Source organism: Folsomia candida, unplaced genomic scaffold, assembly GCF_002217175.1.
Source record: "Folsomia candida strain VU population unplaced genomic scaffold, ASM221717v1 Fcan01_Sc029, whole genome shotgun sequence".
NCBI lineage: Eukaryota > Metazoa > Arthropoda > Collembola > Entomobryomorpha > Isotomidae > Folsomia > Folsomia candida.
Genome location: NW_019091221.1, coordinates 1 through 72,089, shown reverse-complemented (window position 1 = coordinate 72,089; position 72,089 = coordinate 1). Strand labels below are relative to the sequence as shown.

Below are 72,089 nucleotides of genomic sequence, written 5' to 3'. Positions count from 1 at the left end.
ATTGTACTCAGTGAGTCTACATGAACCTCCCACATCGCAGCGAAATGGTCAAGATAACCACCCAATATAACCACCATTTTACGACCATCCCAACATAACTACTATCAGACATTGATTTTTTAAATTTAATTTGTTTTTACTTTTCGCGCCATTCGAAACTTGACTTTCTTTACTCTCCCTTGCGTTGCAGATTATTTTCTTTCACTTCCGTTGCCGACAGATATTTCCAGCTTATAATTTTCACTCGCCCGGCGGGAGACGGGCTTATACGCTAGTATAATATACAAATATTTACGATACTCATCATCCAGGGTTGCAAAATATGAAACACTACACTGCTGGAATGCGTTCAGCGACCTTCATCAACATTTTAATGTTTTTTAAGCTATGTTATATCAAATACATAATAGCTCTTATATCATAACATATCTTACTAATCCAAAATCGGAGATATTTTCAAGAAAAATTCAATTAATGAGAGAACGTCGGCCGACCCTCAGGCGAAACTCGTTGTCAGAAATGGCCTCCCCGGTGCCGACGAGGGAACATCACTATAGTTCATCTCAGAGGTGGGCAATATACATCAAAATGTATATTGAATATACTTTGCCAATATACTCAAATTTTCGTCTCAATATACTATACTATATACAATATACTACAAAAGTGAAATATACAATATACAAATATACGTATATAATATACATGATTTTAGTTTCAATATACTATACATGTATATTGAATATACAATTCCAATATACTTTGGAAAAAATGAGATACAAAGCGTAATTTAGTGTTTTCAGTTAAAAATTGTCCGTTGAACCTTAACGTATTTTAAGACGGTGACTGGCAAAAGTCGCTAGCACAAAATTAAATTGAATTTTCACTTATCGTTAGATAGTCATGCATATTTGGAAAACTTAAGAGTGTGGAAAGTTTCTAGGTTTCTCTTATTGTGGGATGCCAATTTTTGTTACCAGTTGCACAATGCATTAAACAATAAACCGTCGCAAACGCGCATACGGAAGTAGCTTCAGACGTACTTCACCCCAAACGGTCCCACCACAACTCGGGAACACTTAATTTCACTCTATTTCACCTATAGATTAATTTTTTGTAAAAATCTCATTTTGCCCCGACCACACCCCCTGGCGACGAGGGGGTGTGGAACAACTCGGGAACACTTAATTTCACTCTATTTCATCTATAGATTAATTTTTTATAAAAATCTCATTTTGCCCCAACCACACCCCTGGCGCCTAGGGGGTGTGGCACAACTCCGGAACACATAATTTTACTCTATTTCACCTATAGATTAAATTGCACTAAAAATCTCATTTTGCCCCAACCACACCCGCTGGCGCCGAAGGGGGTGTGGTCCGGTTGCCCCCAAAAGTTGATAGGATCCTCCCCCTGGGGTCTTATGTATGATGGCGAAAACCGATTTCGATTATCTCGATCCGTTCTCCTGATATCCTGCTGACAGACAGACGGACAGACAGACAGACAGACAGACAGACAGACAGACAGACAGACAGACAGACAAAGTCTTCACATAAAGTAGCTGAAGCTACTTAATAATGCAATTGCACTTAACTATAATTAAAAAAACATTAAAAACTGAAAAATATTGACAAAAATTGGTTAATATGAAAATGTAGACGTCGGGCTTTGTTATAATGGACGTTCCTACCACATTTTTTTTACATGCAGAATTCAACACATTTTTACTATTATTTTCTACTATTTTTTTAAATTAAATCAAAATAACTTTTAGTTCAAAGCCTAGACCACTACCCAAACATCACTCATTTATAAATTGCCTCAAAATTAAAAGTTCGCCCTTTCCAATAGCAGAATCATTGTACAGGTTTAAGGACCTTTAATCCATCGATTCCAATATGGAAAATGGGAGAGTTTTGTATGATATACATAATTTAAAAAATCGGTGGTTTTTTGTGTACTGGTGTTGAGCTAAGAATTATTTGTATTTTCTAAATATGTTGAACTATATAAATATGTGACAACAATCTAAGATAGGACCAAGGAAGCCTGACGTACTTATTGTTAGAGCAACCGCAAACGGATATAACGATTCTATAACTTCGACGTTTAACATATACCCCAGCACAACTTTAAAATATGCATTCTTGTCATTCGCCACGCATTTTACACCTAATTGTATATTGTATATTTACTGGACAGTTTTTTGTCCAATATACAATATACTTTTTTTCAATAGATGAACTTCATCTATTAAAAATCCATTCATGCGTCATTTTTTATATATCTATGTTACATATTTTGTTGATTTTCCTATCAACGGGCCTGGTGCGTGAAAACGGTTGAAAGTTTGCAAAACGTTATTAGTTTTGAAAATATGTGAAGAATTGCAAGAACGGCTCAAACTCAAAATTCATAAGAATTACAGCGTACACCAAATAATCTTGTAGAAAAAAAGATGAATTTTTAACAAATGAACCATACCAGTGGTTCATTTCATTTGGCTATTTTTATATGACAGTCTTAGTTAGATAATTTGTACCTATTTCATTCAAATTTATTGGATAGTTGATCTGTAGCCTGTCATCCTGGATACGAATGCTATTGGAAAACAATGATTGACACAGGATACATATTTGTTGTTGGGACCATGTTATGGGATAATCACTTAAATAACTTTGTCCTTCGTTAAGGTAAAAAGTTCGTATAATTCTCAGAATTAACGAGACGAGGTGCATTATAAAAGATAGATTACAATCGGACTACCTAGTACTGCCATAAGTTTTGACCACTACACAAATTAATGTGGCGGACTCAGTTTATTGAATTTTAAAAAAATAACGATATAACGAGAAAGCCAATTAAATTCCCTACAAAACATACCAACCAGATTTTAAAATTTCCTCCCTTCGAAGCTACAAGAGCCCAAAGTCTACATAGGTATCCACATCTCACTCGTGGTACGCACTCATTCCAAGGAATATTAGTCTCATTTCTAAGCGACAGATTTTTTCTCGGATTTTAAACTTGTATGTGGTTTAGCACATGTATCTAGCTTCAGTTTGGACCACATGTCATATTCCAGAAGATTGAGGTTCGGCCACAATGAATTTTATCCTTGATCCGACCTGGAGTCAGAAATTTTGGAATTTTACCTCATTTTTAATATGTTGCCCTTATGAGGAGGACCTGAGCCTTGCTCGTACATCTAGTGGCTATTTTTTAATAGGGTGTGGTCCAGTGGTTCTCCTATCCACTCGATAATTTCAAAAAATATTATTTGACAAGAAATTTCACCCCAGAGGAAAAAAATTCACTTATTTGACCAAATCCAATCTACGCCTAATAAAAAAATCACAGAATCTGGATGGTGGGTCTGATTACTATTTTTAAAATTTTTATGAATAATATGGACTGGTGGGGTGTCGACAAAGTGCTTTTGCTGATTTTATATAGCCTCAATTGTGAAAGTTTACTAATTTTTCAAAAATACTTATTTCCGTTTTTCGAGCGCGTACCGCATGATCAGTGCCCGGCATTTGAGGGCCCTATTTTTACTTGGCGTGGAGTTAGGAAGTGTTTCCTTTCATATCTTAAAAACATAAGTCCAGGGTCGAGTTTAGGGGGCTGGGACATAGTTTTACTTGGCCCGTTCTTTTGTAGGGGAATTTTTCTTAGGGTCCGGCATGAATTCGGCCGAATTCAGGTTTTGCGCGCCTTCGTGATTTTTTGTGACCTTTTTGACCATTCCCTTCAACTCGGTTTTCGGCTATAAAAACCACCAATATTAGTGGATCATTTTATGGTATGGTCGACCACCTTGCGTTTAGTTCCGATTTTTAATGAGCCATTGAAAAATGCCGGATTTTTATGTTTACCAAAATGTTTCTAAAAAATTGCAACACGTCGATTTGTCCGATCTGTCATTTTAGCACCTTGTATCACAAATAATTTCGGAACATGGTTTCTGATGGACAATTGCATGGGGAATTCAATAAAAAATAGTACAACTGGCTAACGTAACTTCTACCGATGTTTTTGAAGCGCGGAATGGGTGAGACATTATATATGGCAGTAGTAGGTATGATGGGGATCATTATTTACTGATAAGGTATAAGAAAATTTGCAATTTGTAATTTGCAATTTAGGATATTTGCAATTTGCAAAGTAATTTTTTAGAGATTAAGTTAACAAATTTTAAAAATGAATTGTTTAAATCAGCGCTACCGGATTTGTGATATTAAAAACACACGATCTTATTTATAAATAAGTCAAGAACGAATTTCATGCACCGTATCATGACAGTGAAATGCTTACCGTTTACATAAAAATTAATGTTTTACGCAGTTGTAAGGATACACTTTTTAGAATTTTTTAACGTGATTATCACCATATTTACCGGTGTGGATAATAACTATTTGGATTTATCTTGACAGGTTAATAAAAGGACTAATGGTGGTGGGATGTGGAAATTCTATAAATTACCTAGGAAAAAAAAGATATCAATATACGTTTATAATTGGATATTTCGTCACTTCAAGAAAATACATGGTTAAATCTAGTCAAGCAAATACCCCTCTTCTTACATTGTTCCACAAAGTGGCCCGTCTAAAATTAAGTTAGACTGAAATTAGTACTTGGATTTACGCTCATTACAAATATTTTAGTGATGCACAATCCTTAATTAATTAATGTTTTCATCCGCACAGTAAATCTCACTAAGAATCTGTTGCGCACAATTTCTCCGAATAAAGCTAAAATTGAAATTACAATGCAAATGCCCCAAAGGTAGAACCCGGTGGAAATTTTGGAGTTAAAATCTAACTTCGAAACCGCTGGAACAACTGGGTGCGTCCAATTTGCGTAATAATCCATCAGTTTGGACGGTTTCCATAACTTGTAAATAAAGTTCCAGTGGGCCAAGATCCCTGAAGAAATCATCACCTTGATACGTTTGTCGGCATAACTTTCTTGCGCCGGAGTAACCGTCCACCCCGTAAATTCGGTAAAGAAGATGTCTCCATTTCCACTAACAAAACCTATTTTTTCGGTATTGTCATTTAAAAAACTGGTTATTCTACCAATATTTTCTTTTGTATCCATCAGAGAAACTTTTTTTCTACAATTAGACAACGTTCTCCTGATCCCGTACTTGTCCCCGGAAGAATATTGTATGGGCTGTATGAGGTGATCAGGTAAAGGGTTCTTGGTATTGTTGCTTCGCCGGTCTTTAAATGCCCCTTTCTTGAAATTCGAGTCATAGCCAAAGTGATGCCACAGTTCTTGAAACAAACTGTTAGCCCTGTTCCTATACTTGTCAAGTCCTTTGTATTTTGTAGTTTGTCTTGCTAGCCCCATACAGCGAACGAGAATTCCCCAGTAGAAAGACTGGTATTGCTTATAGCCTATTCTTTGGTCCACATAAAAACCACCATCTTCCAGAAGGAAGACAGGCAACATAACTTGAAACCCGTCATCGTCCATTACACTCTCCAATGGGGAGTGGTACTTTGTGGGGATAATCATTTCCATTGTGAACCACGTTTTATACCAATTCGTTAAAACCGTTCCTATTAAAATCATCCAAAGTGCGTGAATGCCATAAAGGCCTAAGGACTGGTGTTTCTTTTGTATAAACGTTGCCTCTGTAGCAAATGTTGATAGGACTGAGTTTTCTAACGACAGTCCCACAACTATGAGTACTCCGTCAGAAATAATTTGTGGACGCAAAATCGTTAAAATTATAACCACCGCAGCGAAACTTATCGCAAGCATGGTCCAACATGTCAAATCAAACGGAGTTGTTAGTGCCAACGCAACGTCGAAATTAGACCTTGTGTTATAGCATGATACAAAACTGAAGCTTTGAACTTCATGCAAAACAAAACCATCGCCCTTTTCTTTACCTCTTGTATTGCCTAGACGTAGAATAGGTGAGATGAAGTGATGTGCCGTTATATTTCTTAGGTCATAAACTAATACATCTTGTAGTATCAGGAAATTTAAGAATCCGTTGAAATTGGTTGAACCCGCTATGGCACGATAGACATCATGGGATTGATTAATGAAGCCCGAAAAGTCACGAATGTCTTCTACAGTTTGGGTAAATCTCACTAGCGAAGACCAGAAATACTTGTTTCGTTTGAATACTTCCCTACTTAGTTGGGATACCCTATGTAAGCAATTGGGTGGCATGCAGTCTATTATATACCACGCTTCAGACCTTTCAATTCCGATTGGAGGTTTTTCAATGTGGTACCGATTATAATAACTCATTCGAAGGTGTGTCATGTCATCGGTTAATTTTGTCATATCCACTACTATAACTTCTCGAGAACCGAGACCATGCCAAGGTAATAATCCCATTATGTATTTTTGAATTTCTTGAGTAGCGGCTGTCATCCAAATGAAGAACTGGTATGGATAACTGCCATCAATAAAGCAACCTAATTTCATGAAACTAAAGTATTTACGAAAGTAGTTACTTTTCTCTGGGGACACTGCAAACGTTGCCCAACAATGAGCAGCATAATTTCGTCGTGTTATTAGGGAAAATTTGTCAAAAATGGTTACACCTATTTCGATCTTAGGAGGGCTTTCGTCTTGGTAATTAAGAATCATTACAGGTGCGAAGATAGGTTTGTTGTGAGCTGACCAATCAATATTTTCTGGAGTTAAAATCATGGTTGTACAGTTTTCGAAAAGGTTGAAGTATTCGATACCTATGATGGGTAATATTCCTTTCGAATTTGTTGCTTCAAAAGTGACCTCAGTATCACTAAGCACGTATGTGATGGTGGAAATTGCAACAAGATAGGTAATTATGACACAAGGATTAGTCTGAAGGAATGACATTTTGCTTTACAAGTTGAACCAATTTTGAAATTACTTGAAAGTCAACCTAATGTTTCCCTATAGCTACGCTGCTGCAAAGTCCTCTGACATACGGTACAACAAATATGAACTTCATTAAAGAGAAACAGGTATTCAAGCTATTTCACAATGATAGAACGCCGTATGGTGGACAGGGTATTCCGCCCCAGGTTGTAATTGGGTTTTTATGAATTTTAATGCGTGCCGAATGAATAACGCCCCCTGGGTTTTACTACGTTCAATGGGTTTTTTCGGGTCTTAATGGGTTTAATTTGGGTTTTAAAGATATTTTACGTTAAAGCATACTCTAAACGTTAAATACGTCTATCACACGTTAGACGAAGTTATTTCGTTTATTTGCTGATAATTGGGTTTTTTGAAAATCTAAAAAATTGACATCCTTCATTGCCACAAGTTTCAGTTGATTGACGCAATTTATTTGTGAACCTAAATAATAACTAGCCTGGACAGGGAGATGTCAAATATGTATGATTATGAATGCATTTGCAATAGTTGAGAAATTTTTTCATTGCTTAAAACTTGGCCATGTAATCTCAATAACGGTTTCGGTATTTCAATACCAAAAATAGAATATTGCAGTTTGAATTGATTTTATTAATGCCTCGCTTTCGGGAATGTCAATAATTTGAACTTTGGGGGTGGGAACAATTGAAAAATCAGTTTAGGAAGTTTCCGGGGTGTACCCAAATCAAAATTTTATTAGGTGCAACCATGGCCAAGTCAAAGTTCGGTATTATGACTATGAAATTTTGATTTAGTTACACCCCCAAAGTTACCAAAATTGATTTTTGACTTGGTTACACCCCAAAGTTTGAACTCAAGAGTGCTGTATTAATTAAATAAATTCATAAATTGATAAGATTGATAGGAATGACAAGAATTGATGACATAATATTTCAATTTTGGTATTGTAACATAGAAATATCGGGATTACGTGCCCTACTTAAAACCCATCAACTCAATAAAACCCCCCAAAAAAACCTTGAAAACTTGGGGTTTTGCGAACCCTGGTGGTGAAATTTATGAAAAAAACAAAATAGCAATCATCCTTTACTTAATTCTAATAATTGTCTAATCACTTTATAAATGACTGAATACCTACAATGATGGAGAAAGAGATTAAAGTGAACAAAAACAACTTAACTACCGGATACGAGTATACATAGAAAACAGGATGCTTCAAATTTGCAAATTGATGCACACGAAAGTTTAAAATCAATATAGAGAATGTAAGACATTTATTCTTGATCCCATTGTAATATGTAAATTGCTATATACCTGCACACTCCTAAATGTGGTAATGAATAAAAACGGAGCATTACTGTTCGGAATATACTTACATGCACATATGACACTACCGAGTCTGCTAATATAATTAATGTAAAAAATTATTTAAAAAAATACGCATGAGCCAAGTATGAGAAAGCATCAGCCATTCACAGTGGGGAAAGTGGTCAGAACGAAAGGTTGACGGTTCGATTCTTGCCAGCTCGCAACTTTTTTCTCATTCTTGGTTCAATTGGCTTTTCAAAAATTCAATGAGTTTTCTTAACATCTTACTCAATATAATTAATATAGGCAGTGGCCGCGGAAGATGATTTTGACCGTGGGGACATACTTTTCAAAAAAACAGGTTCTTGATTTCGTAATACACTGAGATTTTAGCCGCTCTCATTTTCCTGACTTACGCTCAATTTCTTGCAAAAAGCCTTTATCCATCATTCGAGAGTTCAATAGTAAATTTTTGGTATTTTCAATTTTGCATAAGATAAAACTTGTATTTCCAAGAACTGTAATGTTTCCAAAATCACCTCTGATTTGAGGTGCTCCATGTAGGAATAGTCGTTCCGAGGTGTTGAAAAAACTTCAGCTTGAATAAAGTAACTTGATCACCTTCTTGACTTTAAAGACTTAATAATAAGAAAGAATAATAAATATTGCAATATTGCAATATTTTATTCTCAAGTTTCTTGCAATGTTACTTTCCTTCCTTCCGTTGACTAGATCATGTTTGAGATCGTAAGATCATAGGGTAGGTTTTGATGATTACTAATTTTCGAGATTTTCGATTGTTGAGAGGAGGCTGCGGATTCTTTTCAACGAATGGAATAATGATTTGTCCAGTACAATTTATTAAAATATTTTATATCGAAATTTTCGTTTGCGGGTTATTCTGCGTTTTTTTCGAAGTGTCTTCGTAAATGGTATACACGGAACTCTAACTTTGAGGTCAATTAGCATCAATACTTTTGTGTTTTGACAATTTTAAAAAATACTATGGCAGGTGTATAATTTATGTTAATAAATTGGAAGAAAATTGAAAATTCATCAATAAATACCGAAACCATGTGGGTTTTAGTCTGCCAAAATTATACATGTTAACCCTCAGCCCTTAGTACTACTTAATTAATTGCAAAGTACAATATTTTGATTTTAGTGAATAAATTTTTTCTAAAACTCCAGAAAATGTTGCCGTCCTCTAGGGCGGTAATTTTGATACACAATTCGATGTAACTATTTATTTCGAAGGCAATTGTACTAGCAGCACAATTGAAATGTTGAGGAAAGGAACATTACGATTTATTTTCAGTGCAATAAAATTACTTGATTCTCATTAAAACCAAGATAAAGCTTTAAAACCACACACAGAAGTGCGCCGGCTTAATTAAATACTTGCCCAGAAAAACTCGCTGCTAACCCATAGCAATATTTTTCACGATGAGACTAGCGAATAATTTTATCTAAATCAGCGTCGACTACCAAGTCAGGCATATGTGGCGAGAGTGCATACATTTTTCAATCATTGTTGATCTCACATAAACAGCGCCGGGAAAATCCTTTGGAATTGGTAAATTGGTAATCCGGACTGGGATTAGTTAATCCCTAACCCCAGCCTTGAAAATAATGAGAATAATTCACCAATCCAGAAACTGACTTCACTCAAATCAGTTCTAAAGCCAACAAAATATTGCCAATCTTCAATCTGATTTGGTCTTACACAGATCTTGGATTAGTACTTTGTATTCTGAGCTCTTTGTAGATATTTCACATTTCCCTTAAAATTAGCTAATTCAATGGACTTTTGACATATGTTTACACGAAATTATAATTTAAATTTATTAGAACGTACAGATTTATAGTTACTTAAATATACTTTTAAATTTCTGAGAGAAAGTGAGAGTTCCTCGAGGTCACAGCGTAGTTTCCCACTCCTTAAAGTGCCAAGTGTTCGCACTTGGCACTTAAATTAAAAAATTCAATCAATTTTTGTGCCATAAAATTATGGAATTCTCTTCCACGTAGTTGGGAAAGTAATGTAACTTTTCCTAAATTCGTCCAGCAATGTAAAGAATTACTTTTGACAAGAAACAATAACTGTTACATTTATTATAAAATTATAGATGATTAGATTAGTGCTTTTAAATTATGGCAATTCTGTCATGAATTGGAAAACAGCTTATATTAGCTGATATTTGTTGACAGTTGAATAAGGGATTACAATACAATACAATACACAAAAACGAACCATTTTGTCCTGTTAACTACTTAATGTGTTGTTACTATTATAGCCCTAAAATGTTTTCAATCGTTTGCTTTTATTTATTTTTTGAAGGGAAATAATACAAACATTGTTGAAAATGAATTTAGAACCAAACATTTGTAAAAAATTCTTAAAAATACACGTTATTCTTTGGTTTCACAACAATTTTGAGTGCCGAAACATAATTACTGATTTGGGTATTGGTGGGAAATGCCCGACGCGACTTCAATTTTTGAGGAAGCCTTCGAAATCCAATCCCCAACCGTTAGTAGCTTATTTAATTTGGCAAAATCCTTACAGATTTCTGATGTGGAAATAATTTTTTCGTGATAGATCAAAGGCAACGTTTCCCCTCCTAATCTCGCGTTGTTTTTTGTCGTGCAACAAATTATTAGACTATTTCCTGTTTTCGAATTAAGAGCTGATATTTGCTAAATCACCCCAAAAAAATCAAGCGGTGGAAAAAGTACGAAAATGTTACTCTGGAACAAAGATTATGTATGTACATATATTACACAATCCTGCATATTATATACGTCCATACTTACGTATATTTGTACATTGTATATGTCAATTTGGTATTATATGGCATATACATACATAGTATAGCATATTTCGAATAATGTTTGAGTATATTGGCGAGGTATATTCATTATGCGTTTTTATTTAAATACATATATTGGCCACCTCTGCAAACGGGATTGAATATAGACATAATTTTCAAATTCTAGTCTTCTAGGGTCTATGTCCTTTATCTATGTACCTGGCCCTCACGAGACCGTGGGGACAAATGCATTGCCTGTCCCCATGGCAAAATTTCCGTGGGGACATTGTCCCCGTGTCCTTACGCTTCCGCGGCCACTGGGTTCCAGTACTGATCCTAAAGGACCCAGAAAGTGGAATTATCACAAAAATTCTAACCTAATGAAATTAAAATGAGCCGAACATTTTTTTCATGTAAAATGTACTCCGTGGTTTGACAGATGCATATATGTATATATATGTAGGGCTAAATGGCACTTAATTTTGCGACACAGTATGAAGCAAGATACATACAATGTCGTAATGACTAGATAATTTACTCCATTTTTGAAAAGGCCGTACTCAATATGTGCTCCAGGCCGTCCCAATCCAAGGAACGCCACTGTGGGCCACACCGTGTGGCATTTCATCAGGCTTCATGTGAAACAAATCCGGCATTGATGGGTCGAAAAACGAAAAAGTTTTACTGGTGGCACCTATTTCTACTTTCTACTACCTCTTACAACTAAGGTTAACTATGGTTGGTAACCAACAAATAAGTAAATATGCAAACAAATGCTTGTATAACGAACATCACACATACAACGCTCACTAAGTTAGTGTGTGGTATAATAAGTATGCAAGATTTTGGCAGAATGAAAGAATTATATTTGAAAAGTTAGAAGAATTAAATAGCTAATTTGTACTGGTAATCCAGAGAATGAAATCTCGTGCTCATTTACATCAAATTTTTATGTATTTCTTAAATTCGTCAAAAAATATTACATGTCAACATCAATATACCAAATTCCATCATACGTGGATCCCAGCCCAGTTGTTAGGTTGCGACTTGCCCCACCAAAAACATAGACGCGCTTCAATTTCGGCACCAGTGCTATTCCTGTCCCACCAAGGAATTGATCAACCTTTCCAGGGAGCCCCGACACTGGACAATACTTTCCATCCCCGGTCTGCAATTGGTACCAAAATAAACTATCGGTCCTCTTAAGTCCTCCAACGATGAATCCATTACGCTCGTCATTGCTCACAGCGGAATATTCAAGGTCGTCGTTTGGAATGTTAAAGTGCTCAATCTGAGCATGGTCTGGTCTCACATAGTACCCCACGTGGTCATAGGGCCGATTAGCGTGTGCATTTCCCAGCCCGAAGAGGTAAGCTTTTTCTTTTGACTTGTCCCAAAATCCAAATGCGGAGGATATAGGGTCGGAAGGTCGGAAATCTTGCTCCATGTGTAAGTCTGCATATCAAATTTGATGACCCCGTTCTGGAAATAATTCCCGGAAATTACATACGCAGTAGATTGATTGTAGGCAAAGGATGTACTGTACTGGAAAATGTACGGAATCTGGGCGACCGGTGTGATCCAGTTGGTGTTTGAGTCAAACTTGAATACATAATTTGAATCTCCTAGGGAATAGGCATCACCGAAGTAGAAGTAGTTCCCAAGCCCGTCAGCTGTCACAGTGCCGAGGAAGAGGCCAAGCGGAAGATGTGCGACGAGTTTAATGGTGTCTGTGGAAATGGCGTACTTTAGAATTTCGTTGGAGTAAACGCTAGGATATGGGAGATATGATCGCGCCCCGCCGAACACGTATATCGCGTCGTCCCCATCATAAACCACAACTGGAGTACTTGTTGGGTTTGGGAGCTTGGCGAGGCATTTTGTGGCGTGAAGTTGAGAACAATCAGCCGCGCCAACTTGGCGGTGGATGTTTCCCAAGAAGGAGAGAATTGCAAGTGTTAAGATGATTAGAGTTGAAACCATTTTTTAATCGGCAACTTTAATTTCTAAGGTGTTGTTTTTAAGGGAATTGCAGAAGTTGGAAATGTTGGATAGAAATGGTAACAAAATTTAGCAGGATACTGGCTTTGTAACGATAGGCCTATGTCTGAACCTACCTCACGATTGCCCTTTATACCCGAGAATTAGTAATTTATGTAGAAGATTAAATGTGTATTGGAACGTGAAAATTATGTACGTTTCAAAACTACCACGTGCTTTGATTCTTGGAAATGCTGAATTTTAATTGCCATGAGCAGGATACCATGAAAAACGGGCAACCATATACATACATACCTAACCGATTATGAAACACTAATTCTGAAAACTTGAAAATCTGGCGATGTGTAAATTCTGCTGAATTAATATTTATTTGGTACTCTTTTGTTTGCTTTTTGTATGTACAACCCCCTTTGTCCGATAGTCAATGCAACAGAGAAATTTTTTCATTTCATGCTTACCCCAATTCGTTTAATTCCAGTAATAAATTATCTAACAAAAAATTATTTTCCAGAAGAATATGATAAAAGCCATAACTTCAGCGAATTTAGCTGTATAAATTACCACATTTTAAGCTCCCTAAAACCAATACACAAAACTACCTGAACGTTATTGACAATTACCTTGCAATCTATTTTAAAGAAATAAACTCATTCCTGAGTATATAAATATATTCCAGAACAATCCTACTCTTGTTAAGAGGTTTCATCAATTATCCAAAAAAGTGTCGTATTTAAGTGGAAGTCACCAACGGGACGAACTAATAAAATTCGTACACAGTTTTAAAACTTTTAGAAGGTTGTCGACATCTAGAAATGAATCAATCGAAACAAGTAAAACATTCGCAATTATGGATGACGCTGCACATTTGAAAGTCTACGCTAAGATTGTTCAATGGTATGGCAACCGTCTAGTAATTCAAGCCAAGCAGGACACACCTTTTTCCGAAATATATTTTGGACTAGCAAGCAGGAACTTTCTCCTCCCAATGTTTCTGAACAGATTCGGACAGTTTTTAAGTTTTGGGCTAGAGGACAGATGGAGGAAGCTGGAAGACACTTATGTTCCAATAAAAGCAGCGTATCGAATGGATAGTGCAACATAAAAAAAGTACTTTTCAAGAGCTATGTCAAATTCGAGAGAACCAAGATACATTTCACGATTCAGATCCTGTTTTACTGAAATCGGTCAAAGGAATTTTCGCACTGTGTGGCGTGATTCATACGATTTCTTTTGTAATGTTTTTTAAAGAGATTGCATATGGTAAGGGTATGCATTGTTAGATCTAAGGGATCAATTTTTCAGACGGAAATTAATCAGTGTCAGCGGTATTATCCGAGAACGTGTAGAAATAATTATGTTTAACAATAATCTTGTGCTTAATATCAAAAATATAAGCTACGCATTTCAGCGAAATAAAACATATTGAAAGTCTGCACACCGTCTTTCTGTTGGAGGTAATGAGAATTCGAATTAAAATTTAGAAACCTTCTGAACCCAATTTGTAATTATCATACATACGCAGCTATATAACCACCCCCATCCTTTCCGATTTTCTTCACAGTGTCACCCAGGGACCGAACAATACCTTCTGCCCATGTGTCATTCCATAACTAGAGAAAATGTTTTTATCTCTACACGAATTATGTAACTTGAAAATTAATTCATCTACAACTTCAATCCTGAAATCAAAGAGCAGGATGCAATATACAAGAAATTTAACATATTTATTTCCAATTTATTTTGATGTGCAATTAAACAGACAATTGTTTTCATAAATTCGTACACTGATTTGGCAGGATTATATAGGAAGTAAGTTCATTTAGGGGCATCCGTAGCAGAAGCAACAACTCCACCCTGCATTATGACAACTTCCGCAGTAGCCACCATCGTTTCAATCCCCTCGGCAGCTCAGGTTGCATTCCGGACTACTTTTTCAGTTCACATGAGAGTGATTTGGATTTTTGGGCCAGCACAAGCAGCCTGTCTTTGATTTACATTGGAGAGAAATAGTTGTGTCTCAACTGGAGCGACGGTGGTGCACATACCCATCTGTGTATTAAATTGCTCGAGACAACCACCCATGGCGCTGGTGTGCAATACACCAGTGTATTATTTAGTTTGGTTGAGAAGCACTCCGGGCGCTCATAACGTGACTAGTATCGCTCGTCCTGTACACCTTCTAGATATAATAGTATAGTTCTGTGGTCCAGCATTATCCCTCTATTTCAGGGAAACATAGAAATTTTTTAACAATCTTGTGGTGCATACTATCCTCGCACTCAGCCCTTGCACCTCATTTGCGTATTTTAACTCATTTGCGAGAGCCACAGAGTTTATTCAACATGGAAAGCTCGTATCGCCGAAAATGGGCTATTGAGATTTATGCAAATGAGGTGCAAAGCCTAAGTACGGGGATAGTGCATACATATGTGAAAAGAATCTAAATAAAATATGGAGCCTACGTTTCATTGTCTCTACTTCTGGCTTTGCAAAAGCCATGGCGACAACGGCAAGTAAAATATGTAATTGAAGTTTCATGTTAGTTGTTGAATTGTGGCAGTTTTCGTTTGCTTTCTATGTCTGTAGTAGTCGAATGATTTCAGAGGCCATCGGGAAGGCTTTTTATATCGCTCAAAGTTCAATAAAAATTGTCGGTTTCTATGAGTAATTGCTATTTTCTGGCAACCATTTTATTATTTAATTGGAGTTACAAGCAGTGTTTCTGCTGTTAAATAACACCTGCACGAAACTAGTGCACGAAAATGTTTTAAAACGTTTAATAACACCCACTAGAAATCCGAGAAAGTGTATGAAAATGCACGAAAATGCACGAAAATAATTTACATGCAAATAATATTGGAATAATGCAATTTTTCTAAACATTCGATTAATTGAGATTCTATGTGATACTTACGATATTTTCCTCACCATTTTAGTATTTTTTAGTATACCTAAACATATTTTTCATTTTTCAATACAAAAAATGAACGGCTGAATACGGGCTTGTATTTTATAGCAAAAAATACGTGTCATTTGTTTGAAATTTTCTTGCCGAATAATAATTCCGTGTTACTCGATATGTGTACCAAATTCCAAATACCTAGATAGGATAAGTTTTACTAGCGCATTCAATGACAACTATGTATGATGGATACATAAGCCGCGACTCGGGCTACCAAGTGGGTGGTGTGGTAAGGTTTCAAACCAGTGTAAAGGTTCAGATAACTAAATCTTACCCCCATTTGACAGGGTAGGAAAATATAAAATTTCTTCAAAATATGAAATTTCCTGCATAAATTGCATTTTATGTATTATTATGCATTTTCATGCATTTTCGTGCACCATGCATGCATAAAAATAATTTTGTGCGCACAAAAGGAAACACTGGTTACAAGTATGATTACTTTATTGTAATATCTTTAGAAGATTAATCGCTATTTAAGTGTACACTAGGGTCACAATGGTAATTATATAACTGTGTTTCTTTGCACATAGACCAACTGCTTTTGAGCGCTTTATTGCTTTGTGGTTTTCTACTCATGTCTGATTTAATCTATTACGTAAAGGATAAAACCAGAAAATGTAAAATTACACGTCCACCAGTAATTTATTGTTCTATTAAAACTCGTTGCATAACACCTGCCAAGTCGTGGATTCCAAGTATTCCAGAACCGACATAATATACGTGCTATGAAGGACTCGCTAAAGCAAAGATAATCGCCGTGTTTCTGTGTATTGCGACCATTTATATAACTAGGAACTAATTACATAGAATACATATGCAACAATTTCCTCATGATTGTGCAATTTTTCATTTTCAGATAATTATTGCACAATATGTCCAGTCACGTATTGCTAGAAGCCACAAGGCCTTATACTGCTCTAAAACATTTGGCCTGTCGTGAACACATTTAATTACTATTGAGTCCTTCAAAAAAATACGTGCCCATCAATGGTTGCCAGCAAATAGCAATTATTCTTAGAAACTGACAATTTTTAGTGAACTTTGAGCGATATAAAAAGCTTGCCTGATTAATCTGAAATTTGAAAAAGATATTATTTGATAAGTAATTTCGATTTGTTTCCTGATATAGAGGGACAGTGCTGGCCCAAGAATCCAAATAACTCTGAGGTGAACTGCAAAAGTAGTCCGGAATGCAACCTGAGCTGCCGAGGGGATTGAAACGATGGTGGCTACTGCGGAAGTTGTCATAATGCAGGGTGGAGTTGTTGCTTCTGCTACGGATGCCCCTAAATGAACTTACTTCCTATATAATCCTGCCAAATCAGTGTACGAATTTATGAAAACAATTGTCTGTTTAATTGCACATCAAAATAAATTGGAAATAAATATGTTAAATTTCTTGTATATTGCATCCTGCTCTTTGATTTCAGGATTGAAGTTGTAGATGAATTAATTTTCAAGTTACATAATTCGTGTAGAGATAAAAACATTTTCTCTAGTTATGGAATGACACATGGGCAGAAGGTATTGTTCGGTCCCTGGGTGACACTGTGAAGAAAATCGGAAAGGATGGGGGTGGTTATATAGCTGCGTATGTATGATAATTACAAATTGGGTTCAGAAGGTTTCTAAATTTTAATTCGAATTCTCATTACCTCCAACAGAAAGACGGTGTGCAGACTTTCAATATGTTTTATTTCGCTGAAATGCGTAGCTTATATTTTTGATATTAAGCACAAGATTATTGTTAAACATAATTATTTCTACACGTTCTCGGATAATACCGCTGACACTGATTAATTTCCGTCTGAAAAATTGATCCCTTAGATCTAACAATGCATACCCTTACCATATGCAATCTCTTTAAAAAACATTACAAAAGAAATCGTATGAATCACGCCACACAGTGCGAAAATTCCTTTGACCGATTTCAGTAAAACAGGATCTGAATCGTGAAATGTATCTTGGTTCTCTCGAATTTGACATAGCTCTTGAAAAGTACTTTTTTTATGTTGCACTATCCATTCGATACGCTGCTTTTATTGGAACATAAGTGTCTTCCAGCTTCCTCCATCTGTCCTCTAGCCCAAAACTTAAAAACTGTCCGAATCTGTTCAGAAACATTGGGAGGAGAAAGTTCCTGCTTGCTAGTCCAAAATATATTTCGGAAAAAGGTGTGTCCTGCTTGGTTTGAATTACTAGACGGTTGCCATACCATTGAACAATCTTAGCGTAGACTTTCAAATGTGCAGCGTCATCCATAATTGCGAATGTTTTACTTGTTTCGATTGATTCATTTCTAGATGTCGACAACCTTCTAAAAGTTTTAAAACTGTGTACGAATTTTATTAGTTCGTCCCGTTGGTGACTTCCACTTAAATACGGCACTTTTTTGGATAATTGATGAAACCTCTTAACAAGAGTAGGATTGTTCTGGAATATATTTATATACTCAGGAATGAGTTTATTTCTTAGAACGGATTGAGCCAACTTCGACGTTGCAGCGTAATAGTAATAATGGGGATTTTAGAATCGAGCATTGACTTCCAATTTGGTGGAAAAACAGGTGTCTGAATTGCACTTAAACAAGATTGATCCAATGTATAAATTCTCCATAATTATGAAATAGGCACCGAAGAACCAAACAATTAGTATCGGTGTGGCCACTGTTCTTTTGTTATAGAACATTTTAAAACTGTCACCATCCACATGGCCAAGAAGGATTACACTAACATTTAGGAAATCTCGGGTGAAATGGTTCACATGTTTTCCGCTGCCTTGATTTCGTGCTTCTAAATTTGCCACACATTGGATAATTAACGTTATAATTAGGCAACAAGTTATCAACGAAACCCAGACGAGGGAATTGAAAGGTGATAAAAATGAAATGAATCCTTCAAAAGCGGTAGGAAGTGGGGCGAAATATACAAATTGTACTGGATTATGCTTAGCTTTATAGATAACAAATGTTTGCCTAATTTGGCAAAGTGCTTTTGAAGTTAACATATAATCAGGTATAAAATAATAAACAGCTGGCTCCATATTGCCCTGAGTGAGGGTGAAATTAAATGTTTGTGAAAGTAATTCAATGGAACAAAATTTGAAATTTGTCAAATCCAGTTTAGCATGGGGCATAGCCGTATCGCATTGATTCACATTTATGGGAACGGCTACAATGATTTGGACAGGTTTTTGGTGAAGATTGCTGTTTAAGGCGAACCACATCGTTTCGATGGTAGACATGGAAATGTTGCGCCCGATTGTTGAAACTCTTACCGGTGGTTTGGTGTCACAGGCAATGCACAGAAGAAATATTTGATCGGGAAACTTTACACTAAATAAGACCAAGGGAGCCACAATAGTTCCGGTAGGAGGATAATTGATCGTATTCCACAAGGTATTGTGAACATGTTGGAAAACGAAGCGTTCAGGGAGGAAATATTTTACGATTAACTGCTGTATGTATCTGTACATTTCCCTCCGTATGTCTGACTGCAGGTCGAAAAATATGATGGATTTCCTGTTACGACCGAAGGGTGGTGGTCTTACAAAGAGGTCTTGATGTTTTAAATTAATGTGAAACTGAGTTAAGATTCGGGGTGAATAAAGGTTTGAATTTCGTATTTGGGTAAAATATGGTAATATGTTTCCTTTAGGACTTCTTCCACCTAGCTTGGGTTTGTGCATGAGAAACGTAACGTCACAATTTTCAAATAATCCGGCTGTATTCCATGACCTGCTTGTCAGAGGAATAGTTAAAAGATATGCGACCACCGAATGAAATAGAGTCCCAGGCATGTTTAGGGAAGGGGGACTCAATGGAGAAAACCGGGTATTAAAGACGTGAATCGAAAGGTAAGTTCCCGATTACTAGAGCAAATTGGTATAAAAGAGATTGTTTAATGCATATATTTGTGTCCTTAGAGACTGCGGTTTTTAACCCGACGTTGGGAACCTATTTTGCTCTTTTCCCCGTTCTCCGACATGTTACACCTTTAACTGTCCTTAAATTTGCATGATGGAATTAAACTCCTGACCACAGTTAAGTACATAGGTCATGTCTTTAGTATGTGGACTTGAGTTCTAGGATGTTCTTGGTCGGTCAAGTGGTTGAACCTGTGCAGGTAATAAATACGGGAAATACTTTTAAAATACTTTAGAACGCTTAGAGTTCATTAACGGGATATATAGGTAATGACCTTTACATTTTGGATGAATATTAACTGAAATTGGAGAAACTTTCACCTGGGTGGACCCTATGGGATAAAGAACAATTTTGATAAAAAATTAAACGCGAGTAATTTTACAATCAAACCGTGGTCGGGCTCCGCCAGGATGCACTGAAAGTTATAATCTGTATTTTTTGTTCGAACCCTCCAATTATAAGTTTATTTGGGTACCAATTACATGTTTCGCGTGATCAAGAACACATTCATGAAGACGGACATCAATGGTCATGTACACCATTCAGGTATGTACATAGGGTGACCATATTTGTCCTGACTAAAACCGGGACATTTTTGGGCCAAAATTTTTTTCCATAATATCCGGTGCTTGGCGAAAAAATTTGCCATAATATCTAGTGCTTGACGAAAAAATTTGCCATAATATCTAGTGCTTGGCGAAAAAATTTGCCATAATATCTAGTGCTTGGCGATTCAGATGTCACCGAATTTTGAGAATGAGCCAGGAGAGGAAATTAAAGTAAATATTGCGTGCATGTTACTAGCATTTATGTACTAAAATGTACTTTTTCATCAATATTTTGGCGAAAAAGTGAAATAATTTAATTTTTCTCGACGATTTAAAAAACCGGGACACTTTATCAAAACCGGGACGTTTTCGGGACGCCGGGACAGGGTTTGAAAAGCGGGACATGTCCCGGCTAAACCGGGACGGATGGTCACCCATATATGTACATATCTATGTATGTATTACTTTCCAAGTGGATCAACATGTTACCAACAACTATTTTCAAAACAACTAACCAGGGAAAATACTGAGGTGTCCAACAAGTTCAGCATTGAGTTGAGTCGAAACCTATACCAAACAGACCACAGCACAGGACTTATTAAACAAACTGATGGAATTTCCGTGTAAAATTCACTCTTCGTCAGGTTGTGACGATACATATATGTGACGAGCGCATGACCAACGGGTTGCCAGTGGGAGAGAGGTCAGCCGTGGAACAATCAAATGTTGTCTTCAGAGACTTAAATTTTCTCGAACTTCAAACATTTGCACACCTTTAAATATTTCTCAAAATTCGCTTAATTCCAAAATTTGCATTTTATTTAATTTCATAATTTGTTTTAATTTTTCAGAAGTTCAATGCTTTTCAGCATTTCAGAATTTTTTTTTTCAAAACTTGAAAAAATGACCTCTTAAAACAACATGGGTTCGACCTGATCCGTCAGCGGCTGATCTGTCTCCTAACCCGACGGTCATCGCTCCTCATAAATTTCGTCACAACTTGACGAATTTTACACGCAAATTCCGTCCGTTTGTTGAATAAGTCATGTATGTGGTCATTTTGGTATAGGTGTCGACCAGTCGACCCTCAACTTGTTGACACCTCGGTACGTTCCCTTGTAAGTATTTACTTTGTTTCAAGAATGCAAATCATAGGGAAGGAATCTAAACGATAGAAGTAACTAAAAATATGATGTGAACGAATATACATAAATGTCTAATAAACGATATTGCGGACAAGGTAGGAAAAAATACGTATGTATTGTGAAATGTTCCCGATGTGAGATTAACGATAAAGATATGTTTGTTTGAAATACTACATTTGCAGGTCCTAGATAATGGATTAGTAGATTGCAAAACTTTACAAATATTAGTCAACTTGCTTTATACGTAATTAAAGTTAGCAAAACTTTACTGTTCTCATGTTCGATGAAAGAAATACTGATACTGACAGGGTACACGCCCACATACAAGCAGCAATTAGATGTTTAGCTCTGCTTTATTTTGAGGAAAGCGAGACATAATTTCAAGATCGTTGAGGACATACATATCTGTTCACACTCATTCAATTAATGATGAATGAATGAATTATTCGGTATAAAACAAGCCAAAGGACCCCTCTCCAAGGGGGGAATGTGATACACGAAAATGTCGGGTTTGTTATGCTGATAAAGAATTCACAAACTTTTTGACCAGCAAATGTATATATCTTAAGGTCATAAGAAGAGGTCAAAATGTTTTTTGCATTTTTGGACGTCAGAGAATTCTAGGAACTTATTCTCACTTTCCCCTGTGGCGGGAAATTTTTTGGGGTGACTTGAAATCTTCAGGGCAAGATGAGACTTGTAGTTTTTGTTGCAGAATATTGATTTTTTGGCCTGAAAGCGGCTACTGTTCATTGAAATAACTTGGAGGGGCTATCGATACATATATTCCGTCATCAAAAATTCTCGATTTTAGAAACTTGCCAACCCAACGTAAACGTTAAGGGATATGCAATTTTAACATGGGAATGATATGAAGACGTAAACCAATCACCCACGAAAATGATGACGTAATACATGGACGTTCCCTCTGGCTTTTTTGCCGAGTGAGTGGACTGGAGCGCACAATCAGCTGTGACTCTTCCCTGGGAAAGACATTCATACACATTTCGTTCGTCGTCACAACGAATAAATAAATAAATTAAACTTTAAGGTATTATACTAAATAAAAATAAATAGTATGGAAGAACTACTGGAAAGAGTGGCTTCTTTGGAAGTGATGGTGTCGCAGTTGGTAAAATGGACAAATTTTGAAGTACCTGGTAAGAATATATGTATATTTATCCCATTTTTCCACACAACGATAATTTATCTTTATGACATATTAATTTTTTTATTATCGTCGATAATAAAAAAATTAATACGTAAAATTTACCTTGCAAATTCTTATTTACATAAAACGGGAATGCTGTTTAATGAAGTAACTAATTTTATTTGTCCTCCCCCATTAAGGTAAGCTCTCTAGCCCTCAGAATGACATTAGAGTCACGGATAATTCTACCAGGTTATCATCTCCTCATCCGCACCGGGATTATTCTGCTGATTATGTCGATATCGAGCAAGAGATTAAAGTCGAATTTCAAAATGATGACATGCTTCCTGCCAATTTTTCATATTGCGACGAGGAAGAAGTGGAGGAGGGTGAAGTTCGAGGGCTCCTTATTCATCCGACTGACGACCCCTTAGGTGATATTATTATTCCAGACCCAAATTATTCATCGCCACGACGAGAAGACAATTACCACCCACAGGTAGGAAAATATAATACACGTATTTGGGGATGTCAATAAATTACGTCACGGGAAAGGAATAGGGATAGGAATACCAAAGTTTTGCGTGACCTGCCAATTTGCGTTTAAGGGAACGTACATACACTCAAAATAAGGTAGTAATGAATCATTACCATGCGGAATGACTATGTGGCTCTACCACGTCGGTCACGATTTGTCGTAGAAATGGTAATAATAATTTCAGGGAAATTCAAATTCATTACCAAATATTAAGGAAGTGAATACCATTATTATTAAATTCGAATTTCCCTGCACTTATTAAATAATAACTTATTAAATAATGGTAATATTACCATTTCCACGACAAATCGTAACCGACGTGGTGGAGCCACATAGTCATTCCGCATGGTAATGATTCATTACTACCTTATTTTCAATGTACATATATGTATTACGTCATCATTTTATTACGTGGGTGGTTTGGTTGTTCCTATCTTTCCCATGTTAAAATTCCCTATCCCTTATTGTTTGCGCTGCATTGGAGGGTGCGAAAATCGGGAATTTTTGATGATGTAATCCATGGATGGTCCCTAGAAGGGGTGTTACGCGTGACAATAGGGGAGGGCGGGGGTAAGACAAATCGGCATTTTTGCGTGACGTAAGTTATGAACGTTCCATTTAAACAAATCCAAGGAAATACAAAAAACTTATAGGGTATGTGCATAAATTATTTCGAGGAGAAATTCCTATTTTTTGACTCTCTCGTCTTGAAACGCGTTACACGGCTTTTTAACATGTGGCACAAATTGGCATATCACGCAAAAATTTAGTACCTCTTTCTCGGGTGATGTTATTTATTGACGATTATTTTCTATGGTCAGGTGTTCATTGGAGGTCCCCCACAAAGTCAAGGACCAAATGCAAACCCGCAGAAGTCTCTGGACGTGGGAGTAACGAAGCTGGAAATTAATTCAACCGCGGAGACAAAAGTTGGTCCCGGGTCGAAAAACGGGAGAGGCAAATACCCAATTAACGGATCAGGATCTCGATATCGTTGTCCCATGTGCGGTAGAAAGTTCGCACGGAATAGCGTCGTGATTAGGTAAGGTCTTTGGTGCGGGGTATACATGTTCACATTCATTCGTTTAATGATGAATGAATAAATTATTCATTCAATATTCAAAATTTGAATGAATATTTTATTCAGATTTTTTAATAAATGAATATTGACTGAATATTCATTCAATTCGTGTGAATGGATATTTTTTCATCATTCATTTTTAACTCAATACAGGGAAAGTTGAGAAATTCATATAATACTGGGAATTTTTAATAACATGAATAATCAAGGAATAATGAGTAAAGAATAAATGTTGAGCAATTAATGAATATTTTTTTACAAATTATGAATGAGTGAATAAGGAATGAATTTTTTTTCAAGGTCTTGAATTAATGAACTTTGAATGAATAATTTGCTTGTTCTGTCTGTACCCCCATTTAGGGGACGTGCCCCTTACGTTAAGGGCCTGATGTGACGTTCAATGTGGCGGAAAATAATTGTGTAATATTTTTTTTTGTTTGAATTACACAGACACGTCATCAATGTCCACAGGTTGAGAGTGTTCCCGTGTCGTTTGTGCCCCAGAAAATTTTCGGAGAAAGTGCAACTCGACGCCCACGTGAGATCATCCCACGTGACACCCCCAGTGATAGCCCAGTCGGGTATGTATAAATGCTCGATTTGTGGGCGAGAATTTGGAAGAAGGTTTTGTTTAAAGCGTCACCAGACGGTACACGAAAAGGTGGGGCGAATGCTAATTTAATTGCAAGAAGATGATACATTTTTGGAAATAATTCAATGCAGAGGGAGATTAAGTATTTATCAAATTATTTTTGCACAGAAAACAGACTTGCATATTATTTGAAATGTGTAAAAGTTGGGTGTATTTAAGCAATTACATATTTTATAAACCTGATGTTATCTGTAACGTAATTTGTTTTGGCAGGATTTAGATGGTAATTTTTTAATAGGATTTGTGTGATGAATCTTCCAGTGTCATATAAGAGTACTGTCATATTAATGATTTATAGTATTTATTTGATAATGGGTGTGTTTTATTTGCCATGGAATGAATGATTTTTGGATGGAATGGAACGAGAATGGAATGGAATGAGAATGGAATGATTTTACTCGCAAATAAAACGGATTTTTGGAATGGTGTGAAAAGTTGCGATGATAAAACAACTTGCGTTTTATTTGACGCATTTTACAAACTAATTTGGTTAAATTAAATTTGTGCGTTTCGTAGTAGTTAACTACAATTTTTTGCAAAAAATAGTTATAGTTAAGATTTAACTACTTTTTTAAAGTAGTTGGAAAATGTAGTTAAACGACTTTCTCCTATGGTATAGTTGACCAACTACATTTTAACTACTTTACAACTACTTTTTAACTACATCTAATCTAATCTCAAATATCTTTTTAATGAAAAATTGGGGTTTTCAAATCTTCTTAAATTCATGGTGTTCTAGTTGAAGCAAACTGCCTTAATTATTCTCAGAAAGTGATAAAATGCAAGATCAAATTCAGCAAAAATCTCAACTGCCTGAATGTAATGTTTTTAGGGGAATTACAATGAATCTGTTGTGAATAATTTTCTTATTTCAATGATTTTAACAAGAGGTTAAGTAAAGTAGGTAAAAGTTTTTCTTTCATTCAACTACACCGTAAAAGGTAGTTAAATGAACCTAATTAAAAAGTAGCTGAAAGTAGTTGAAAAGTAGTTAGTACTACTAACTACTTTTCTAAAATCTAACTACTAAGTTAGTAGTTAAATTTTTTGATTTACAAACCATTTAAAATTGCTCCTAGGATCTTTACGCTAGATTATGCAAAGAAATCGACATTGAAACAAAAGATGATTATCTTGAGTTGTTCGGGAGGGGGAGACTTGTATTTTATTCCAAGTATACTCGATTAAGTAATTGATCACAACAATTGAGTATTCAATTACTGCTTGGGCAAGTAATTAAATACTTCAAATTTTAAATACTCTCGAGTTCTTCGAATACTTAAATACCTTGAAAAATTCCTGAGTAATTGAAATCAATTACTAATTACTTCGATGTCAGTAATTAAGGGAGTAATTAAGTACAACAGTCCTGCAAGATGTGCTTCATTGTTAAGTTATCAACATATCGGGCTGAATTTGCTACATATTTTAAATATGTAAAATTTTTAATCAAGTTTGTAGATGCGCCCAAAATCTTTAGAAAAATAAATAGAAAATCTTACAGTGGTAACTCCCATCTCAGCATTTTTGGAACGTAAATTTTAAAATAAAATTTGATAGAATTTCTTAACAGAATTTCAATTAGCTTTGATTTTTTGAATTACCTAGTGGACTTATGCTAACTGTAAGTAGCTCTTAACGGCAAAACCACTGGAGATAATCAAGATCTGATAAGCGCATTGGATTCCCAGTGCGATTTTACGTAAATACCACATGTTCATTTTTAATTACTTGCAAAGCATATCAGCAGGGAAAAACTTGAAAGGACACGGCCGGCGATAATTTTTGACAAAAAAATGCGAAGAAAAACAGTGAATTTGAAAAGTGTGATAGGAATCGAACGCTCACTTTAATTTAGTCTAACGCACTATAAAAACGTTCATGGGGACAGTATATACTAAAAACAGTCGAAGAACGATTTTTTAAAAACCTCCAAGGACCACACCCATCGTGAAGGCGCTGAAGGCTATAATCCGAAAAAATTCTCGAAATTCCAACGGAAAATAGCCTTACAGCTGACATTGTAGATGCACATTATCCAACGAGTGCTCAAACTGAACCTTAGACTTCAGGCTTTGAAACGTAGCACTTACCGCATGCTGATTATCCCTGAAAAGAAAACAGGGTTAAAGAAATGCAGAGCTCTCTTTAAGCGGTACGCTAAAAAAATAGTACAGAAAATTCTCGTTCCAGATGAACAGATTTTCAGTGTGAAGGATTTTTGAAACAAACAAAATGACTTCGTCCACGCAAAATAGGTCAAATATATCCCTGAATATAGAGAAAAGTTCAAACGTTCCCATTATCCATGTTTTGTCATGATTTTTGCAGATGAGATCTGATTAGGTGTAATTTCTCCTCATTTTGTCGAAACGGGGGGGAACGTGAAAGAAAAAAAATCTTTGAAATACGTTTTTGAGTCCGGGGTACATCCCGTAAATGAGATCCAAGCCAATGCAGTCGACTGGACCTCGCTACAGGACTCAGTACCAGTGAATATAGCAAAAAATGAGCAAAGGGTGGCTAAAAAAACAAATTCCGAACATTATCTCCGCTTGGGAATTGTCATGCGCCTTGTTGGATTTGAATCTCTGGACTGTGAAAAACGGTCAAAATTAGGGACAAAGATGTGTTCTAAGCCTCACAGAAGTCTGAAAGCTTTAAAAAATTCTTTGACCACGAAATGGAGCAATTTGTCCACAGATTCCGAGCGTGCTGCAATCTAGGGCTGTAGACCGCGTCTTCAGCTCTGCATTAATGTTGAGGGAGGAAATTTCGAAAACCAAAAATTGTTTTCTACTTAAAAATTAACTGGCTTTCCATTAAAATTTACTAGAAATCTGTAACACAAAAACTGCTGAAGCTACAGCGCTTCATTTCACTTACAGTTACTGAGGGCCACCCTGTAATTGGAAAACATTAATTTTTAAATTAAAATAAAGTTAATTTATTTTAATTGCATAAAGAAATTGACGAAAAGCCGAAAAACTGCTATAAAAACCGTATCATTCCATGTTCACTCCAGCTCGCGAGTTGGAAGGAAAACAAGTTCATTCCGAATGAACATCGGTGAAAATCATTCCAAATCCTGATTTTTTCCATGACAAATAAAACGCAAAAATTTTCATTCCATTCCAAAATCAGGATTGGAATGATGAAAACGATGCAAATAAAACACATCCAATGTTTATTTAAAAATCTGATATAAAATAAATATATTCATTTTGTGTGTATGTACATTTCATCCTTAAACACCTTGAGTTTTTCTACCAGAGTTGAAACTTGAAATTAAAAAGAGACGCTGGAACATTCGACAGCTTTCTTAATAGTTATGTATGCAGCATAAATGTTTCGAACTTTTTTGGCTAGACTGTCAGAAAAGTTGGCTAATAAATATTATAATATTTATTAATCGATCGCAGTCAAGATCAACTTTGTACATAAAAATGTGGTGTGTGTACTTAAGTTATCGGCCGCGCAAGGGTGGGGTCACATGGACAATGTCCCCACGGTGTTTTAATGGTCCCCATCGTCTCCCCATATTGTATCAACCCCACCCTCCCCTATACTACAATGTTCAAAAGATATGTATGATAAAGATGTTTTACTAAATCTTTAACCGTTAGTACCATCTTTACAGATTTGTACACATTACGAATTCGGTAGTAACTATTACGAAATTATTACAAGGTACATATGTATCGTTGATTAAATTATTTCGCATCCCTACCCATGTATAAATCAACCAGAGAGTATTAAAAGGATATTAAAGACCACTGTTTTTATCTATTCATTGTCCCGAAAAACTGATTATTTACATGCATCTCTTATCTCTGCCACCTTCTATAAATCCTTAACCAGACAAAACCTTAATATAATAATTCAAATTAGCAGGTTGTTAATTAGTAGCTGGACCGCAGTTAAAAGCGCATACTACACACTGGGAACCGTATAGAAACTGACCCCAGTAAAATGGGTAATGACGTGAGGTATATGTTCATTTTGGAAATATTCATCAACCAGTTAAGAAACTGGGTTAAGATTACAACCAGAGGAAATATTACTCTACTATAGTTATAAATTTGTCACCGCAGGTTCTAAAGCGCTGTCCAAAAATTACGTAACGCAAGATGGGAGGAAGGGGGGTCTAAGGCTCCAATGATATCGTGCCAATGTTACGCATGTTAAAGAGGGGAGGGGGCATGCCTGGAATTTCTTACATGAATTTGGAAGTGTTCTCCCCACTAATTTTCAAAATGTTCTCTGAAAACAGGGAAAATTCAATTTTTTCCAATTTTTTTGCTACACTGAAGGTGGTCAATATTGAAATTACTTGTTTAATTATTTGATTTCTATGATTATCATGTGTAAAAAGTATGATTTTAACTTGCTAAGGTCGATGTGATGTAAATTGACTGATTTGAGTAACATCATCGTTCATTTTATCATTATTGGCTCACCCTGCGTAGCACGGGAGCTATTGAATTCCTCGTGTCCGTCCGTCCGTCCGTCCGTCTGTCTGTGTGTTCACGAGTTTTTTGCATCAATTGATGCTAATTAATAAGTCCCTGCTCCAGTTTTACAGGACTGAGGAGCACTACTGGTATCAAACAATCGTTAATGCAAATGGTGCAAGTTAATTCAGCGAATAGATCGAGATAGGACTATAATTTTGGAATACGTAGCACCGTTAGTACCGAGCAATTGGTTATTAAAAATAATGCGTAACAATTAGGCCATCTATTCCCCTCCAAAAATTATGTCAAAATTCTGTTCTATTTGTTCGATTATTCTGAACCATTGGCGCTAAAATATATAAATTTTACAATAAATAATTGGGAACTGGATGCCATACGCATCAATGATGCAAAATGATCCCGTTGGTCGCAAATATTGCATTAGTGGTGCCAAATAATCCCGGATTTTTTTAAAAATATTTTTCCGTTTATATTGCACTATTGGTGCAAGAATCTATGAGTTGTAATTTATTTTGTCGACTTATTCCGTACCTTTGGTGGAAAGTTATATGCAAATCATTATGACAGGGTGAGCTACTTCTAACGTTACTACGGTTTATTAATAATTTTTAGTTTAATATCTGTCCCTATTGAAAAAAAAATCAGTATTTTCTCCAAGTGTTCTCCCCGCATTGCGGGTTGGTGGGGTAAGAAATTCCAGGCATGGGAGGGGGGTCTAGAAAATCGCGATTTTTGGGCTAAGTAATTTGTGGACGGCCCCTAATTATATTACCATTGGTTGCAAATTGTAACCAGTGGGTGGCAAATTTGTAACCATGGCAGTTACGTCACTCATAAATATGTCTACTTTCTGGCTCAAAGTCATTTTCTAAGTGTAATTTGAATTGTATTCATACATACTTTTCAAAGTTTTTCGTAAATAAAATTTGAGTAAATTTGAGAACACGTAGATTTTTTTTTAATTATTTACAATTTGCAACTGTACTTAAATTTTCCAGTGGAATGACGAACAATTGGAAGTCCCTCCAAGTGTTGACACACGGCTGCACGGATCGCTACATGCTTTGCTACACTGGGTTTGGAGAAACTGTGGACTATAATACGATAAAAGGGAAACAAGTCGAGGCCTACGCCACCTGGCGACTGGTCCCTGGCCTCGCCAGGAGCGACCTCTACTCGATCGAGTCTTATCGTACAGGGTACTACAGATATTTGAAACCATACCTGTTGACTTTCATCCATCTGACTGATTTTGATAGGGTATGATAGTGAATGAAAATGAATTTCTTGTGATTTGAATGAAAATGAATTTCTTGTGATTTGAATGAAAATGAATTTCTTGTGATTTGAATGAAAATGAATTTCTTGTGATTTGAATGAAAATGAATTTCTTGTGATTTGAATGAAAATGAATTTCTTGTGATTTGGATGAAAATGAGTGAAAGATTCAGTCATCTCAGAGGAGTGACTGTGAATGAAAGGATTTGTCACTCATTTCGTTTTTCACCATATGCTTAATACATGGTGCGAAGTAAGAAATGAAGTCAGATGAAGTGAAGTGAAATGAAATGAGTTTGATAGAAAATGACTGAGTGTGAATGAAAATCTTCAGTCAGAAATATGTAGGGATGACTGAACTTTGAATGAAAAAGTTTTTTTGAACAGGTACTACTTGAGACATAAGGACTACCGAATCGTCCTCAGTCAAGACGACGGATCTGCCTTGATGAGAGCCGATGCGACGTTCAAAGCGGTTATATTAACTCTGACCCCAGTGAAATACACTTTATATCATTGAATTACCCGCATCACTATATTCGCCACTATGACGCCGAGTTATGGCTTGTAGATGCCCGCGATGATAATCAGGATTTTAAACGAAACAGAAACAGGCATTCATTTTCTGCTGATACATCGTGGAAAATCGTTGCACCGCTTAAATCTTGAATACATAGGTTCCGCAATTATGTACACTCGGTTTGCGTTTATATATTTATGCAAATAAGGTTAGGTAAAAATATTGGTTATAATTATTTCAGTTGCAAAAAAGTATTTATCTGGTCACATTGGTAATCAAATTTCTGAGAGTGTACAATTTTGCTGAAAATATTTACAAATGTCTAATGCAATTTTAACTTTAAGAAATTTTGGTTAAAATCACCTTCCTTCCGTTAAGCATATGCATATACAGCATATTAATGAATTGATTTAATAAAGCATATTGAATTTTGTGTGAAGAACTCTCTTCGATTGTGACGAAATTAACAAAGATTAATACATTTGTGACAAGTCGATGTTACATACCTATTATATGTAAATTATGCATTGTAATCGAATGGTAATTTACCTTTGCGAGAGGTTGACACGCCTGTATAAAAAATGATTTACTGATGCGCCATAAGTGCTGTACTTGTGTTTTATCTCTGCAAGAATTTGCAGCTTTACTAAATCCATATGTGGATAATGGGGACCTCATCACGGTACGGGTTTGCTCCCGAAATATAAACGAGTCCATACTTGCCACCTGCTCCAAATCCTTAACCAGATAAAACCTTTATATAATTCAAATTAGCAGGTTGCCAATTAGTAGCTGGACAGAAGTCAAAGCGCACACTATACACTGGGAATTGTATAGAAACTCACCATAGTAAAATGGCTAATGATGTGAGGTATGTATTCATTTTGGAAATAAGAAAATACTAGCCTAAAAGCCCGTTCTGAAGACGGGCCACATTAATTATTTTTCACGAACATTTCAAGAATATTGAAAATATTCATTCTTGGAAACTCGGTTAAGATTATAACCAAGGTGAATATTTATATATTTATATTACTCTACCGTAGTTATAAATTTGTCACCACAGATTCCAATTACATTACCATTGGTTGAAAACTGTTACCAGTGTGTGACAAATTTATAACCATGACAGTAACGTCGTACTTTCTGGATAAAAGCCATTTTCTAACAATGTATGTAATTTTAATTGCATAATTTTCAAAGTGTTTCACTAAATAAAATAGTATACCTGATTATTCAGTAAATTTGAGAACACGTATAGATTTTTTAGCTATTTAAAATTTTAACATTTTAATTAAGTTTGCCAATGTTATTTAAAATTTCCAATTTCACTTAAATCTTCCAGCGGAATGGTGAATTATTGGAAATCCCTCCAAGTGGTGACACCCGGGTATACGGATCGCTACCTGCTTTTCTAAAGTGGGTTTGGCGAAACTGTGGATTACAATTCGATAAAAGGGAAGCAAGTCGAGGCCCACGCCACCTGGCCAGTGGCGGGGCTAGTAGTGGGCACAAGTGGGCCCGTGCCCACGTGAAATTTTGTGCCCCTTTACACTAGATATTATTGAACTTTTTTCAAACCCTGATGAAATTACGAGACAATTGTGGTGGACAAAAACCAGTAAACCTTGTTGGCCTTCCCTCACACTTTGCATATATCCAAATATGTGGGAAGGCTAGCTAATCTAGAAAATTAGATCTAAGTACTTGTTAAAATTTTGTGAAAATATTTTCCCCCTCAATATTTTTCATAATTTCATTAAAAAAATATTTGCAGGACATTGTATTTGAAAAAATCTCTCCAACTTTGCAGTACATGCAAAACTTCACAATTTTGTTACAATTTTTAAGATATTTAAATTGTTTGAAATAACTGGGTGAAAGCAATTCCAACCAATTCCAACCCTGAAAACTTCTGAAATAATTATTTTCAAAATCAGCCGTAGAATAATTGGAATTTAAATTTTACAAAATGTAGTTTGAAATCTTGAAATATATGTAGCAATTATAGGGTTCCTTTGAGGTTTACCCAGTATTTACTATATTAGCAAGGAGATCTGACAAGGGAATGTTCCCAACTGCTCCTCGCGCTCAGGGTACTCTTGTTGTTTCGAATCTTATTGGGCCCTAGACCAAGGATTCATATTTCTGAGTAAACCTCATGCTTGGCGCATTGGGTTGGCGAGAAATTGAACAAATTTGAATGTTTAATTTTTCAAACGGCAATAACTTGTGAAGTTTTGGACGTATTTTCAACGTTTTTAAACTTAAATGATGGCGTTCAACTTTCGCACGTGCAATTTCTCAAACAAGTGACTTTTTAAATTCTTTGTAAAATTTCGTGCTTCCCTTATAAATATAGATTTGTCGAAAACATCATTAAAATATCTCAGATGGTGGGCGTTCTCTTACAATATCGAATTTTGTGGTAATTTTAAGCCCAAGAATTTTTAATATCGTAAGAAAACGGTAAAAGTTTTGGAGATCTAAAATTATTAGAAAACAGATTTTTATCTCTAAGTTAAAGCGTCTCCACTACCCCGAACATGAGCCTTGCACTTATATATGAACGAATCCTTCTAATTTTTTAATCTGGCTCAACATTTTCGATTAATTGAACCTTTATCGGACCAGCACTAAGGCTGCAATGTTCTGAATTCTCAAATCCGGATTTCGGATTATTTACTGTTATGATCGATTTCCTTAAAATTTGAACGAATCAGGTAGGTGTCAGAGGATTGGCAACTAAATATTAGTTGCATCATTATAGTCAATTCCAATCTTGCATGTTTCGAATATTTTCGAAAATTTTCTGCCCATGTCCTTAATTTCTTGGACTATTTTTCAGATGATGGAATGAAAAATATGACATTTCAAAAACTTGAGTATGTTGTCGGATATCATAAACAACAGCCAAGGATGAACAATATCTAACAGAACAATCATTTAGAAAAATCACTTTTCTCAACATTTGTATTTTTACAGCATTTTTATGTATGCAAATGAACACGAGTCTAACCATTTAAAAATCAGGATTCTTTTCCGAATGAAATCTGGATTCTTTTCTGAATCAAATCCGGATTCTTTGCTGAACGAAATCCGGATTCTGTTCAGAATGAAATCCGGATTCTTTTCTGAATGAAATCCGGGTTTCGTATTTGAAATCTGGAGAATCTGTATTTTTCCGAATTCGAAGTAACCGAATTTGATATTTGGCAGAGCTAACCTGAACCGTTCACAAACGTTCACAGCACCGAACCGTACTTTCAATTTTTTAATCTGACCGAACCGTACCCGTAACACCACAATGTACCGTTCGGATACTGTTGGATTTCCCGAGTTAGTCATTACTCATTATTTTTGTGAAAGGTCGCCTCAAAGTGTGATAACTTTTAAATTATGACCTGATTTCAAAAATGAAAGGTCGGACTTGTTTCCGAGCAGTTAAAAAACATGCTTCTGATGAAAATTAAAACTTCATGATAGTTCCAAATTTTATAAGTAAATAAGGCCTAATTTTTTTAAGACTAAAGGCTTCTAAAAAGTGGATTAAAAAAAATAACTTACAATGGAGGCGCAAACCATGTGCGGCCCAAATAATTTTTTGACCATGTTAGTCTGAAAGAGCAAGTCTTTAAAAACAACATTTGGTTCGGCACTTGCGCAAAATTCAAAATTCGCAATTTGCGCAAAATTCGGCGCTGCAATTTCGACAAAAACGCGCTTGGTTTTTCGCGCAACGTCTATCACGAGCTCATCTTTCACAACTTCGTAATTTTAAAAGGATTTTTTTGCTAATTACGATTGCATTCTGAACAAGGAAATAGAAAAGACAGAAAAAGTGATTTTGATGGTATCCATTATGAGAAAAAAAATCTTACAAACTTGCGAAATTGTTTGAATAATTCAAAAAGTTACAGTTGAAAATATAAAAATTTGATTGTTTATTGTTGATAAATGCGAGTGGTGAAGGGGGTCAATGTCCTGGCGTGGGACTCCCACGGTGGGAGTGAGAGAGCGAGCGAGAGAAATGGCAAAAAGTTGAGCTCGCGATGGACGTTGCGTGAAAACTCAAGCGTTTTTTGCGAACTTGCGGCACCCATAATGTGCTGAATTTTGCGCATCTGCACAATTGAAGAACCAAATGTTGTTTCTAAAGACTCGTCTTTCAGACTAACATGGTCCAAAAATAATCTCGGCTGAACATGGTTTGCGTTCCCATTGTTAGTGACACTCTGGGCAAATATGTTCTTTTTGAAATCGGATAAAAAGTGGAAAATTTATGGCGTTTTGAAAAAATTTCAACTGGCTAAAAATGTATTTAAAAACTCCGTCAATGGCGAAAATATTTCCGTGCATTGAAGAAGGTGCAACACATTTGGTTCGCCTATTTCTGAGCACGAAAAATTTGAAATTATTGCGGTCAAAATCGGAAACAAAGACCCAGATCAAGGCTGTTCGCTGGTATATGGCTACGTTGCGAAACGCAGCCAGGGATGCAGTACCGGAACAATAAAAATGGGCCCTGGCAGGGCCAAAGTTCATATTTGTGGCTGTAGTCACCTGTCCCTGACTTATTTGACAATACTTAATACCATAATAAAATTTCCTAGTGTTTAAAAAAGTATAAACTTCGAATTAAACAAAACTTTTTTAATTCGAAAAAAATAGTTTTTGGAAAAACAGTAGTTAGTGTTTAAAAAAGTATTTTTTAACACTGCAAAATTTTATTATTTTATTAAGTATTGTCGATTAAGTCAGAAACAGGTGACTACAGCCACAAATATGAATTTTGGCCCTGCAAGGGCCCATTTTTATTGTCCCGCACTGCATCCCTGGCTGCGTTTCGCACGTAGCCATATACCAGCGAACAGCCTTGACCCAGATCCAACATCCTCTCCCTGTGAGTGAATGTACAATAATGTGGACGTACGAATAATTGATATAAAAATAATTTGGTAATAAATATCTACATACCTGTTCTTGGGAAAATTGAATTTAAAACTTGAAATTAAAAATCGTAACATTAAATAAGTTGCATACTGTAATTTTAATAATTTTTTTCTGGTGCCCACGTCTGAAAATATCCTAGCCCCGCCACTGCACCTGGCGACTGGTCCCCGGCCTGGCAAGGAGCGACCTCTACTCGATCGAGTCGTATCATACCGGGTACTACTTAAGACCATACCTGTTCACCTTCATTCATCTGACTGATTATGATCGTGAATGAAAATGAACTTCGTGTGATTTGAATGAAAATGAATCAAAGATTCAGGCATTTCAGAGGAGTGACTGTTAATGAAGTATTATTATTCATTCCTTTAATTTTTCATTCCATGCTTAATAAATAGGGGACGAAGTAAGAAATAAAGTCAGATGATGTGAAATGACTGAGTTCGAATAACAGCTTCAGTCAGAAATCTGGATGAACTTTGAATGAATAAGTTTTTTTTGAACAGGTACTACTTGAGACATAAGGACTACCGAATCGTCCTTAGTCAAGACGATGGATCCGCGTTAATGAGCGATGCGACGTTCAAGGTTCAAAGGACTACAGATTACTATGAAGCTGACCCGAGTGAAATAGTGTTTACATCACTTAATTACCCGCATCACTATATTCGCCATTATAACGCCGAGTTATGGCTTGTCGATGCCTGCAATAATAATCAGGATTTTAAACGAAACAGGCACAGTGTTTCATTTTCCGCCGATATCTCGTGGAAAATTGTACCACCGCTTAAATCGGTTCAGCAGGTGTGTACACTCGGTTGGCGCTTACATTTATAAGTAGAATGCAAACAAGGTTAGGTAAAAATAATCGTTATAATTTTTTCAGTTGTAAAAAAGTATGTATAACCAGTCTTCTTCTGGTTACATTCGTAATCAAATTTCTGAGAGTGTACAATTTTGTTGAAAATATTTACAAATGCCTAATAAAAATTTAAACTTTAAGAAATTTTGGTTAGAATCACCTTCCTTCCGTTAAGCATATGCAGCATATTAATGAGTTGATTTAATAAAGCATGTTGAGTTTTGTGTTAAGAACTCTCTTCGATGGTGACGAAATTGACAAAGATTAATACATTTGTGACAAGTCGAGGTTACATACGTATGTACCTTACCTATTATATGTAAATTATGCATTGTAATCGAATGTTAATTTACCTTTGCGAAAGGGTGACACCCTTGTATGAAAAAAATGATGGATCAACTGATACACGATTTATATCAAAGTGTTGCGAAACTATTTTTCACCTTGTAAAGCTGATTGTGTTGCACGTGCGGTTTATCTCCGCAAGAATTTGCAGCTTTACTAAATCCTTATGTAGATAATGGATGCCTCATTATGAAAGATATGTATGTACGAGTTTGCTCGAGTAATATGAACGAGTCCGTTCCATCATTTTAACTTAAAATGGTAACATAAACCACATTATTCATTCGATCGTGGATTGCTAATAGGGAACATGCAATTATTTTATACGATAGAAAAAGCTGAGGAAGGGAGTTGTATACTGTGGAAATAATGACTAGTTCATAACTGACCATGAGTATATGGAAACTAGATATATGTAATAGTTTTCTTGCAAATTTTACATTACCTCCATCAGCTTTTTAAATTCGGTCTTTAAGAAACTTGGCTTGTAAACTAGTTAAGATAGATATGTGTTTTTTCGGCTTCCAACGATATTCGAGTTTGATAGCTTAAAATTTGCGTAATATTGAGTAGATCAAAATTCCGCAAACATGTACCCATTATTTTCTAAGTTTCGTCTTTTATATGCGAATTTAAGAAGCTTGAATTGATTAATGTTTTTTTTGTCTTCGAAAGGAACATTTTATGCTTGTTGATACACGAATCTATGTAGGTAGGTTTGTTGACGTAAATATTTACGGGTAGTACGAATTAGGTTATTATTTATAATTGCTAAAGGTTTGGTTAGGTTAGGCGTTGTTCGTAAACTTCGTAACGCTGGCTAGTATGTGCAGACTGCACATACTAGCCAGCGTGTTCGTATTCCACTGCGATAACGCTTTTTAACCTCTATACGATTCCGTATTTCATGCATAAATTAATATCCGATCTTCCAATTATATTTCCATAAATTATATCTTCGAATAAATTTCGAACTTTGTTCTAACCTATGCATGTACACACGTGCAAAAATCCGGGAATTTATAGCACTTTAAGCTTTAAGTTTTGACTGAAAATTGTATAAATGTGTATTTTGAAAAGTCATACATAAGTATGAATGTTCGGTCCGACTTGTGCAAATGCTAATCTTGTCCATGAATAGATAAAAATTTCTCCGGTCAAAATCCAGTGCAAATGCTGCAGTATGTAAGGTTATTCGTGTTGGCATTCACCGAAAATGCGTAACCATGCAAACCGTTAAAACCAATGGGTAGGATCTCAGCATTGGTAAATACAAAATGCGTAAGAGATAGTGTTAGTGAGGGCTCTAGCTAGGGTTGCCGCGGGTAACGGGTCGGGTACCCGTTACCCGCATACCCGCACAATTCTTGCGGGTACCCGTTATCTGCGGGTAGCGAGAGCTACCCGCACGGGTAACGGGTAGTTCTGTTTTTATTTAATTTTCGGCATAAATCAGTTCACAAAGTAAGTTAGCAGCAAATTAGTCCATTTACCAACAAAAGCGTCAATTTATTATTTATCCATTTCAAAATTTGCCATTTTACAACAGCTAGGGTGTATAACGATCTTGTCTTTTCGGAAGCCACAGAAGCCTACGGCAGTCTCAAATACTTTTCACGCCCCGAAAATGCGGAGAAATTATTGTTTCTCAACCATAATTTGCCTGCTCTAAAATATGAGTAATAATTTGACTTGAATTTTTGTGTAAGACTGATGAGATTTTAATTTATACTTTAAAGGTGAAAAACCTGAATCTGATTGAAAGCAATAATGTTATTTGTATACAATTTTGTAATGAAAACTTCATTTATACCAAAATTTAAAAAAATCAAACTATGGATTGAACCTTGATCAAGCTACACCAAGATTGTCTAGCGAGTATACATATTAATAAGTCAACCAACAAATTAGGAATACTTTCCGTTGAATGTCCACTTTGAAGAAAAATATTGTCGGCAAAGTTCAATTTTTAAGTAAATGTTCTTCATGTTTTTCCTCCACTGGACGGAAACCATGGTGGACTTTGAACTCTGCCCCCAATAGTTTTCTTTAAACTGGCTATTTAAGGGAAATATAATCGATAATTCCTAATTTTGGGATTTATATTTTGATATAATACGCTAAGAAATTCCGATGTAGTTTGAAAAATGTTCCATTGTAAGCCAAAAAGTTTGGTTTCAGAAACATCTAGTGACATTCCCATACCAAAGTATGGCATGCGTTACTTGCGTAGCATTGTATCAAAATACATATCAACCAAAATGAGCCAATAATTAATTAAATCGAATTTATTCTGGTGGCTGGTGAGGTTTTAACTTAATTCTCATAACGGGTAGCGGGTAACGGGTACCCGCACGGGTACCCGTGCGGGTAAGGGTGGTTGTGCTGCGGGTAACGGGTCGGGTAACGGGTAGCATTTTCGCTACCCGCGGCAACCCTAGCTCTAGCGACGAATAATTAACCAACAAGATATAAAGATACAGGAAGAGATGCTCCAAGTCACATCATAGCTGCATAGATGGAGTAAACTAGTAGGAGTTAACTCTGTGAGTTTTCCATTTAGTTCACATTGAGGGGCATAAAGCGATGTCGCGTACATATGTGACTTGGAGAGTCATCCCCCTTACTTGCTTAACAAAGAGCAGAGTGCTTCTCCTTGTTCTTTCTATTCTATGGTTAAACCTTAAAGATGAAAACCTTAAAGATGAAACACATTATCTCATTTCCTACGAATGTAGTATTTTCTTATAAATGGGGTTACGATTATGACCAAAAATTAAACGCATGTGATTCTACCGCCGTAGTTATAAATTTGTCACCAACTAGTTACAATTGTCACCGACTAATTATGAGGTTTCACCGACACGAATTCATAACTACGGCGGTAGAGTCACATACGTTTACTTTTTGGTTATAATCGTAACCCCATTTCTAAGAGTGTAGGTTGTGCTTTCGTATAGTTTTTAGAATAAAACAAGGCTTGCGTTACATATTTACTATTAATTTGCATCCTCATGTTACGTTAATAGATAATCCATTAATTTAACATATATATACGTATTTCTTTAAGGAATTAGAGAAGATGTATTTTTTAATTAGTTTGACGACCTTCGTTCATCTTTGTGTTGGGCCATTGTTCTTAAGGCCATTGGTCTTAAGGGCTTTTAGACCTACTATACCAACATATTTAATTTTTCTACCAGTCTAGTGCACAAAATATTATTTTGGAAAAACGGTGAAAAACCGGTTTTTCACCGGTTTCGGTAGGCGGAAAACCGGAAAAACCGAAAACCGGTTTTCAGAAAAGGGTCCGGTTTTGAATTCCCTATGCAGGATAGGGTCAAATCCCTATCTTCCTATGGTTAGCCAGCGTTACGAAGTTTACGAACAGCGCCATAGGGAATGAAAAGTTTACGGATTTTACAGCCGACATTATTGGCATCAGCATTCGCTTGGTGGAAATCCGCCTTTGGTTCGAACCTGAATAGACGAACTAGGATTCGTGTAACTTTCCAAAATCAATAACTTGTAATTTCGTTTTTCCAATATATGGATACCTACATACGTGACCAAGGTAAGACATGTGTATTTTAGTTTGATATATTTTTTAATAACCAAACGCTTGAGCTAGATATGCTTATTCATGGGCAGGTATGCATACTTCGCTTCATGTTAGCTAAAATTTCCAATTATTTTTATCTTATTCTTAGAAATCTACATAAATATGTAACTATGTATATGGTTATTTAGATATTGAATATGCATATATATATAAATATTTAAGTATGACAGGTAATTAAAGTTATAATAATTATATCACGACTATTAAAATGGTAAAGTTTAGCGTTTTTGTATAGAGCGTAGAAAACCAATAAGTTAAGGCCACATCCCTCAAGCCAGGTTTATTCCTGATTGGTTGTCAACAACCGATCAGCGAGAGTCTCACTCTGCCTCACGCGTTGATTGGTCGTTGACAACCAATCAGGAATAAACCTAGTTTGAGGAACGTGGCCTTAACTTATTGGTTTTCTACTCTGTTTGTATCCTATAGGTTACGTTAGGTTGTTTCGTAGTCTTCTTAAAAATGCATGCATATGTATATCAAAATTAACTACTCTAATGACGGGTGTCAAACTAAATTTCCTTTCTTTTCTAGAATGCAATATCGATAATAGTTGTTCGTTGAAACGGGCTCAATACCACGAAAATTTCGTACAGTTCCGTGTAAATAATTTCCCTTTCTAAACATTTCTTACAACATTTCACGTTTCTAAAAATAGACATAGAAATGTCTTACACAACAAAAATTTCTTTGTACCTATGTTATAGTTGTATCTTAAAACTCTCTCTCGGCATAAAAATCTTCGAACTTGGTGGTTATTCATCACCAAAACTGTTCCAACTTTTGCAACCTTTAACCCCATGTCGCTAAAAAATTATGTCGTTTGGTCTGCTCTCCGAATATCTCCCCCATACGAATCAAGCTCCGGTAGAAATTGTTCTAATGAAGAATCAATCACCTAAGGGAACATTTAGCGTAACAGTTAATCGCAGTATGTCTTCGGTATTCAGGGATAAGCAGTGGACCTGCATGAACGTCGTCACATACTACAATAAAGCCCGTCTAGATAACTCCTACAACTTCCCGCGGTATTCCAACGCCCTCACGTACAACTTATTGAAATACGTCGGATACAAGGATGGCTTAGTCCGGGACAGCCAATACAGACACCAGAGGAGAACGCATGATCATATAGCCATCCTAGTTAATCCTGATTTCACATCTACAAATTTTTGGGAGGCCTGGGGAAAGTCGACATTAAATGTTTTCAATCTTTACACAAACTTCAAAATACTAATCCTAGATGAAAATCAGGTTTGCGCTCTAGCCTTCATATATGCAACTCCTTGGCGTAGAAATTTCAATTGCCGCAAGTATAAGATTGATACAACATTTTTAAACCAAGCCTCGCAAACTATGAGCCCTGCTGGTATAATCATCCTGCCAAATATTCAGTGGAGGAGAACGTGATATTGGGAGTCTTATATATGCAAATTATAAACTTGGGCGGGAATTTATCTCTCAGTTTTGATAAGAATTGTAGGAAAATAAACAAACTACAGAGTTCGCTAGAAGGTGCTACATTAGCGATAGAAGAAATCAGAGACTTTCATGGCATGATTCCCTACTCCGTCATCAGCTACGCTGATAATAAAATTAATTACATCACCTTCTATAGGGAAGAAGGCATGGTGTACTCCATGTATTTCAGCCCTTTCGACAAACTGTCGTGGGCACTGCTAGTCACGTTCTTGGCAGGAATCTCGACTTTTCGGGATTTGTTTGTCAGATTCTACCTAAAATTTAACCTTGCCCCAAGCACTTTTCTGTTTTTTCTGGGATCCATTATTGATGAGGGTTCAACCCCGGTAAATTCCGTTGTAGCTGGTAACCTCTCCTTCCGCCTGGCCTCCATCTGGTGGCTCCTTTCAGCCGTGGTCTTGAGTAACGGGTACATAAGTTTCTTAATCACTGGTCTGAACGCGCCTTTTCCCCCAACCACGTTTGAAACCTTGGAATCTCTCTACTGCACAAACGAGAAGAAGGATGCCCTTACACCTATCGAAGGAAAAGTGATGGCATCCGAATTTTTGAACAATATCAAAGGAATTGTGGATAATACGACATATCCGAACATCACCAAAACTGATATGGACTATAGGTCAATAATGGAAAATTTCAATTACAACAACATCACGTTTTTCCGCAACTTTCACAAACCCCATTGTTTCACCTTCCTCTCTAATAAGACCCAGGATGGTCTCGTCTTTAATCCGATGACTTATGAAATTTTCAACTATGCTTTAAGCCGATTATACGCAAGCTATTTACCACAAAGAATCGAGGCTCAGGTCCACTTTTGTATTCAATTTATAACCCAGTACATGAGATGGTACCCGAAGAGGCTATGGACTACCCAGCAATTGCCAGTCCCAACTCAGTTTCCCTTGGATAGAAAAACATTTACTGATTTCTTCAATATGCACTATTTCAACATAACTCGCCAAACCGTCAATCAGTGGGCTGAAGATGTGATTACGGATTGCTCAAATAAGGCCGCCCTCTTCGGCGAGGCCTATATTATCGACGTGACGAAACAAAAGTTGGAGAGGCTCTACCCCCAAAAAAATTTTTATCAGGGGGCGGACTCTCTACCCAAACAGCCTTTGTATTTGTTCTTTTTTACATCGCGGTATTCAAAAGTTGCCCGCCTTTTTCAGGCGGTCATGGAGGGAGGGATTTTCCAGGTTTTGTTAAATGATTCGATTAAGGTGGAAGTAGATAATGTGATGAATGTCACCAAGCGGATAATGGATAGCGACCCTGACCCATTCAGCAAAGAGGAGGCCAAGGTGAAGCCCCAGAATTTGAAAAGTAGTTTAATCACAGTCTTCATTCTTATGGGAATCTCTCTCGGACTGGCGGCATGGTTGTTCTTGGCGGAGTATGTGAAGTTGAACTTCAGAAGAATTTGCATGTATGTACAATTTCTCATGCTGAAAGGGTTAAAAAACCTAAAAAAAATGTGTAGCAGTTTTAGGGTTAGGTTAGTCAAGTTTTTCACGATAGTTTTATTTTTTTTACGTTTGTAAATAACTGTTAAGCCGTTAAATTTTAAGCTACAAATGTATATTCAGATTTTATAACAACGCCGTGATAGTGTTGGTAAGAAGCTGCTCATAAAACCAGACCTTGGTTGATTTCGATAGTTTGAAAAATTTGAATCCCGTCAAACCACAATTTATACATAACGGTTGGAGTGCCCTCATTTTCCTGCAGATATATTCTCGATCAACCGGATGCCCCAGATACCTTCCCCATTTCCACTTCAAGCTAACAGACATTTCGTGTATTCGAATTCCCAGGGGGAGCAAGACGTCTATAATTGACAGGATCAGGATCGCCATGGAAGGAAAATATAGATAGAGTGGCATCGGTGCAATTCCGTACATTTTGATGGACATAAAGTTAAACAAAACGGACAAATTTAGCCCTAAGCCCATTAAAATGGCTGTTATAGTGGTAAAAAAATCATTCACGTGACGCAGGATTACGGCCAACTCGAGTTATTTTTTGGTGTCTGAGGCTGCTCTGTAGCGGGATAGTCTGATTGAAAATGCCATCTTATCCAATTACTTAATCCTGCTTAGTAAAATAATAGCTGACAAGGATATCATACTGGGCAAGAGGGCAAATAGTCGAGTTAGCTGGAGCATAGGGATCAGCTGGAGAACACTCTAAGCAAAGTGGTAGCAAAACCTAAAAATTTATTGCTACCGAGCCGTAGTAGCGGCTATTCTTACCGTAATTGTGTTAAAATTGACATCAGCATTGACACTGGGCCGGTTAAGAATTGCCACCGTAAAAATAAATACATTTCTAAATTAATTATAGCAAGTTTAACGAAATCCGGTAAGAAATCTTCTCCGGATTATAGCATTTAAGTTTATAAAATCTTTACAATTTTATGTCAATTCTGTTGTTGGCCGTCGTAACGATTTCCACACAAATTCTTTGTCAGATTCTTACCGCACTGTGTTGGATTCACACAGTGTAGTAAGAACAGTAGCGTGACTTTTCGTCTCGTTGGCAGTTACTCCATTTTTATACAGCTGCAGCAATGGAAATTAATTCGTGCCAAATAAATAATTCATTGTTATCGGTTGGGATGTTTTTTATTTCCGGAATTCAGGTAAGCTCAACTATCGTATCAAATTTAAATATTTTGTTATGTAATTTTAAATATTTCTGTAAATACTAACATTAATTCATCAATAGATCTCGCCAAATATGTACTTATGATCATTGTCACTGGAGAAGGACAAGTACAAACCGAGCTTACTTTGGAAGCCACCGAAAACATTATTTCTCCTATAAGTTACTGCAAAATTTAGTTATAGTTATTAGCTTATTTTTTGTTTTAAAATTTATGATGTAAGTGACTTTTTGGTGATTGTAGAATCTCAAGATAATCTCGGGGGCTTTCACCAAACATCAAATACAATTGAAATTGGATTTAGGTAGGTAAAAATTTAAGGCTGATAATTTTTCCCAAGTATTATTAAGTATTGATCATATGTAAGTCAATTTGTATTAAAATCATTTTATTATAATATGGTAATAATGAAATAAATAAATTGTTTCTAAAATTTGCTACCGTGAATGCTTTATTTGTCACCTAGTTGTGGCAATTTCACATAATATGGTAGCAATAATGCATCCAGAGAGTATGAATCTGCTACTAAACGGTAAGGCACTGACAAAATCATGTGCATTGCTACGCTACGAAATGAAGTGAGTTTGCTACAATTTTGTGTCAAGTTGCTACTAACACGGAGTGAAAACTTTTTCCTACTAACTGGTAGCAAAATTCTTACCAAATCGGTGAGGTCATATATAGACACCGCCCGGTAGCGATTTTTTAGCGATTTTGTTTTGAGTGAAGAAATCTAGGCATACATGTGAGCAGGCGAGCGGACAATGTCGTTAATTCCAGGCGGAGAACATATTTGATAAAGAAATAGGTCGGATCGAGTTCGAAGTAGATGAGTAATGGAATCAAGACGAACGGGTATGCCCAGAGGAATGGGATATTTATGTTCAGGAAGAGTCCGAGTGGGTCAAATCGGGCAGATCTGGAAACTAAAAATGCATAAAAACAAGTTTTGAAAATCTATCCATCTATGCAAATATGATTAAAATTTGCAAGATTGCGGTGCAAGCATTTCTGAGTTTTACAACGCAATGTGTCAAACTGCATATACCCTTTTGGAGTCCATGATTTGCAACCCGTATCAAATAATTGCATCCGAATTGAACCGATTCCACCTCAAAGTACAGGACGAACTCGATCGCTATCATGAGCAGATTCAGTGTCGCTAGGATGCTGCATAGCAAAATGTATGGCAACGGAGTTGAAATAATTCCGAAAATATTCAGCAGAATTATACAAACGCATTGAAAGAACCAGATCGGTGAAAGGATAAAAGTCACAAAAATCCAGGGAATCAGCAACCTTGGGCTTGTGATGGAGATAAATTCCAATCTTTTTTTTATCCCAATGGATGGAAACTGGGAAAAATCCCTAAATCACCATTAGTTACAAGATTTTAGGTTGAGATTTTTATAAATTATTAAAAACTGATGGAACAATGATGACGAAATTCTTGAAATGTTGAGTCTCAGAGGCAAAATTTCGTTAGGTAATGGAAATTTACGATTTTTTCGTACGTAGGAAATATGTAATTAATTAGTGATGTGATAAAAAATAATTATTGGTTGTATGAATATTTTATGTGTATATGCACGTATATATTATACGTATTAGCAGATATTAATCCAATAAATAAATCATGTGTAATGGTAAATATCAAAATGTTTTCCAGAAGCTACGAACAACTCGCACATAGTTATTTACGATGCATATTCTTTTACTTTTTTCCACGCTCTTGGAATTACTCACTCCGTGACAGCATATCTGTAATGATATATGTACAGCAAGATGAATAACATAATCTACATGTTAAAACGATATTACAATACAAATAAGAGTTTTTGATGTTTAGCTAGGTATATATGTGCTCATGAAAGCTTTAAATGTCTCCAGGCAGTAGTAGTGATCATGCAAAAAAGCATGAAAAATATTGTTCTTAGTATGCTTAAGCTATTTTATACGTACTTCAGAGTCATTATTATATGTTGTATAACAGTGATCAGGTACATAATTATGACAAACATGGGATGACATTGCAAAAATTTATTCACCTTTTGAGATGGTATAATCCCTATGGTCTGTGTTTTATAATTACACTAGCCTATAAGCCCGTCTTTAAGACGGGCAACATTTCAAATTTTGCACGAATATTTCGTGTAAAAAGTATTTTTTTACGTTGCTAACAGGGTGGACAATTAACCCATAGATACATAGTCCCTCCCTCAACCAGTTTATCTCAATAATGATACTCAAAAGCTGATCCAAAATGTAAACAAACCCAAAATCTTGCGATCAACTCGAAATTCAAAACTTAAGGGTTTATTGACCCTAGGAACTTATTTTTACTATATTTTCATCGCCGTGACCTATTTTCGACACGATATGACCTGACTGGAAAAAGTTGGACGATCAACTCGAAATTCAAAACTTCAGGGTTTAGTGACCTTAAAAATGTATTTATAATATATTTCCATCGCCATGACCTGTTTTCGACCTAATTCATGCACAAAGTTTGCAAACAGATCACCCAATCTTAGCCAGTCAGGTCATATCTTGTCCAAAATGGGTCATGGCGATGAACATAGAGTATAAATAATTTTTTAAGGTCACTAAACCCTTAAGTTTTGAATTTCGGGTTGATCGCCCAATTTTTTCCAGTCAGGTCATATCGTGTCGAAAATAGGTCACGGCGATGAAAATATAGTAAAAATAAGTTCCTAGGGTCAATAAACCCTTAAGTTTTGAATTTCGAGTTGATCGCACGATTTTGGGTTTGTTTACATTTTGGATCAGCTTTTGAGTATCACTATTGAGATAAACTGGTTGAGGGAGGGACTATCTATGGGTTAATTGTCCACCCTTGTTGCTAAGGAATTCCTTTTACGTTGCTAAGGAATTTTTTTATTTTGCTAAGGAAAATTTTTACGTTGCTAAGGAAATTTTTTTACGTTGATATGGAATTTTTTTAACGTTGCTAACGAAAGTTTTTTACGTTGCTAAAGAATTTATTATTGACGTTGCTAAGGAAATTTTTTTATGTTGCTAAGAAATTTTTTTTACGTTGCTAAGGAATTTTTTTACGTTCAAGGAAATTTTTTTACGTTGATATGGAATTTTTTTTACGTTGACATGGAAATTTGTTTACGTTGCTAAGGAAATTTTTTAGCGTTACTAACGAATTAATTTTTGAACCTTGCTAAGGAATTTTTTTTAACTTTGCTCAGAAATTATTTATCGTTGCTAGGGAATTTTTTAACCTTGCTAAGGAATTTGTTTAACTTTGCTAGCGAATTTTTTAGCGTTGCTAGGTAATTTTTGACGTTGCTAAGGAATTTTTTTAACCCTGCTAAGTATTTTTTAAAAGTTGCTAGGGAATTGTTTTAATGTTGCCAGGGATTTTTTACCATTGCTAAGGAATTTTTTTAACATACCTAGGATTCATAATCATATCCATAATCATATTCATAATCATATCCATAATCATATTCATAATCATATCCATAATAATATCCATAATCATATCCATAATCATATTCATAATCATATCCATAATCATATCCATAATCATATTCATAATCATATCCATAATCATATTCATAATCATAATCATAGATTCAGATCCCTTCTCTGATTGGTGGACTCAGAAAGCCGGCAGCCAATCAGAAGGCTGGAATGTCACGGAAAATTTCACGGGACGGACTTTTAGAAATTATAATATAGATGTCTTGTGTGCATATTTTATCTACTTCAAATGTTACACAATTCTAATGTTTGATAGCATTGGGCATTTAAATTGGGACAAGTTATTCAATTATTGATCTATTTCCAAATTTCAATTTTACTAAACAAATGAGTCAAATATAATTGGCTCAATTGTCCAATCAGAACGTCAAGAAAATAGTCCATTTATAAAACAAAGACCAAAGTACCTATGTATGTACGTCACAAGAATTGAACAATGTGCTAATTGCGTCTGTCATGTTTTGCTGAAAAGTCAACATTGAATACATTCTTCATTCGTCTCCTTTTCCTCAGTTAATTGCAACCTCACAACGAAGCAGTATAAATACTTACTTTATTCTCCTGCTTAAAGCGAATACAATTAAAACCATGGACTTTCAGCGATTCTTTACTTCAGTAATTTTAATCACGTTATTATTTATATCATTATCATTAGGAAACGGTTTTGCGGAGTCGACCGACTTTTCTCCAACTACTGAGGGTAGTTTCATACCGGACAATTGGATTTTAATTCGTCGTGGACTATTCGAGGATTCAGACTTTTAAGTAAACCACCTCATTTTTTGTCACGATTTTTCAAGGCGAAAAATGTAAATATCTAATTTTAAACATTATGCAGGTTAAAGAAAATAATGGCGAGTGCAACCCCAAATTTCGATTGAATTCGGTTTCATCCCTGGTTTACGGATCACAGACGTAATTTAAAGGAGGAATAGAAAATGGATACCAAGCTTATTGATTATGTAATTCCTCTCCAAATTTGTATAATTTTCGTGATATTAACAAATGCATATCCGTGTATTGCATAGGGAGACACGAATGTACGGAATACATAATAAAGATTTTTGTTGAAAATATTTGAGGTCTAAATCAGTTTCAAATTGAAATTCACGGACTACAATTTTCTTACATCAAACTTCGGAGAAATCGCATTTTCTCTGGAATGCATTCCAGAGAATCATTTAAATCAGCGATTCATTCGAATGAAGAAGTAATTAATACATCGATCGATTATAAATACCTACTTAACAATTGATATAAAATGCATGAACCCATAACTTCTAATAGAAGTCTTCTATGATTTAGGTAGGTGTATATGTAGGTACATATATTTATCTGCATGTATGCAAGTACAAATTATTCATATTTAAAAAAAGTACGTGTTATTGTTAAGATCTGCTGAAATTTATGGATTTATATATTAAAATATTTGAAAATTATACATACAAATTGATCAACGTGCGCAAAACACTCCTTCCACATGTATACATGTACATACATAAAATGAGCGTACTCACGTCAACTTTCGCATATTCAATTCAATTCAATTCGGTGTTTATTCAAGTGACAGAAGTACATAATATGTTGTGATACACCTTGTTTCCAGTACTAGGTCACACTAACTAGTTGATAAAATATATGAAAATATCTATTTCTATTCAAATTCATATTATTGCATGTATTGTTACATTCTTTGTCATTAGATAGTATTTAGTAAAATATATAATTGTCACGACGTTGTAAAATTAAGTACTGTCTGAGTGCTGTGTCAAATTCTGGAGTGCTTTTTAGCGTTTGAATTTCTTGTGGAAGTTTGTTCCATTGCTTGATTACCGTATAAAAGAACGCTTTTTGTCCAAATACGGTTTTTAGTCGTGGCAATATGAGATTGTTGGAGGTTCTTGTCGTTCGCACTTGGTTGTCAATTTCTTTCTTCTCTATTTGATGATGAAGTGTCTTGGTACTACTTATTACATGTTTGTATACGTACTCTAAACTATACAGGATATATCTCTCTTCAGAGGTTAACCAATTCATTTTCTCAAATATATCATTCTTTTCATTTAACAAACCTTTTCTTTTTAGGATGACTAATTTTGCTAATTTTAACATTATTTCGTCGAGCTTATCATATTTAATTTGAGTTAAGTTTCCCCAGACTGGTATACAGTAATCTAATAATGATAAAATTAGGGACGTAGTGAATATTCTTAGCCACTTGGTATTAAATGAATGCTTATTTCTATTTATCATGTACATTCTAGCATTCATTTCGGAACAAACTTTGTTAAAATGCATTTCATATGTTAAATTCTCTTGTAAAATAACTCCTAAATATTTGAAGCTACTTACTAACTCAATGTCACATTCATCAATTTTGATGGATAAATTTTGATTTGGTTTGATATTTGTTGGGCGGAATACAATGGCCTTTGTCTTCGGGATGTTTATTTTCATTCCATTTTCATGGCACCAAATTAAGAGTAAATTGAGGTCTTCATTTAATTTATCTTGGATCTCTTGGACGTTGTTTCCTGAGTAGTAGAGACAGGCACATATTTCGCATATCTCGCAAATTGAGCATAGCAACATATTTAACTTGCGAAGTTTTGCGAGATGTACGAGATTTCGTAAAAATTTTGCTGGAAAACCATGGGATTTTTGTTCGCAAATTTACCCAGAATTTGGGTAAGTTCTTCTTTCGCAAAACTATTTCGCAAACTCATCCTCACCATCGATAGCAGGAGAAGTTAAACAAATGCATGGATACAATACCAAAATAGGTGTTTTTCAGTAGATTTGCGAGATTGGTGAGATTTGCGAAGTCATATTTTGCGAATCCCCTCACGACAGAAATGCATATTTTGGTCTCCGCATGTTTGCTAAATGATTTGCGATGCTAAATAAGGCGTTGTCGTGAGTACGCCCATTATAACGTTATGATTTTTAAATCAATATAAGTTTGTCGAAAAGTTCGACAAAAAATCCTAATCTACAGTTTTCAGCCAGTTTTCCGCCAGAAAACTATAGTTTTCGTATTCTTCTTCTATTAACTTGCAAGTTTATTAATCGCAATAATGGAAAATAAAATATTTCTCATGGCTTTCAGAGACCTTCTAATACTGGGGGCATGATGAAAAGATTGTGAATAAATTTAAATAAACCGTAGTAACGTTAGAAGTAGCTCACCCTGTAATAATGATTTGGTTATAACTTGCGCCAAAGGTGCAGCAGAATACAACAAAGTAGATCAATAATTTTTATGCAATATTGCACCAATGGTGCAGATAAATTTAAAAAAATAGATCAATAATTATTATGCATCGAGAAGAGTCCAAAAATTGTGCCTCACTGTTGCAGAATTACCTACCAACGTTCCACGAAAATTTTGAAAAATTTATGTCGAAATTGTCTAATAAAATCCGCCGAGTAGTATGCATTATTGGTGCGTTATGCATCCAAGCCCCCAATTCTTTCGCATCATTTGGTGTTTCCGATTGTCAGATACCAACGGTGCTATTAATTTATGAAAAAATGGACCAGGGACAGTTTAGTTAGCATCAATCGATGCAAAAAGGTCGTTAACATACAGACGGACGGACGGACAAGAGGAATTCAATAGCTCCCGTGCTACGCAGGGTGAGCTAATAATGACAGCACCTCGTAAATAACTCACAATGGAGGTCTCCCAACGTATGTTCACTGATTTGGACCAAATTAGCGTCAGTCGATCACAAATATAATCAGTATGAAATTTGCAAATGGAAGCTTCCGTCAATGCTCAAGTTTAGCGGAGATATTTGCATAAAAAGAGGAGAAAACGCATCTCCAAGGCGGCAAATTTGTCATTTTCCAAATTTGCTGCCAATTTTTCCCGCTTTGGATGCGAATATCTCCACTAAACCTGCGCATTGGCAGATAGTTCCATTTGCAAATTTCATACTAATTATATTTGTGATCGACTGACGCTAATTTGGTCCAAATCTGTGAGCATACGTTGGGAGACCTCCTTTTTGAGTTACATATAATTATAATCCTTCCATATGCTCCGTCACTCTCCGCGGCGCATGAAATACATATGTACATCTGTATGCACGAATGCAGATCTCCACTTTCAGATCCAAGTTTTATTGACTCGTTATCAGTTGACATAATGAATTACTCCTTTTCAACGTTTGCATGCATTTCTGTCATCTCAAAGTCACGGTATGAATAATTCTAAATTCAGATTTGTAACTAATAAACCGTTGCAATCGAAATGTAGCAAAGGGGTGAAAACACGCGGAATTGTCTTTGTGGCACGCCCACAACGTCTATCTTCACTTTCCCGTCATTGTCTCTAATTACCCCACGTCTGATTTTGCCTGGTTTTGACACCCCCACCAGCGTAGTTCAAACGTACACGACAATACATTTCAATAGACACCCCACATGACAAAAGTCATTTTTTCGATATTCGACACCTCCCACACGGTCATGGAGTCATCGCACGTCGAAATGATGGCGATTTCTGATATCCCCATCCAAAAATATGTCTAAAACGGTGGAAACGAAAAATTCGACACCTTTGACCGTTGGCGTCATGACAGGGGGCGCCGTGACCTTTTGACCTACAACGCCCATCTTCGAACTCATCCCGTCCCCAAAAATTAGAAACACGTTGGCGAATACCGGATGCCGAAATTCGAATCCGTTCTAAAGTTATCGTGGATACGGACAGACAGACAGACAGACAGACAGACAGACAGACAGACAACACATTTCCATAAAGGGGTTTTCACCCCTTAATAACTGAATACGTATATTAGTAGCCTACATGGTTTCAAAACCCATGAAGAATATGTAATATAACCTTGCCTGTGTTATTCATTAAGTTTAAGCAACGCTATTCACGTATAAACTAAGCCATGAAATCTTCCAATTGATGATGATTTCATATCATAATCATGTCTAAGCAATGTCTTGCAGGATCGTAAAGCCATAATACATATGAATCAGGATACGATGCATACACTGACACATGAGTAAATTATTTACTTATGTATGTATGTATAGACATATGTATGTAATAAATACAGATATATATTTAGGTATTTTAACGTTTATGCCCACTTCAGTGAGTTGAAAAGATACTCAACAAATATTATTTACAATTTCTCTTATCAGCCTATATAATTTGGTAAATCTCCTCCACATATGTATTGCGCATCAAATTTTCCAAATGTTTAGTCCAGATTATATGTGTTAAATGAGCAGTCAAAAGTTAAATATTTACACATCAATACGCCAGTTAATTTAAGAAAATCTTTGGAAACTAAAACCCTTTTCAACGGAGCACCCGTAAGAGATAATCAAGAGGTAAGTATGTAAATAAATTGATAACGTGTCACATTAATAAATCTGAATCGGGCTGGAAACCGGGCTTCCTCCTGACAGCCTTTATGTGGCAGGTCTGTACGCCACTTATTTTATTGCATATTTATATTGGAGCATATTTAGTGTTTGGTGCTGGTGGTTAGGCTTTTTTGGCGTCTTAACTGTTCCACTTTTTCATTTCTAGTTTGAAAAGCTTTGACTGGTCCGAGTATGGTTTGTATTTGAAAACCTGTTCGGAAAAGCTATGGACATAAAAAAGCCATGCTTTTAAAATACAGATCATTGTCTTGTTAGTAAACTTACATGCATAATTTTTAGAACCGCGAAAAACCAGACCGATGAGAGAATGAAAATCCATAACAGTTCACACATCTTAAAAACAGGCTAAATTTGAATAACTGATAATAGCTTGGATTTTCACAAAGTTTTGGATTTCTTACAAGGGACACGCACGACCTGTCGTTTGAGTCCAGGGTACCCACCATGTTTTTTAGAATCTACTAGGACCCCAGATGAAGGATTCATTCATATTTACGTGTAAAACTCATATTTGGCGCCATGGCGTCGGGCCAAGCTTAAAAATTTGCATTTTCGACCAATTTCAAACCCTCATAACTTTTGCTGTTTATGCCGGATTTTCAAAATTTTATACTTAAAATGATCACAAAAGTCGAAATTTTCGAGAAAAAAATAAAAATCAAAAATTTCTAAATTTTGAGATATTTTTAGTATTTTTTCGACGAACCCCCATTTGTAAGAAAATTACGAAATTCTACGAAAAGTTCAAAGCGATAATTTTGGGAAAAACTTCATGGAATACGAAAGTTGAACTCCTTGTCAGGATTTTTGCCAAAAATTTTTAAAATCCGTCCAGCATTTCAAAAGTTAGCGCGGTTTCAAAAATAAGAACATTCGAATTTGGCGAATTTGGCGCCACGGTACGACGCCACATATGAGTTTTACACGGAAATAAGAATGAATCCTTGATCTGGGGTCCTAGTAGATTCTAAAAAACATGGTGGGTACCCTGGACATGATAAGCAGTCGGGGACCTTCCCTTGTTAACCAGGTATATTATTTATGTGGGTGGAGAGTCCGGGCTTCAGGGTTGTACCGCTCCTCGCTCCGTGGGAGTTTTGGGATATTTAAAACTACAAAACGTCCATGACTACGTCCAGTGTGCGCCGTGAGGGAGTTTACTGGGAGGGAGGGAAGGTACGGGAGTTTATTCCGGGGGAACGGGAATTGTACAACCCTACACATATGTATATAGAAATATTCACATAACACGATTTTAATACCAAAGTGAAGGAATTTCCTTATAAAATTCGCTTTTCGCAAAGTTGTGACGATATTTGTCACGAGCGTTTGAGCGTTTCAGGACCGTGTGAGTACATACTCGGACCATTAGTTCCCCCGTACAAGCGTTTCTTGTGATAAATCACAAATTATTAGAGCTATTTGTTAGACATAAATTTGTAGCAAAAAGCTCTAATAGTTTGTGATTTATCACCAGAAATGCTTGAACGGGAACTTATGGTATGTAGATATACCACTCAATCTTATCTACGAGTATGTAGATAAGATAGAGTGATAAGGCGTCGATGTTTGGCCTCCAAACCACAAAATTCTAGCTCGAAGACTCCTCCCCCGTCAGCCCCAGCGTTATGTTGCATTATGGCTTCAAAAACTTTATCCTGCAGTATGCGACTTATTTAATGCTACGATTTTAAATTTCAAATTCAATTTTCCCAAGAACACAGAGGGGAGTCCACATCTGTGAGAACGATTTTGACGTTTAATATCCCTGGCACTAGTAGTAATTTCAACCTGAAATTGTGTGAATTAATAGGAACTAGCGTTGGTATTGTAGGTGTAAAATTTCAATTCTCTAGTGTAAAAAGCAGACCTACAACTAACCCCAACATAACACACTTATGACTTTTTTTGTTCCATACATAAATTACCCGATGGAGCAGTTGTTGACACACTCAAAATAAAAATTTGTCGAATCAACACCGCCGGTGTCAATATATGACTTAACCGCCTTGGTTACAAGGTTAAATCCGAGTTATGATGATTTTGATACGGGTAGTTATAATGTTATGACCGGACGGAAAAAATTCACTACTACTCGGAATCACAATTGCAACCAAGGCGGTTAAGTCATATATTGACACCGTTTTGTTTTGAGTGTACGCTAAAAATGTCATGAAATAGCAAATTGTGTGACCCCATGTCTGTAGTACAAAATGCAGCTTAAATTTTGATAAAAAAATAACTGTGTAGAGTTTCAAAGTAAAAGTTATAACAGCCCCCAAACTGTCAAAATGTCGCTAATTTTTCCCAAATAACTCCATAACACGAAATTAAATATTTATAGTCCAAAATCTGTTTGTATTACCATCAGTAAAGTCTCCTCTAATTACTAAGATAATAAACATGAAGACATTTCAACTATTGCGATTTATAAAATTCCATTGAACACAAAAAAATACTTTATTCACGCTTTTTTGTACAAATCCACCTGGTATGGAATGGGTTAACAAAATTTTGAGAGATTATGAGTTATTTATGAAAGCCACATGGATGCCAAAAATCTTCATATCAGCCACATAAAATTCTACAAACAATTCACAATTCTAAAGTGTTTTAAAAATATTCGAAACCTAAAATTTGTCCAGGTTTTTCGTATGCATATATCTCTGGCGCCATTTAGAGTAGCGAATTGAAATTTTACACCAAAAATGTTGAATATAAGGTGAACAAATTGTAAAAATTTCAATTCAAAATTTCTAATAGCACCAAAGTTATTAAAGGTCAAAATTGTTCTCACGGACGTGCCCTCCCCTCAGTATGAGCGGTTCAATATTTCGTTGGTAACTTATTGAAATCGTCTGGGGATCGAGTCCATCAATCTTTCAGTTACGCTATGGTCGATGTTTATTAAATTTTCGGTGATAACGGTTTACAGAGGTTAAGCAGATTATTTTCATTTGTGGCACAAATACTACGAGGTTTTGATCCTTACCGAATTCTGCATTTTATCCAAGAAAAAAGAGAAATTTACACCAGTTATGTATGATGACATTAATTATGTACATAAATATGTACCGTGCAATTCGCAATATTTTAGCAATAACATATTTGTGGATTCAACAATTTCATCTCCATTCCTTAGAAAATTTGCCACAATGTATGTAGTCCGATAAAGTTTGAATAATTGGTATGAAAATAATTTTGAAATATCTACCTGTTCCTGGAGAAATTGAATATAAATTTTAAAATGAAAATCGACGCATTAAATAAGTTACATACTGTAAGCCTGTTAAGATTCTCGCAATGGTAATACAGTTCGAGTCTATGTGACGACCATACGTCGGATATGAATGAAAAATGCCTTTTTCCATTTATTGACCTACAGTCGCCAAACTTTCTGAGAATGTTTACGGTCGCTAGTAGGTCACGTAGGTCAAATCATATTTTCTCATGTTTGTCATATTTTCGGGTTTTGGGACATATTCATATTCCCGATCATATTTCGGGCTTTTTCCGTTCATTTTATCATTTTTGATCAAATTCTAAGATTTTGCAACCAAATCAACAGAAAATGACAAAAAATTCAGTTTTCTCACAATGATTCAATGTGAGAAACTTGCAGAAATTTACATTCACTTTCGCCTAATGTGATTAATTCAATGGGAATGAATTAAATCACCCCAGAACTTGTTTTCTTGATAAAAATTGAGTATCACAAGAAAATGTATCAAAAAATTAAGCCAAAAATTTAAAAAATAAAGTCATTTTTATGGTCATATTTTGGGGATTTTTACGGTCATTTTTCATTCATATTTTGAGGATTTATCGATCATTCATATCCGACGTCTCGTGACGACACGTCGTATCTCTGTGTCTACATATGTGACGACAAAGATTTTATGCATGTAAATAAATAAAATACGTATTTATCGCTTATCAGATCAGAACCTAACCGGCGACCATGGCGTCAATCTACACCACGTTTGTCAACCAACAACACGCCCTTATCGTGCATTCCCCTTTTGTGGCAATATCGCAATGCTTAAACCAGGTGGAGGAGATTATCCATCAAAAATCCAAGGCGGGTCAACCAATTGTCAATGTGTGTTTCATCGCAAAGGAAGAGCTACAAATTGATGAAAATCTTAGACAATATTACTGGCATGGAAAAAACCTTATCATCATTTCAAAGACAGTCAAGGTGATGAAAACCTGCGAATGGAACGTTTCTGGCGTTCATGGACCCCACGCCTCAAGCCAGCCCGCTGAAAATGGGAAAGAATGGGGTGATCCTGGCCAAAACGGGGAAGATGGAACGGATGGAGAAAATGGTGGAAGTGTATACTTTCTTGTGGAAGACTTTCACAACCTCAGCCTTTTAAGGATCAAGGCAAACGGTGGAAATGGAGGAAGGGGTCAACCAGGCGGTAATGGATGTAACGGAAAACCAGGCACAGACGGGTTTGAACTGACTTTGAAGGATTTGAAAGAAAAATTTCCTTCAGATAAGGATTATACGTTCTGGAAAGTACGATCGGAATTGGAAATTGTTGAAAAGCAAAGTCCCTGGGTAACTTTTGTACCCTTGGGTACAAAATTTATTCAAGGAACAACAAAGCAGCGGCTTCATATGACATTTGCTCAACACTTTGGCATATTTCGGACGCATACTTATTTTTTAGTCAAAGGGAGCCAAGGTACTCTCGGCGGATGTGGAGGCCTTCCCGGGCGCGGAGGTGTTCCTGGTCGATGCGGTTTAGCTGGGAAAGTTACCGAAATCAAGCTCGGTGGCATTGAAAAACTTCGAGTGCAAGAACTCCAGAGTATTGTTGAGGCGAAAGATGGAGTTAATGGTCTGAGGGGGGACCTTGGCAGTGCGGGGATTAGAGTTCGAGGAAAAGTTGGGCGGGATGTGGGATACGTTGCGTGGGCTGGTTTCCCTTACAAAACGGTATACTACGGCCCGGGATACTTGAAATTGGATACTTGCGAAGACCCGAACGATCCAATTAGTCCAGGGGTTTGGTGCTCCGAGACATCAGAATACGTCAGGATTGTGGAAGTGCCTGCGATTCCTGACTGCAACGACTATTGTAACGTTTATCGAGATGACAAGCCTCCTTTTTTACAAAGCGTTCCTCCAATTTTACCCCGGAAAGAGCATTACAAACTGAGTACTGAAGAAATTATCAAGGCTTATCTTCCACTATTGTCGAAAGAATCTGCAGCATCTGAAAAAACTCAGATTTTAAAATTCAATCCGTCAATCAACGTCAAACCACTATATCCGAAATTGCCTGAGAAAAATTTGAACGATAAGGGAGGAATGAACAATCCTGGGTATTTATTTAATTTCATTACGTTGTATTAAATATTCGCTAATTCAAATTTTTAAATACTCTCTTTACATTATCACATTACAGTAGACCTCCATTAGCAAATTTTGACTGTATCAACCCAAAGGCCTTACCAGTTCCCAAGGATATTTCAAAAATTAAGCCAATTCTTAAGTTGAAATCTGACAAGTATGAAACCCCTATTGATGTCTTAGCAGTCAACGTCGTAGCTGTGGTTGATGAATTAGTAAAACACATACGTTGCTCTTTCCTTGCGGATTTAAAACTCTTCATAATTACCCATGGTTTCAGGAGCAATGCAAAAAAAACTTGGGTAACCAGTATGCAAAATGAAATTTTGAAGCATCATCCAACCTACATTGTTATTCTTTTGGACTGGTCCTCGGGCTCCGGCGGATTTAGGTAAGTGTGTACCTCCAACTGTGTATATGCAATTTCAAAATTCTACAAGTTTTTCTCAACTGACAAGGGAACCACACGACTTGTCGTTTGAGTACGAGGTACCCAACATGTTTTTTTGAATCTTAGTTTTTTTGAAGTTTTTTAGGAGGACCTGGATGAAGGATCTATCCATATTTCCGTGTTAAACTCATATTTGGCGCCAAACTTAAAAATCTGCATTTTCTACTTACTTCATATCTCCATAACTTTGGCGGTTTTTTCTGTCAGATTTTCTATATTTAAAATGTTCACAAAAGTTGACATTTTGGGAAAAAAATCAAAAAGCAAAATTTTTCACTTTTTATATATTTTTCCGATTTTTTCGACATACTCCTACACAGGGCTGTGGTACTTAATTACTTTTGTACTTAATTACTTACTTAATTACCAAACTCAAAGTAATTAGTATTTGGTAATTGATTCCAATTACTCCGGTATTTGTCAAAGTAATTAAGTACTTAAGTACTTGGAGGACCTGGAGTAATTAAAATTGGGAGTACTTAATTACTTGGCCAAGTAGTAATTGAATACTCAATTACTTTGATCAATTACTTAATCGAACATACTTGGAATGAAATACGACAAGTCTCCCTCTCCCGTAGAACTCGAAGTATGTAAATATCTTTTGTTGTGAAGGCTTTGGTCATCATTCCCATTTAGCTTTCACACTTCAAGCTTACTGCAATTGTGTACTACAATTGTTTCAACTGGCTGTGTTCCATGGACTGCAAAAATTATCTAAGCAATCTCGTTCGTCGGAGTCAGGTAAAATACAATAGATTGAAATGTACGCATTAAGAATTTTAGCAATTGTGGGTAGGAAAGGCCATTATCTACTTGATGTAAAGACCCACAGCAATTTTAAACTTTTGGATCGTATAGATGAACTGTTTGCTGTACCAAGATATTTATAAAAGTTTTAGTCTATTCGGAAATGATTTTTTTGGTCGAAAGTTACCCTTTAAATAGCGTAAGTAATTGGTAGGTAGTAATTGGTAGTAATTGGTAAGTAACTTTCAATTACTAATAAGTAATTGGTAATTGATAATTAAGTTCAATTACTGGACAAATAAGTATTTTTATTTAGTACTTAATTTCAATTTTCGCAGTCGGAGTAATTAAGAATTAAGAATTAATTACTTCCATTGGTAATTGAACAGCCCTGCTCCTACATATGTTCAATCAAATTGCGAAATTTCACAACAAATTGAAACACTCAATTTTTTGACAAATTTAATTACATACGAGGGTTGAACTCCTTGTCATGATTTTAGTCAAGAATTATGAAAATCCGTCCAGGATTTCAAAGCTATGGAGGTTTTAAGATTAAAAACCATCAAATTTGGCTAATTTAGCGCCACGGCACGACACCAAATATGAGTTCAACACCGAAATATGAACGCATCCTTCATCTGGAGTCCTAAAAATCATGGGGAGTACCTTGGACTCAAACGACAGGTCGTGAGGTTCCCTTGTGAGCCGAAAGTACATAACCATGGTTACCGCGAAGGCTGAGAATGCTTTTCTACACCCCCATTCCGAAAAGTCGCACGAGGATTCTCCCTTCACGGTCCATTTTATTAAAATGCTGTGAAAGCAAATGTTGCATAGCCAGATGATGAGATTGGCCACTTCAACCTCAATTTTTGATACCGTTTACTTCACTGTGTTTTAAACGGTTTTTAAACTTTCGAATCGATTTTTGACCAACATTTTCCAGCATAATGTATGTAATTGATAACTTTCAATATAGGAAAATCGATTATTTAATCATTAAAACAAATCTGGGGTTGATCGGTTGGGAAATGACAAAATTTCAAGGACAAAGTTCATTTCAATGACAAAGTTTCAATGTAGTTGTCATTGACAACCAATATCATAAAAGGTGCAATGACATGGCACAAAAAAACCATACCCCAACAAGCAGTCGCCGTTGTAAAAGCTGAGATCATTCAAAAACCGAGAAATAAAAAAAATCACAAAAAACATTCTCAAACAAATATTGGAAAGAAATAGTGACAAGTAATTTTGGACAAACTCCCTCTCTAGAATTCTAGTTGTTTGCCCACGGTTATGCGAAATAAATTTTAAGGGGATGAAGAACTTTTGGTTCAATTTTATAAGTATGCATGAACTTGTCTTTAATCTCCAATCGAAGCCTCACCTGAGCATGTTTTTAAAATGTGTTTTGATTATCAAACATTATGTTTGTAACATTGGGTTTAACTGCAGATACGCCAAAGCAGCGGCTAATTGCCTGGAAGTTGGGAAACAGCTTGGAAAACTGATTGTTTACATTCAGGAAGAATTTTCGAAACAGAAAATTGCAACCTATGTTTGGGGCATTGGCCATAGTTTGGGCTCCCACCTGATGGGTGCGGCTGGGAGATACTGCCGCTCACAGAGCAGACTAATCCACAGAATTACCGGACTTGACCCGGCAGGAGTAGGATTTGAAAATTTCACGGAGAAAATGCTTTGCTCGGAGGATGCCAGTTTTGTTGACGTTATCCACACAGACGGATACCATGATAAAGAAAAGCCACCCCAAAAGATTTCCAATGCCACTTTGGCACAATTTGAAGATAATGCTGTTGTGAATTTAGGCCCTTACGGCACAATGAAACCCTGTGGTCATGCCGATTTCTACCCAAATTCTGGTTATTGTCAACCTGGGCACGATACATGGAGAAATTACATCCTAGATATGGGAACCCATAGCCACAGCAGGGCACATGCTCTGTTCACAGCAACGATAGCAAACAAGGGACTATTTGCAACAAATTTACGGTTCGAAGAAGCACCGGAAATGAAAAAGTCACCCCCGAACGTTTTGAAGACATCTGTTAAAGTCGAAATGGGGTTTCACTGCGAACCTTCCACTAGAGGTTGGTTCTACCTTGAAACAACTGAAGACAATGGTTTTATCAACGATCAGATAAGGGAAAATAATTCCCATGTGGACGGAATTACCAGAGGCGACATACGTGATGTTCTTCGCAACATGATCAAAGCTCAGGTAGGCTGCAGCAAGCTCTTCCACTTCTCTCAAGAAAAAGTCCTAAATTTTCGAAAATTTTTTTAGTACGTTCAACATATAGGAAATGCCAGATACGCGTTAATAATCAACATTGTAAAGTATACCAATTGTGACCATGCTGAACGCAACGGAGCTCAGAATGATTCGAAGGATTTGAAGGATCTCCTTGAGAGTCTAGAGTACAAATATGAGGTCACCGTCACAATGCCAGAATCCACAAAGAAGGTTAAGTAATTGCATTGGTATTATTTTATTACTTACTTCTTTTAACACGGCGGATATGTTTAAATTTCAGGACGTGTTCCAAACGTTGGATAAGTTTCTTCGTGCAATTAAGAACGAAAAGAGGTCAATTGACGGAATTTTCTTAGCGGTTATGGGCCACGGTTCAAATGACAATATTATTGCCAGCGATGGGAAAGAAATTGATATTTTCACGGAAATTATTGAACGTTTTGGAAATGGAAACTGTCATAATTTGATGGGTGTTCCGCAAATCTTTGTAATTCAAACTTGCCGGTACGTTAAGATGTCGGAAGTCAAATTAGAAATTAAGCGGATGTGTGCGATGTGTGCTTAAACCAATCTCATTTTGCCCTGTCCAACTCGTATCCTTATTACGAGATTGAAGTTTTTTCGTCTCGGTTAACCTGTACTCCGTTGTAAATATTATTTAAAACATTTTCTAATCTATTTTCATAAATGGCGACTTTCCAAAAAAAAATAAAATAAAGTTCTCCACAAGGATTGTTATGCACGGGACACAATTTGACTGGGGAAGAGCGTCATCTAGTGTCAGCTTAATATGTAACAAATTGACAAAAATTTTAAATAATTGTTTAGTGGGGATCGGTTAGATATTTCGCCTATGAGGCGTCAGATGTTCAAAAGGTATGTCAAATAGCAACAATTAATTTAGCTTGTCCAAAATTCCTGCATTACTGTTGCTTTTCTATGTATGCATTGCCGAACTAGCGGGACCCTCGCAGAGGAAGACAAAAGTATTCCGACCAATACGGAAAAAGAACTCTGGAGCAATTTACCGTTTGCAGAGGTAAATTCAATCGTTTCATGCTGTCTACTTATGTACAGAGTCTAAACTAGTTTTGCCAACTTCTTTTCTAGAGTCAAACTCTTCCCGAAATGTCTGATAGTCTTATAATTTTTTCATCTTATCGCGGTAAGGCAAAATAGGATGTATCAAATTGTACTTAAATTTTAGCGATTCTCATAGGAAATGTTGTACATAATTGTGATAGACACCAAATCCTTTCGCTACGAGGATGGAGCCTGGTTCATTCAGCTGTTTATCAAAGCGGTAAAAATTGCCGCCGCAAATAAGAGGATAGAAATTTTGTCCCTTCTTAATGGGGTAAGAGGATTCATTTAGCGAATAAATTCTACGTACTTATGAAAATAGTTTATCTTATTTGTGTGCCTAACTTTATTTGGTTCTTTTAGATTGTAGAGCATTCCAAAAGTAAGCACCACATGGTTGAGGATTGCAGGGACGGAGTCTCTCATACCGGCGAAAATATAATATTTCTTAAACAACTTCCCGTAATTGAGAATGTTGGGTTTACCAAGGAATTTTTTTTTCAGCTTAAGAAAGCAAGAAATTGAAACTTGTACCCTGTAACGAAACATACATAAATTAAGAATGAATCAAATCATAGGCATTTCTAATGGGTTTAAAATATTAATAACGCAAACTAAATTCAGTGTGTAAAATAGATATTCTAAATTTGGAATTAAAGCAAGATTAATACTAATTCAATTTTAATATTTCAGTAATTCTTATGCACGAACTTATTTGTTAATTGTTGCCCAATCCTGAGATCAACATTTATGTAAATACATATATATTTACATATATACATATTTACTACCCAGCCTGAATTAATTAAAGTATCTAGTTACGTAGAGTTTGCAAAGAACAAGTTAATTACGCAAAGGTAACACTTTGATTAATTATCCCCCGATGTTCGTAAAACTTATGCAAGGTCATCAGTCTGTTTAGATTGAATAACAAATGTTTCACTCATTTATAATTTACTCAGTTTGGTCATGCCACGAACCGTCATCCAATATCAAGTTTTCACGACTTATTTAGAAATTTAAGTGATTGTGATTTACAAATAATATATATAGTCATATAATATATAGTCCGGAAACTACAGAATTCAATTTCCCATAAGCGATTTTAACATGGTATCGACCACTACCTTTATGTTGAAGTACAAATTTTAGTAAGAATAAACCGTAGTAACGTTAGAAGTAGCTCACCCTGTCATGATGATTAGACAGAACTTTGCACCGAACGTGCGGAATAAGCCGGCAAAATAGATCATAACTCGTAGATATTCTTGCACCCATGGTGCAACAAAAACGGCTAGCCGTAGCACCATTACTGCAGCATTAGCGACTATCCGGGCTACATAATTTTGAAAACTTTGTCAAAATTGTATGGCCATTTTTCCCGGATATTTTGCACTATTGGTGCGTTTTGCATCCCCCTTCCCAATTATTTCGCATCATTTTGTGTTACCGATTGTTAGATGTCAACGGTGCTATTAATTTATTAAAAAATGGACCTGGTCCATTCTAGTGAGTAGCAGTGGTTGCTCATCCAATTGTTTCGCATCAGCTTGGATAACCAACTGTTCAATACGAACGGTGCTACCTATCAGTGGCCGCGGAAGCGTGGGGACATGGGGACAATGTCCCCACGGAAATTTTGCCGTGGGGACAGTCCATTCATATGTCCCCACGGTCTCGTGAGAACCAAGCACATAGATAAAAAAAACATGCATCCTAGAAGAGTAGAATTTGAAAATTATGTCTATATTCATTCCCGTTGGCAGAGGTGGGCAATTTAAATGAAAATGCATATTCAATATGAATACTGCGCCAATATAATAAAATATTCTTCGAAATATACCATACTATGTATACACAATATAATACCAAATTGGTATATACAATATACAAATATACGTACATATCTGTATACAGAGTTAGGGCGTCTCCCTGATAACGTTTTTGACCATTAATATCTTTGGCGCTATTAGAAATTTTGAATTGAAATTTTTGCAATATGTTGACCTTATTGTGAACATTATGGGTGTAAAATCTCAATTCGCTAGTGTAAATGGCGCCAGAGATATATGCATACGAAAAAATGTTTCTGTTCCAAAGCGTTTCCAAAACTGCATAAATTTTAGGTTTCAGAATATTTTTAAAACACTCTAGAATTATGAATTGTTCATAGAATTTTATGTAAGTGGTATTAAAATTTTTGGCACCTATGTGGCTTTCATAAATAACTCCAAATCTCCCAAAATTTTGTTAACTCATTCTATACCAGGTGGATTTGTACAAAAAAAGCGTGAGTAACGTTTTTTGCGTTAAATGGAATTTTATAAATCGTAATAGCTGAAATGTTTTCATGTTTATTATTTTACCAGTTAGTGGAGACCTTGCTGATGGTAATACAAGCAGATTTTGGACTACAAATATTTATTTTCGTGTTATGGAGCTATTTGGGAAAAATTAGCGACATTTTGACAGTTTTCTTTTACTCTGAAACTCTACACAGTTATGTTTTTATCAAAATTTAAAATGCATTGTGTACTACAGACATGGGGTCACATAATTTGCTATTTCCTGACATTTTTAGCTTATGAACAACTGCCCCATTACACAAACTACTATCGGTTGGGGATTAGGATTTGAAGGTTTCCTCAAAAACTGAAATCACGTCGGGCATTGCCCACCAATACCCAAATCAACAATTATTTTTCAGCATTCAAAATTGTTGAAAACCAAAGAATAGCGTGTGCTTTTAACTGAAAATTGTTTGCATTAACGAATGGCTTGGCAGTGTGACATAGTATTTTACGTCGTTGATCGTGGGGTCAAAGCGGATGGGCATATCTGTCGGCAAATTTTTCATTAAAAAACCAAAAGAATTTATTCATTGCGGAAATTAACAGAAAATTCAAGCAATCTGGAATTCAGCGCTATGAAGCATTTGAACGGACATGCACCTGTGCAAATTCAAGGCGACAAAGATGTTATCGATAATACAGATTCGTGAAGAATTTGAACTGAACGTGACACAGTTAATTTATCAGTTGTCCATGCTTAGACATCCATTTCTCACTCAAGAAACACAACCAAATTTTTGGCCGAGTTTAAAGAGCCTGAACAAGAATGCTTCTTGCTGAAGTTATTGAATTGTTAAACTGAAGTTAATTTTAGTTGTTCAAGCACCATCTGCAACCTGAGAGAGAAATGTTCCTATTTTAAAAAGGCTCAAGATTTATTTGCAGAATTGGGAGATTAGTTCATTTGGTATGGCTTAGCAGCGATAATTTTTCTGGGCAAGTAATTAAGCCAACGCACTGTTGTTGAGGTTCGTGAGAAACTGTGATAAGTGTTTTTGTGTAATTTGTATTTGTGAGGATGGATTTTATGTGAATAATTAAACTGTGTACGAAAAGGTTAAGATTTATAATAATGTAACGATTATTGATTTATTTACACTTTTGGTATATTACATACGCATATTTAATGCATGCAATATTTATTATTATTTTTGGAGTAAATTGATATTTTGTTATTTATAATTATTTTTGAGGTAAATTGATACGTATATATTTATTTTCTCCGTTCCTTCTCATTTGAGGTAACGTGAGATTTACTTAAACACGCTTGTGCATAACAGCGTTTGCTTTAGCACATAGATTTTTTGAACCTGTCGTGGTGGTGGACCGTGACCGTTTATATACGGAAGGTCGGACGTGAAAGCAAGCTGCTTACGTGACCTGAGTCGCAGTTATTTTGGTCTTTCCGAGAACTGACCGTTTCATATCTAATATGCATGCATGCATCTTTCTCTTTGCTTTTCATGAACAAAGTTACTACATTTAACATTGTGAGTATTGGATGGTGACGAGAGTGAGAGTAACTGCTGCATCGCGAGTCGAGCAAGTTTCTCGTGCCATCCATCATATACCCACATATGCATTTCCTGCTTACCTTTTCTAATGCAATTTTGGCTTTTACATATTTTTACATGCATTCTAAATTTCTTCACCATTTATGCATCATATTTATATACATGTTTCTAAACAACTTTTGATTGTGGTTTTAAAGCTTTATCCTGGTTTTATTGAGAATCAAGAAATTTTTTTGCACTGAAAATAAGTCGTAATGTTCGTTTCCTCCTCATTTCAAGGGTACTGCTGGTAGAGATCCCGTCGAAATATGTAAATAGTTACATCACATTGTGTGTCAAAATTACAGCCCTAGAGGACGGCAACATTTTATGGAGTTTAAAAAAAAAATTACCTACTAGAATAAAACCTAAAATAAAATCAAAATACTGTGGTTTGCAATTAATTAGTGCTAAGGGCTAAGGGTAAGCCAGTATAATTTTGGAAACATTTCCCAGACGGATTACAATTTATGACAAGGCATTACAATTACATTACAATTCCTGGAAATACAAATTGCATCTTATGCAAAATTGATGCGGATCAAACTGAACGCACCCAAAAATTCACTATTGAACTCTTGAATGATGGATAACGGCTTTTTGCAAGAAATTGAACGTAAATCAGGAAAATTAGAGCGGATAATCTCAGTATATTACGAAATCATCCAAACAGAACTACAAAGATGGTATTGTTGATACTCTCCTTAATCACAGATCCTCATCAGATTTTTGGAATGCTATAAAAAAGCTGACACCTCGCGAATACACAAGATCCCAAATCCACCCTGACAAATGGGTGGACCATTTTGAAAACCTCTTCTCCTCCTCAACAACAACACCATCACTTCCGCTCCCTAACTCTCCAGGCGTTGACCTCGATTACCCCATCTCCCTTCATGAGGTAACGTGTGTACTCCACAAACTGAAAAATAATAAAGCTCCAGGTCACGACGGAATCCCTAACGAAGTATGGAAGTCCCTCCCACCAACCTACATAAAACATATCCAAAACATGTTCAACAACATTCTAACAACAGGCATCATCCCAGAGCAGTGGACAACAATTCTTTTCCAACCAATTTTTAAAAAGAGTGACCCGCTCATATCTCAAAATTATAGACCGATAGCACTTGCTCCAACTATACTCAAGATTTTCTCAACCATCATATCCAAAAGAGTACATGATTGGGCGGTCAACAACAACAAAATTAGTGAGTTCCAGGCCGGCTGCAAAAAGGGGACGGGTACTCACGAACACCTCTTTTCCCTACTTACCCTGATCCAATCAAGGATTCGTCATCCACGTGGCCGTTTTTATGTTGTATTCGTCGACCTGCGCGCTGCGTATGACTCACCTGGACATGCTGACCTCTGGGAAGTCCTCACCAGAGCAGAAATGGGCTCAAAATTATCAACCTTTTAATATCCCTCTACTCACGAGCCTCAGGTCAAGTCAAGCTCCAAACCGGTCTCACAAATAAATTCAAAATTCGAAAAGGGGTTTTACAAGGAGAACCGCAATCGGGCCTGAACTTTAATCTCTTTATAGATGACCTAACTGTTGAACTTAATAAATACGGACCACCCCCAATTCAACTCGCAAATGCCAAACTTCACCTCCTCCTGTTCGTAGACGACATCGTTTTACTCGGAGACACTCCATCCCAAATCCAGGAAAAAATTAACATAACAGCCGCCTTCTTCAAGCGCCGTGTCCTCCAAGTCAACACTGACAAAACCAAAATCATGGTTTTCGCGAAGAGGAAACCCAGTAAACACATAAACCAATTGAGGTTCCACTGGGACGAAACCCCACTTGTTGGATTATACATTATTATATGATTATTAGTTTGCCCCTATAGTTTGTATTTCCCTTCATATTTTAACCTCGCTTCCTTCTTTGTGGGAGTAAGAGAAAAAAGAAGTCGTCGTCCGCTGGAACTCGAGTAGAGAGGTAGTCTTTTTCTTGTGTGTGCAATTCTCATTTTTTGTAATTGTTGATAATTAAAGAGATTGCAATAAATTGTTAAAAGTAATGCCAATGTGTCTTTCGAGTGTGTGTATCATCTCTTTATAACTTATCATCAGAAAAGGGCCCATTAATAGCGAGACGCGTTCCCGACGGGTAGTTGGATAAGATCGCTTTGTGTCTCAACATTTGGCGCCCAACGTGGGGCCCTTTTACTGGTGTTATCGCGATAAGTGAGAAGCGTGTCGACGACAGAAGACTAGCCCTTGTGCCCGAGGAGAGCAAAGCTGAATCGGCGAGGGAGAATAAGTCATTGTTGCCAAGACCCTTGTGACCGGACCTAGATTTGTCAAGCCGGCGAGGGACCAGAGGAATCATCAACCTACTTTGCCTCTTCGAGGACCCCACCCTGAGTATTCGGGGGTGTACTAGGTGATACCATTTCAATTATTTTATTCGTGTTCGTGTTGTCCTTTCCTTGGAGAGAGCCGTTGGTGCCACGTCCGTGAAGGAGGGAAGCAGAATTATCACAAGTGTTCGTATAGCCTCTTCGAGGGCCCCATCCTGTGCATACAGGAGTGATTGAGGTGGAGATTGTTCCAGAGTATTATTGTTGGGAACATTTTCTAATCGATTTCGTTTGTTGGATTTATTGATTTCGAGGTACAATGGACCGGATAAGGAAGGCGCGTACTCCCGTCAGAGCAAGCATCACGAAGGTAGTGAACGAGCTGGACGCAGAGAGGACCAAGGCCGCACCGGACAAAGATACGCTCGAGATCAAATTAATCAAATTGAATAAGCTAGTGGAGGAGGTGGAGGAGCTAGACCAGAAGATGAAAGATCAACATCTGGATGGGAATCTTGACGATAAAGAATATGCAGCGGAACTTACCACAGTAGAAGATTACTACGACAAAGTGTTAGTTATTCGGCATAAAGTGAGCAAGATCATTTCCCCCTCAAGCCCCAGTCCATCCACGCGCAGTTCGGATTCGAGTGACAACCACAAGAAGAATTACAAGTTACCAAAGATAGAGCTGATCAAATTCGATGGTGAACTTAAAAATTGGCTTGAGTGGTGGGCACAATTCGAGAAAATTCATGTGGATTCAGACTTACACACCACAGACAAGTTTCACTATTTGACCCAATCAATGGTGAGTGGGACTCGTGCTGCCGATGTTGTAAAGAGTTATCCAAAAACTGAAGAGAATTACCAAAAAGCTGTGGATGCTCTCAGGGAGCGCTTTGGCAAAGAAGACTTGCTGGTGGATTTGTATGCAAGAGAGTTGGTGGATATCTTAACAAAGCGAGAGAAGTTACCATTATCAAAATTGTATGACAGTCTGCAGACACAGTTACAGGCCTTGGCATCGTTGGGAGTTAAGTCAGAGAGGGACACATTGTTCTTGCGACCCATGATCGAGACATGTGTTCCGAAAGAAATCTTGACAGCTTGGTACCGCTCAACATTGTATGATGAAGATTTATCTACTTCTGATCCTCCGAAAACCAAGTTGGATAATCTGATGCAGTTCCTCCGTCAAGAAGTCGAGCGAGAAGGAAAACTGAAGATGGTTTACGGGCAGAAGGTCAGAAGCAAGGACTTCAAGAAAAAGGATTCACTGTACGGAGATGCGCCCCAAGAGGACGTCGCTACCGCTGCTGGTCTATCGTCAACAAGTAAAATTGGATGCGTATTCTGCGACAAGATTAATCACATGAGTCAAGATTGTTTCAAGGCACGGACCATGACCATGGAGCAGAGAAATGATAAGCTCAAAGAGAAGAAAGTTTGTTTCCGGTGCTTGAAATCTGGACATATTTCAAAGAAATGTAGTGCAACTGTGAAATGTGGTGGTTGTGGGAATAGGCATCATCTCATCATGTGTCGTGGAGGTGACAAGACTGAACGTCAGCCTGAGCAACCAGATAGCTCCGTCGTCCGTCATAATAATTTTGCAAGAAGCAACGATGTGCTCCTGAAAGTTGTGGTGGTGCGGGCGATGGGCGCAAGAGGATCTCGAACTGTGAGAATGTTGATTGACGAAGGAAGTCAAGTCAGCTACGTCGGAACGAAAACAGTGAAGGTTACCGGCTCAAAGTCGACTGGTGTCGAACATGTCAGAAATATTGCTGCCT

The 72,089-nt window shown here is 36.3% G+C and overlaps 3 protein-coding genes and 1 long non-coding RNA gene across 4 annotated transcripts; all 4 read left to right on the top strand.

The window, feature by feature from the left end:
• The first annotated feature begins 22,550 nt into the window (after positions 1–22,550).
• On the top strand, positions 22,551–28,776 carry LOC118439018 (zinc finger protein 579-like). The gene is made up of 4 exons (XM_035860027.1): positions 22,551–22,726; positions 22,917–23,215; positions 24,076–24,296; positions 24,786–28,776. Exons 1-4 carry the CDS (start codon positions 22,645–22,647, stop codon positions 25,015–25,017), a joined length of 834 nt encoding a protein of 277 aa, XP_035715920.1. The 5' UTR covers positions 22,551–22,644; the 3' UTR covers positions 25,018–28,776.
• Positions 28,777–49,216: 20,440 nt separating this feature from the next.
• On the top strand, positions 49,217–49,796 carry LOC110860171. Its single transcript, XR_002548914.2, has 2 exons — positions 49,217–49,485; positions 49,559–49,796. It is a non-coding gene; the product is annotated as an uncharacterized LOC110860171 (long non-coding RNA).
• A 4,129-nt stretch (positions 49,797–53,925) lies between these two features.
• LOC110860052 lies at positions 53,926–64,756 on the top strand. The gene is made up of 11 exons (XM_022109117.2): positions 53,926–54,078; positions 58,076–59,475; positions 59,559–59,894; positions 62,166–62,952; positions 63,019–63,198; positions 63,269–63,492; positions 63,817–63,864; positions 63,949–64,027; positions 64,099–64,153; positions 64,233–64,345; positions 64,435–64,756. The coding sequence occupies exons 2-11, from the start codon at positions 58,097–58,099 to the stop codon at positions 64,594–64,596; spliced, it is 3,363 nt and encodes a 1,120-aa protein (XP_021964809.1). The 5' UTR covers positions 53,926–54,078; positions 58,076–58,096; the 3' UTR covers positions 64,597–64,756.
• Positions 64,757–70,612: 5,856 nt separating this feature from the next.
• LOC110860169 lies at positions 70,613–72,070 on the top strand (the record flags this gene model as incomplete). Its single annotated transcript, XM_022109229.1, has 1 exon — positions 70,613–72,070. A coding segment is annotated over exon 1 (1,458 nt), but the record flags the coding sequence as incomplete, so codon positions are not given.
• Between the last annotated feature and the right edge of the window lie 19 nt (positions 72,071–72,089).

Excerpts from the sequence above, each read along its gene's own strand:
- LOC110860052 (XM_022109117.2), top strand. The coding sequence starts at position 58,097 with ATGGCGTCAATCTACACCACGTTTGTCAACCAACAACACGCCCTTATC. Across the intron at positions 62,953-63,018 it reads GCAACATGATCAAAGCTCAG|TACGTTCAACATATAGGAAA; the intron begins GTAGGCTGCAGC and ends AAATTTTTTTAG. Across the intron at positions 63,865-63,948 it reads AGGCGTCAGATGTTCAAAAG|CGGGACCCTCGCAGAGGAAG; the intron begins GTATGTCAAATA and ends TTGCCGAACTAG.
- LOC118439018 (XM_035860027.1), top strand. The coding sequence starts at position 22,645 with ATGGAAGAACTACTGGAAAGAGTGGCTTCTTTGGAAGTGATGGTGTCG. Across the intron at positions 22,727-22,916 it reads GACAAATTTTGAAGTACCTG|GTAAGCTCTCTAGCCCTCAG; the intron begins GTAAGAATATAT and ends TCCCCCATTAAG. Across the intron at positions 23,216-24,075 it reads AAGACAATTACCACCCACAG|GTGTTCATTGGAGGTCCCCC; the intron begins GTAGGAAAATAT and ends TTCTATGGTCAG.